Source organism: Nymphaea colorata, chromosome 11 (genome assembly GCF_008831285.2).
Source record: "Nymphaea colorata isolate Beijing-Zhang1983 chromosome 11, ASM883128v2, whole genome shotgun sequence".
NCBI classification, from domain to species: Eukaryota; Viridiplantae; Streptophyta; class Magnoliopsida; order Nymphaeales; family Nymphaeaceae; genus Nymphaea; species Nymphaea colorata.
The window spans coordinates 7,100,736-7,172,565 of NC_045148.1; the positions used below are offsets into that span (position 1 = coordinate 7,100,736).

Here is a 71,830-nt window from a genome sequence, read left to right on the forward strand (position 1 = left end):
TCCATATCAAAAGGATATGGAGATTTCACCCACTTGGCTTAAAGATGAAGTATAAGAGGATTTTGGAAACGTTATTAAGAATGGTGGGTGAAAGGTGAGGCGTTTAAGTGTCTGCACATGCATCTTGTTAGTCATTCTGAAAAGTGTAATTATTTTAGCAGTTGCAGTGCCTATTGTGCTTGCACTTTGCAAATGTTTTAACATGATGACTGACTTTTCAGTACAGAAGAGAACTGATTTGAACCCTCATTTGAGTGACTATTGAGGTAAGCGTCAATGAAGATAAGAGACAGTGGGATAAGTACTTTTGTCTTCCGTACTCATACAATCGGTCCTGGTTCTAGTGCACCCAAAAGTCAACCTTGGTATATTGGTTCAGTATATTGTTTTCCTATCCTCTGCTAAGCAGCATCAACTTTCTATCCTGGAAACTGTGAAGATGATGTCCAGCTTCAGGGGAATTCTTCGTAGGCAGTCCGAGCTCAGGCGTGTAAAGATCTCTTTAATGTCATTTGGCACCATGCTTCTTTTTTCAGCAGGACTTATGTCGGATGCTCTTATGTATGAGAAGGTGCATGTTTCAGAGGCCAGCATGAGAGGGTTTAACATAATTTATTTGTTGTGGCTCTTCTAAGGCCTTTGTTGTTTCTTCATAACTTGTTAATTATGCATTTAGAAAATTGCACATATCCCACCCCGACCTCATAATCAAATTATGTTCACTGTTTCATAGAGCCAACATTAGATTCATGACCATCATCAGGCATTATAAGGGATGAAGTTTATCTCTTACTACATTTGATAATGACTCATTGACCCAGTTCCTTGCATTGACCACCTTTCCATTCACGATCCTTATTCAATCTGTATTGGTATGTGGAATTTTCTATATCTGTACCTTCCACCTCGAAGTTGCATTTTGGCATTTCTGTGGTCAGGCTTTTTAAATATTTTCTGAAGACCACGAATTTTGATGCCAAGAGTTAAGCGTTTAACAATTGTAATGTCTAAAGATGCACATGGAGCATAGACATGCAAAGAGGAGTATATTTGATACAACACAAAGCAAAGGCATATTGAAGAAGGACAAGGTGCAGCTGTGCCTAATAGCGCATGATTCTCTTACACACGGTCGACGCACTCATACTCCCCTACACATTCCTTTTTCCTCTGGAAGTGACACATTCATCATGCCCTAAACTCTCACATGCTCGTATTCTCTCTTTCCAAAGTTGTCTAAAAGAAAGGTGAAACGTGCTGGTTTTGCAGCTAGTTGTACTCTGGATGCTTTCTTTGATTTGCATTAGGACCCACACAACATGGTTTTGTGGTTTCTCTTTTTATAGTCTGAGTTCTTACATGGTCAGTTTTATTTCATTTTCGCCGTCATTATGTTCCTCTATATCCTCTATTCAGTAAAGGAATTTAGTTTTAAGTTTAGGTAACCAATGTCATGCCAAACGGAAACACCTTGAAGAAGTAATGTCTGGACTACAAGGTCACTCCTCCTGAAGATTGGATGGGTAAAATCTTTTTGTAATTGATGGCAGCTTCAGTCTAGTTTGCAATGGTCAAGCACATGTTTGTGCAACGCTTGCAGAATCCTTCAAGCTGTATATTTGTCCTCTATATTTGCCCTATCATTGTTTATTGAACATGACAGATAACTGGATACATCATTGCATATTCTAGGCGACCAGATGGAAATGTAGAATATCGGATGACATCTTTGTGGACGTTAACACAAGAAGGTTGGTTTACTTCACTTTGTCTCAAAAGATCAAATAATTCACACATCAAACCATCATATACAGGTCAGCCTAGAGCTTTATTCAACAAATCACGCAAGCAGGACTTCCTTCATCCTTAGAGCGATAAAATTTAAATTTTCAAAAGCTCAAGGTGGTGCCATGCCCCTTGCCAGCCCCCCTTGGCTCCGCCCCTGGTTAGATAACTAGGGCTTCTGTGGTTCGAGCCTCACTTAGTATCAAGCAAGACACAGGGTACATTTTTGTCATTAATATTCATTAAAAATCTTAGAGATTATATTATCTGACTATCTTAGAACGTGATACCATGTCTTAAAATCTTAAATACATAACTGTTTCAAAGGGAAGCATATAGTCATCTGCACATGTGAGGTGTTATGAGTCGAGCTGACTATATGTTTTTGGGTAATGGGGAACATAGGGTGCGAGAACACTGAAACTGTCATGGATCTGAACATTTGGACGGCCATAAGTTCAGCACCAGTGGTCAAATTTCAGGTGAAACGTCAGGAGCAATCTTATACTTAAACCCTTGTCCTGACCTCAATGGCCAAGGAAATTATTGGTTGGGCTTCTGTGAGCAAAAGCCAACTGTCGCCTGGCAACTTGGAAGAACAGAAACCTCTCCTACACAGGTAACCTATACCTTTTGAAGTATATCATTTGCGACTGCAGAATTAACTTCTGGGCCTCAAGGAAGCCAACTTAGCTTTATTTTGAGTGTTAAAAGACTTATCACAGGTTTCATTATATTTCATAAGGGGAGTACCTTTAAAAGTATTCATTTCGTATTAGTAAACCCTATTATAAAATGAAAAAAAAAACATGCTCAAATTTTGCCATACTACTATTTTGCATTCCTGTTTTCCCTTTTATTTCTTTAAAAATTACTAAAATATGCACAAATTTTCTTAATTCAGAGGCTGCCATTTTCTCTTGATTTCAAATAAATATTCTTACACCAACGTCAAAAGTTTAGACATTATATATATATATATCCATCCTTACGGCACCGGAATGTCAATATTTCTTAATTTTGTTTTGCCTTGAATACCTGTAAGAAATTTGGACCTTGGATGTTCTTAAATTCCAACTCACATATTTGTATTCAAATTCAAATAACACATAATTTATGTGGAGAAAATTCAGCAGAGTCCCAATACCCTAAATAATTTTAAATAAAAACTTTGTTAGAGCTTCACTAACCAAATCCCAAAGACGAAATCAAAGTAGCTCAGAAAGTGAACTTAACCAAGCAACATAAAAATGCACTTGATCATTATTGATTAAAAAAATGCTTACAACATGGAAAGAGAACTCACCAACCAAGGAAAGCCCCAAATGCACGCATGCATCACTCCACACTCGAGACGCTCGCCTAAGACACGACGTCAGCTTTCGGCCAATGGTGGGACCCGCAACGAGCTCACCGACAACACACACGAGAACCACTGGTAAAGAGTCGGTAACGGAGCCAACGCACAGGCACTCTTACGCACACCGCCCGTTCAACTTACTTTGCCGCCCGCACCCGCACCACGAGTACCCTCACTCTTACCTGCACGACCACTGGTAGAGGGTGCCCGCACCGGTTCCCTTACCCGCACCACGCGTACCCCCACTTTTATCCGCACCACCACTGCTAGACGGTGCCACAGCCGTACCCTTACCCGGACCACCCACATGAGTCACATGACCCGCACTGCAACTCGAGTAAGTTGACTGCGGATGAGAAGGTTTCAGTTGTTTTACAACTCCCCGCGATGGCGTACCGGAACCTGACGGGTTCGAGAACCCGTGTAACTTGTTGCAGGACTGCTGGGTTGTGCTTGCTGTACACCTCCCTGCAATGGCTTACTGTAACTTGTTGCAGGACTTTTGGACTGTGCACCAGAAAGCCGCTGTTGTGGTACACCTCCCTGCAATGGCGAACTGCAGCCCAAGTAACTTGTTGCTCGACCGCTGGACTGTGCACTAGAACACCGCTGTTGTGATACACCTCCCTGCAATGGCGTACTGTAACCGCAGTAACTTGTTGCACGATTGCTGGACTGTGCACCAGAACGCCGTTGTTGTAATACACCTCCCTGCAATAATGGCGTATTGATTGTTGTACTGTGGACCAGGAGGCGGCGGTTGCGCTACACCTCCCTGCAATGGATAATATGAAATATTGAATTCCAATACTTTTGGAAGCAGAAGTGCAATTAAGAAAAACAAGCGTGTGAAGTTTTACACACATCACCCCCATGGAGTCGCATTCTTATCCTAATCTCACCTGCATTCCTTCTCGCTTCTCCCCTGTTCAAAAAAAGCATCAACCAAGTATTATTTCAAGTCAATAAGTTCCGAGGAAACATGTGAGCAATATGCTTAAGCCCATACAGTAATCCAACCGGCCTCTTGTGAAATACTCATGCTCAACGTGAATTGTTTGGTTTCTCATCAACCAAGCGAAGATCAAGCTAAATACAGAGGTGATTTTTCTCTCTCTGCAGTTGCCTACAAAATTTAATACAAATTGACGCTAACTTATTAAGCGTGGCTTGTTATCTCCTCGATTTTGATCTTCACACTAAGACCCTTGTGGCTATATATTGAGAAACCTACAATGATATATCTGTCATTCATCTTTGCAGTATAAGTGAAAAAATGGTCATGATATGTGCTTTGTTTAAAACCTCTGGCTTGTTTAATCCAGTGACATTCTTTGTTCATCTTCCCCTTCGCGAATAACCCTGTCCAGACGAAACCTACGTGAGGGAGGAAAAACATAAATTATTACAATTTGCAAAAGGAAGTGTTGAAGCAGGAGAGCTGGAGATGTGCATTGGAAGAATTCAGATCAATGATGAATTACGTTGCAACTGGAAGATGAAGGAACCGCGTCATTGTCATCCTTCTCCTGATAGAAACAGTGATTGATTCTGGAAACCCTTGAACAAGGAAACTCTTTGTAAAGCTTGGTCCATCAACTGCTGAATGCACAAGCTCGAGACCGTTAGGTACATCCATCAATTGGACATATATACACATATCTAATCAAACTCCATATGCAATAGCTAAATAGGGATTTTACCTGTTCGTTTTCAGCCTAAAAACTATGAGTCTATTTTCAAAACTTGGATTGGTTTTGCAATTTTTTAATTTTATTTCCTTTTCCTTTTTCTGCTGAACGACCTAAACTATAAACTTCTGCACTGATTGTAAAACATTCAACTTCCTATGTATGTTTTATTTGCAATTAATTTGATGGATGAGAAATGAAATGGCTCAGAATTTCACTCTCAAATCTAGACTTGGGTTTATAACTATCTAAGACACCCGAATCCAATTAATAACTGGATCTTATTATATATCTCTCACACACCAGTTTAAACTAAGTTCCAACCTCAGGCTTGACCCGCGATAGTGAGGGGCTGGTTACTGGTCTGGACTATGCGAGAAATCGGTCTTTGGGCATGGGTGCTGCCTAATCCATTTGCTTAATGGAGCTGGTCAGCGATGGCGCTGTCTGTGTTACGGACTCAAGATGGTAGACCATTTAACTATGAAAACTTATCATCCATAATTAGGGTAGAGTAATTAATGTTTCTAATCTTGTTTAATTATGTGATGAAATTCAAGGATTTTTCTTTTGGCACTCATAGAAATTGATTTGTACTTTAAAACTACCTTCTTAGAAAGTGTCTATGCCTTTTGGCACTCATGCCTTTTATAAACACTAATTTCATATGCATCATGCTTTAGTTCCAGTCTTTTTTTTTTTTTTTTTTTAAATTAATCTTTTCATTACCAAAATTTTGATGTTATATGAATCATTCATTTTTTTTATTATTAACAAAAAAACATTATTAAATCAAGAAAAAAAATAACTTAATATTTGTTGCTCACCAAATCATTCTTTAAAGCATACCTATAAGGTTAGATTGTAAAAGCGAATATTTTAATACTTAATTTTCATGGGTTTTTTTTTTGCTTCTTACCCAAGTGGTTTGGTGTGTGTGTGTCTATATATATATAAGGTCAATTTTCATGAAAACAATGCAAGTTATGTTCTTGAAACCCAAATAAAAGTGTGACTCACTAACCAAAAGGTGGTTACGTGCACAGTGCAGAGCCTTTAGGAAAAGGTCAAGCATTCCTTTACCCACTTGTACTGGAACCTGAGCCACATTTGGGGATACTTGACATGCACAGGAGCATGTGCACAATGCGTTCGTGCATATACCTGTGCCTATCCACATTCGCTCGCTTACCTACAGTAGTCCTGTTCTTCGTGGGGCACCTCTGCCAGGATAGTCAATAACTACAGAAGGATCTCGCCTGCAAATGTCATCGTTGGGATTGAGATTGACATCAACTGCAAAACAGGTCCAACCAAAAGTATTTGACACAACCACTAGCCAGAGATATTGAACAAGAAGAAGAAGAAGATGGAGGAGAAATTCACAAGCTGAAATCGTGATGGTAAAGGTGACAAAGATATAGTAGTAGCTAGCTAGAGGCCAGTAATATGGAATAGAGTGCGCACACAGATGATAATACCTGTTAACTCCACCCCCTGCGCTTGGTTGTTATGCATGGTTACGGTGAACAAGTAATGATCCCTGTTCAATATTTGCGAGGGTAAAATCCCTTCTAGCCAGCTGCTGTCTGTCCAACCACAGCGTTTGTGTTGTGTTTTGTGCATGTATATATATACTGTAAAGCTAACCGTAAACTGCTTTGCACGTTTAAGTCAAATACCACAAAAGCTGCTGCCACAAGAAAGAATTCAGGACTGCAAAGGTGATGAAGATGAAGACTGGTGATAATAGCAACTAGAGATATGAAACAGAGCGAGCAGACATGATAATACCTATTAACTCCACCCTCTTCCTTCCAATACCTTACCTTTAGACATGGTTGCCGTGAACATGTTATGACCAATACACAGCTACATAAGTTATGACCAATACACACCTACATACAGGCTGGTGTGGACACTTGCCCACACCAACAACAAATTTTTTTTTAGTTTTATATAGATGTCTTATAATTAATTATTTATAGATATGTTGTGTCCCATAAAAAATGAAAATTTTACGACAATGCCCCTTAATAAAAAAAAAATTGACTCCGCAATTAACTATGACCTTGTTCAAATGTTAAAGAAAAATCCTTCTACCCAGCCGCTGCCTCTCTAACCATCTCATCCCTCATCCTCTGCAGCAAGACGAGGAAATCCAAGGGATAAGGTTTTCTCCCAAACATTGTGCATTTATATAGACGTAGAGTTAAACCATGCACAGCTTTGCACATTTGGTGAATGAAGTCAAGTATACCAAATGTCATTGACGCTTACCTCCCTTCTTGAGGTCATGCTTGAAAATTTTTCCTTCAAGGATTAAGAAATAAAAAGGGAGAAATGTTGGGAAACATGACTTCAACAAAGTAAGAACTGGCTACAATAAAGAATACACTTAACTTGTTTTCTTATTGCGCGTAACAAGCAACAGAGTTGAAGCCCTGCATGCCTACGAGTATCGCTGATAGTCGATCCAAATCATATTACCTGAACATGGTCCGACCAAAATGAGAGGGCATCGATTATAAATTAGTTTCTTATTGATTGGATCTATCTAAACAACCAGACTACTAGAGTACTTTATTCGATCAACTAGATCAATACGTGAGCCGGATTTGGGTGATTATTTTTTGGATATGACCTATTGATCGAGGTTTTCTTATATACCAAATTAAATGTGAATCCTGTAAAGCTGTTAATTTTAATGAGATTAGTTGGTGGAGATTAAGTTGGAAAAAAAAAAAAGAAAAACTAAGTTGTAATTAAAAAGTCACAGATCTCGACTAACGAAGCTTATTTATTCCCTCTTATGAGTGGCATTTCAGCTGCTTGAAAGTACATTTAACTTGGTTTCTATTTTCTTAACATTCTTCTCAAACATCTGATCTTGTCAAAATCACTGACTCATATGTACAATTTTTATCCAAACTGTTATATAAGAGTCTAGTAGCTACCTATTTTCTTATATATATGTATAATAAGTGAATGATTACTTTGGTCATTTAAGCCATGTTTGATGCGCAAGAAAAATACTGTACAAAGTAGATTTTTTTTTCAAGTTTGTATGGTTTTACTCTACAACATCAAACAAAGGGAATTTTACCATGCATTTTTTAATGAATTCAGAAAAACTAGAGTCATAGATCTCGATTAACGAAGGTTATTTATTCTCTCCTATGAGCAGCATTTCGACCACTTGAAAGTAATCAATGACTCATATGTATAATTTTCATCCAAACTGGTATATGATAGTCTAGTTGCTGCCTATTTTCTTATATATACAATGAGTGAACAATGACTCTGGTCATTTAGGCCCCATTTGATGCACAAGAAAGATATTGTGCAAAGTGGATTTCTTTTAAAGTTTTTACGGTGTTCCCTTGTAGCATCAAACAAAGGGAATTTTATCATGTATTTTTCAATGAATTCAGAACAACCCCCCCCCCCCCCCCAAAAAAAAAAAAAAGTCGGACCTCTCTAGGTCCGATTTTTTTACACAAAAAAATCTTCCTTTCATACATTGAAAAAAAATTCCTTTTTGTGCATCAAATGAGACCTTAAAGTCACTCAACCATCTAACCAAGGTCATCCATTTAAAGCATATGGATGGTTGAGAGAAAAATAAAGAAAAAAATGTGTAAAGTAATATTAGATAACAAAAATACCAATTTTATTTTTCTCATTATTTTTTTCTTAGTCGTCCATAATGTTGGATTGGACGGTATGGAAAATAAATGGTTAGGTGACTCTAAAAAAGTAGAGTCACTATTTCTTTAATATATATATAAGAAAATTGATTGAACCAACTTACTTATGAGAGTCATCCAACCCGTTGTCATACACAATTGAGAGGAAAATAATAAGAAATAATAGATCTTTCATCATCTAGTATTAATTGACACAACGGCTATTACAAAATTAACGATCGAATTCAACTTGCTAAGAATTGTATAATTTAGTTGTTTGATAATACCACAGCAGAATATTAATTTGTCAAACTCAAGCATCGCTTGGGTTTTTTATTGAAAAAGAAAATGATTTATGATGATGCAGGTCGACTCTTATATTATGCTTGGAAACATAAAAAGGCTATCGTGACCCTAAATTTATTATTTTATGAACATTATCTCATACTTATGTTTAGTATTATCTCATACATTCATCTGTTATCTTATTATCTTATCTTATAAATTTGTTTGTTACCTTATTATCTCATAAATTATGTTATTTCATAAAAATTATCTCATACTTATGTTTAATGTTATCTCATACATCTTTTCCTGATACTTATTTGTTATCTCGCACACATGCATATGTAATGTTTGGACATAAAAGTAAATATGTATATTGTAGTAGAGTCTACATCCGTTGTATGCTTGTTGCATACACGGGAATAGCGTACAGAAGTTGCTCTCGAAAAAGACCCCTTTCAAAATATATTTTTGTGATATCAAGTGGACTTGTCAATGTGCAAACTCCTAAAAAAATATATAGAAATCTTGCTGCTGGTACGAATGATTACATGGTTCATGTAGGCATTTTCATTATATGGCATGGTTTGCTAGTTTTTTAACTTATTTTTTAAATTTTTTATCACGTCCACCAAACCATCACATCAGAATATTCCAGCTCCTTATTTCACTCCAAGTGGAGTTCGGGTGACGTAACGTTTTAATATTGTAACATGTTTAGGGGACCATATATATATTCCCAATGGACTTGTGCATGTGCTGATGATGGTTATATTAATCTCTATATTGGCAGTGTTTTAGAAAGAATCCAGAGACTTTGAAATCAGTCAGAGAGCTAATCCTTTGACTGAGTATACTAATATAGATGAAGCTAACTAATATTTTGATGCGGTAACCAGAATCAGCGCCTGCAAAACTGAAGGTTTTTGAAAAAAATCAATAACCACAAGCATGTCCAATAAGGTTGAAAACGTGCTGGGTTGTGAGTGGTCTATCACAGACTTTTCTTCTACCTCTGCCTTTTTCAAGGTTTCACATGCATGTTTTTAATCCACATCAAGACTTTATTTCCTCAATGGTCTAAGCCCCAACAACTATGTTCTAATGCTTAGTTTTTAGGTCCTCTTCTGCATGATGATTTTCAATTTCTTAAGGTGGCGCTTGAATTCCCCAGGATGATTAATGTTCTAGGATTTTAATTTCAGAATAATAATTCTAGAGTCAGTGGAAGAGAAATATTATTTCCTATTCGGCAGTCAAGTAGTGTTTGATGGAAGAAGACTTTAATACGTAGAATATTTGTACTTCGTTTGTTAGGCACAAGGAAAAAAATTTGCAACAGTTGAAATATTTTAATAACCATTTGGGAAATTTTTAAAAAACCATGGAGCATTAACCTTGAAATTTTTTATAAAGGAGTATGTTTATTTCCGAATTTCTGGAATCTCCAAAGCGCTGATATGAAAATTTTTATGATTATTTCTGGTCATTTTGAAAATCTTTGAAAAGTTCAGGTGCCGACTTAAAATCGTCGGTCTCATTTTTTCATCCCACACAGTAATCCAACCAGCCTCTTGTGAAATACTCATGCTCAACCTGAATTGTTTGGTCCCTCATCAACCAAGCGAAGATCAATCGTCTTCGGATCAGTGATGGCTTGGGAGCAAGAATGGATGCCTCTGAGAAGGCAATCCAAGACTTGGCGGACTAATTCCGTTGGGCAGCGGCACGAAGAGCACCCATTGAGGAAGGCCCAGATCAAAAAGATTGTGGCTGAGTAAACTGTCCTAAAGAGGTGAGCTTGTTTGTATTCGCTTTGAAAGTATTCATTTCGTATTAATAAACCATATTATAAAATGGAAAATAACAAGCTCAAACTTTGCCATACTTTGCATTCCTGTTTTTCATTTTATTTCATTAGAATTACAAAAATATTCACAAATTTTCTCAACTTCAGAGGCTAATATTTTCTCTTGATTTCAAATAAATAATTTTCTCACACCACCGTCAAATGTTTAGACATTATATATATACACACACATCCTTGGTGAGGTCCATAATTTGTAATTTTGTCTTGTCCCGAATACATGCCGCCACACACTGTAGGAAATTTGGAACTTGCATAACATACGTGGAGAAAATTCAGCAGAGTCCCACTATCCCAAATAATTTTAAATAACAAATTTGATAGAGTTTCACTAACCAAATCTCAACGATAAAATCAAAATAGTTCAGAAACTGAACTTAACCAAGTAACATAAAACTGCACCGGAGTGATTGATCAACCACTTTTGATTAAAGAAATGCTTACAACATGTCAACAACAAACGAACTACTTAAAAAAAAGAAAAAAAAAGAAGAACAGTCATTAAAGAAGGTCACCCGAATGAGCTTTTCATAAAAATGCCCCAGCACAAGCATGCACCACTCCACACTTGCTCACCAAAGATACACGACAATTGGGGTCGCCCGGTCGAAGCGCTTATTTATATAGGCACGGATGACTTTGCCTTTGTGGTGGGGACTTTCCACCATATTTTATTACTTTTCTATTATTGTTATTTTTGGTAACGACAGCACAAAAGACAACTGCAGCGTATCATACCCGCACTCGCATGCGTCCAACTTATCGCACGACTGCTAGTTGGTGCCGAACTCCCACCCTCACCTGCACTGTAACGCATCCAACTTGTTGCATGACTGCTAGACGGTGCCGCAGTCCCACCCGTACCCATACTATCCACACTGTAACCTGCCCAACTTATTGCACGACTGCTAGACGGTGCCGCGCTTCTACCTGTACCTGCACTATCGGCACTGTATGGCATCGACGGTACCACACTTCCACCCGTACCCACACTATCCGCACTGTAACGTGTCCAACTTGTTGAACGACTGCTAGACGGTGCCACACGTACCCGCACCCTGCAATGGATAATAGGCAATATGGAATTCCAATACTTTTGGAAGCAGCACAAGTGCAATTAAGTAAAACAAGCACCAAGATTTACACACATCACCCCCAGGACGTCGCATTCTTATCCTAACGTCACCTACATCCGCTGCATGCTTTTCTGCTCCTCCCCTGTTCATCAAAAAGCACTAACCAAGTATTATCTCATGTCAATAAGTTGTGAGGAAACATGTGAGCAATATACAGAAAATCTCGTGGGTAGTGATTTTTTTAGCCCCATATAGTAATCCAAGCGGCCTCTTGTGAAATACTCATGTTCAACCTGTTTTTCATCAACCAAGCGAAGATCAAGCTAAATATAGTTATTTGAGGTGATTTTTTCTATGCAGTTGCCTACAATTGCTTGAGTCCAGCCTAATTGGGTCCGAATTGGTTGCACGTTGGAGTTGATTTGCAGTACTTGGAGCTCGATGAGCACAAACTTGGGGGTTCAAGTAACTTCAAATCCTACATTTACTGTAAAATGGCACTCTCAAATCTAGACTTAGCTTCATAACTATCTAAGACACCTGAATCTAGTTAATAATTGGATCTTATTATCTCTCGCACCAGTTTAAACTAAGTTCAAACCTCAGGCTTGACCCGCAATAGTGAGGGGTTTCGCTGGGCACTAGTCTGGCCTATGTCGAGAAATCGATCTTTGGGCCCAAAAAACCTGAGTGTTGCCCAATCCATTTACTTAATGAAGCTGGTCAGCGAGGGCGGGTAAGCCTGGGCATCGGGCCGGCCTGACCCTACTCGGCCTGTTAACGAGTTGGGTCCACGCTGGCCTGACATCCAAAAACCGGGCCCAAGATCAGCCTGACTCGAAAAACCCAGACCCGAGCCCGTAAAAATATATTTTTTAATATAAAATAAAATATAATTATAATTAATATATATATGCATTATTTAAAATTTTTAAAATTAAATTATCGGACCAAAAACGGGCTTAATGGGCCCACCTGGGCCGGCCCGATAATGAGTCGGGCGGGTCCCTTTTTTCCGGACCGGGTCCCAAGTCAGGCCGGGTAGCGGCTACCCGACGGCGACCCGGCCCGGTGCCCAGCCTTAAGGGCAGGGAAAGTGTTACCGACTCAAGATGGTTGACTATTTAACTATGAAAAGTTGTCATTCATAATTGGGGTAGATTAATTACTCCTTCTAATATTGTTTAATTATGTGCTGAAATTCAAGGATTTTTGTTTTGGCATTCATAGACATTGATTTGTACTTTAAAAGTACCTTCTATGAAGGCGTCTATGCCACTACAAGGGGTGGATCGTTGTGATATATATATAGAGAGAGAGATATATATATACTAGATCATTTGGTTAAGACAAGAAAAACCTAGTGCCTCTTAAATTCATGTTAAAAAGTATTTTAAACTAAGTATAAACCTTCTAGTGTGTATTTATAAACACTAATTTAATATACACCATGCTTTAGTTCCAGCAAATTTTTTCTTAATTTTCAAATAATCTTTCCATCACCAAAATTTGGATGCTATAAGAGTCCTTCAATTCTTTTATTATTAAGAAAACATTATTTAAGCAAGAAAACCCACAACTTAATACATGTTTTTCACCAAATCCTTCTTAAGATCATATCTATAAGGTTAAATTGTAAAAGAAAATATTTTAATAATTAATTTTAATGGGTCTAGTTTTTCCTTTTACCCAAGTGATTTGGTTTCTGCCAACTTTTCACACACACACACATATATATATATATATATATATATATATATATATATATATATATTGGAAAAAATGGACATTTTCATGGAAAGAGTGCAGATTCGTTTTTGAAACCCAAATAAAAGTGTGAGTCGCTTAACTACACAAGTGTTGGTGCTGCGTGGGGTCCTGCATCGAGTCCAACCAAAAGTACTTGGACCCACCTCTAGCCAGAGATAGGAGAATTCACCAGACGAAATTGTGACGGAACAGAGTGCTCTTCAATTTCGTTATGCATGGTTGGAGTGAACCCGTTCAAATATTGACGGGCATAAAATCCCGACCTTCTAGCCAGCTGCTGTCTATCTAACCATTGGTTGTTCTGAGTTTTGTGTATATATATATATATATATATATATATATATATATATATATATATATATATATAGTTAGAATTATTTTTTTTTGGCGGGGGGCAAACGGTCCAACAAACTATAATATTATATATATATATATATATATATATATATATATATATATATATATATATATATATATATATATATATATATATATATATATACACTCACATACTTATAGTATTTGCAAACCACAGTATAGTAAAAATGAACATATGTCGTATACAATTGCCCACGTCATCAATATCAACGTGAAGTGCAACCTATCTTACGGCACATTTTAATAATTGCTTGTATCATTAGCACAAAAAGAGATCTGTCCTAAATAAATAAAATATTTTATTTTTATTACAGTAACGTAGGTGTGAGCATAAGGTGGACATACAAATATCACAACCCAAAATATAGTAAACAAATGCATCTATGAACTCCAAAACCAAAAAAAAAAATTGTTATTTACCTAAAACGAGCAGCTTGGTTTTCTCCCATTTGGTTTTTCTCCCTCTTGATCAATAACTTGTTTTTTCTTAAATAATCTTGATTCTTCTAAATAAGATAACACGAAAATTCTGAAATTTAAATTAGACAATAAAATTTAAACATATCGAAGTAATCAAACTCAAACCATTTTAGCCGGTTATAATTCGAGCATAGCAGTCAAAAAAGAAAAAAACAAAAACTATGGAACAAAGACCATTATTCTGCAAAATTGTTGGAATGCGGCAATAAGCAATGCCAAAAGAGAATTCAATAGTTAACATGGCAATATTGTATTCTATCAAATTGGCCAAAAACTAAAGGGACATAGTCACATAGATGATAGATACAAAACTTAATTTTTAGTCTAAAAGGTCATAAAGCTTGAATATGGATCACAGTTGCATAGATATGATCTCAATCCTTTGAGTTTGAGGATCGGTTGGCTCGTGTCTACATTTGGATGTAATTCAGTTCATATATGTAATGGTTGGAGATTATTCCAGCTATTAAATCTACAAATCAGTTCATATATGTAATGGATAGCCATTTAAAATCTGAACGAAACAAGGCCAGATTCAAACACACATTAGTAAGGTCAACCTTATAGTATAAGGGATCAGCGAAAGAAGTTCCTCCACAACCTTTAAGGAAGCAATTATTGGAAATAAAACAAAACAAGTTTAAAATTTTAAATTTAACATGTAAGTTTGTCAAACATAGTTGTGCAATCTATATATGTGATCCATCATCACTATGAGTATGAATTAACAAGAAGATGCAAGAAGAAAGATACTAAAATTTTAACTTATGAAAAACAGAAATTTAGAACCAACCACCTTGTAAACAGCAGCAGATAAAGAAGACAACAGGGAAAAGTTGTTTTCTCCCCTCCCTCGTGAATGATTGTAAACAGCAGCACATAAAGAAGACAACAGGGAAAAGTTGTTTTCTCCTCTCCCTTGTGAATGATGTTGCCTTGCCTTTCCAATCACCACCAGTGGATAAGTCCTGCAAATATGGGGTTCAGAGTCACCACCTACACAAAAAAATAGGCTGAAGGAGAAATACTGAATAATTTAGACTGCTGCTACAGCTGCTCACCTAACAGCAAAAAGTATGGTTGCTAAATCTAGCTTAGGATGCACTACCCAACACGCCGAACAAGGTATTCGTTTCCCAGCTCCTAAATTCAGAAAGGATTAATCTTAGAATTGGTCAAAATGCCAGAAACATCAACTTAACAGTTAACTTGAGCAGGTAAAATCTTAGAACTGTCACTTGTACATTCCAAACGCCAGTAGAGTTGAATAGAACTGAAAAATATTAAAACTAAAGACCTAAAGGCTGTGCACAGGCTTCGAAAAGACTGTCAAGGTAGTACAAACTTTAAACAGTGACACCAAAAGACACAAGGAGGGCAACCTATGGTGGTTCGGATGCATAACTAAAAACATTTATGCATAATTAGAAGAAAGCCGCGGAAGACAATCCAGTTTTCTTCTTTTTTGCCAAAGACCGCCAGAATCAATCTGATTCAAATGAACTTCACTGAGGTGGCAGTAAAGAGACTGGTCCAAAATTACACCTCAAATCCATACCGACGCATCACAATTTTTCTGATTCATATAAGGGCAGTCTGAAATTTTGAAGACAATCTAGAAAACTTCCTTTGGCTCTCGACCACGACACGCCCTCTTTTGATAAGAAAACTTCCTGTTCGAGTTGGACCAACCTATCAAAAACTATGTACAACCATAACACAGAAAGAAATGAAATACGCCCTATAAAACAACTAGGCCTAAAAAAAACATATCATAAATCCGAAATATTCTGCAAAACTGACGGTGGAAAATCAAATAAAACAGTAGACATAAACATCACCAGCCAAAGGAAACAACAAACAAGAAACGAAAAAGGCTAAACAGACGGTGAAGTAGATTGAAGAAAAAACCACAGCGAAACCTGTAACCACAGCATCATGCGCACAATTCATTAGAAGAGAAAAAATACAGAGGTGAAAGAACAGGGAAAGGAAAAAGTTCTGAATAAAAGTTACCCCCTCTTCCTCTCCTTGCTTTACTTGTGCTGCTGTGCAGATGCGTTGAAAGAAGCTCGTAAGGAACGGAAGACGACTCAGCGGCCGGCCGGCTGCGGGCTGGGTTTTTGGCGTTTTTCCCCTTCAATTTTGGAGGCGGAGGCGAAAGGGGTGGGTTTTGTGCGTTGAATCTGGGTTTAGACTAAATCGAATTCAAATACTATATAGACCCAACTGAAAAATTTTTAATTTTTTTATTTTTTCAATTTGTTGGGGGTGGGTTCACGGCCAAGGCCTCCCTTGACTGACTCCATCCTTTTATATATAATTAACCCTAAATTGCTTTGCAGGTTTAATGCATCAAGTCAATACCACAAAAACTGCGGGCACTTGCCATTGCCTCTGACAACATTGTGAACGAGGCCACCCTATCAACGGCAGGGGAAATAAGCAACATAGAACATTAATAGTTGAACTCGTTTTCTTAAAAGGGACGAGCTCGAGCTCTCCTTTTCATTTTTACATTTCTATCGTGTTTTCTCTCTCCTCACTCTCTTCATCTCCATCCGACCACAAGGGTTTGGTGATTCTTCAGGCAACACTGCCGCCGCTGTATCGACGACCAGCGATCAACCCATGGCTGCAGCTTAGGCTTTTTTTCTTTTTCTCCCTCTCTTAATCTCTCTCAAACTGTGCTTAATATCACAAGTACTAGAAACGAAACTATCGTTTGTATCTCCAGCTAAGGTTTCTGCATCTGAGCGTCGAGGTGCAGGAAATTAAGGAAGCATCGAGGAAGTTGAACCTGTCACTAGTCAAATACCTTCAAGAGGAAGGAGAAGAAGAAGATGGAGGAGAACAAGAAAGAAATCACGTTTGCAAAGGTGATGAACAGATGAAGATAACGACTGGTGATAAGAGCAGCGAGAGATATGAAACGCAGCGAGCAGACAGATGATAATACCTGTTAACTCCGTCCTCTGCTTTCTAGTACCCTTACGCATGGTTGCCGTGAACAAGTTATGAATTATGGCCCTTGTTCGAATGCTTAACTAAAACCCTTCTAGCCTGCCGCTGCCTATCTAACCACAACCGTTGTGATGATAAATGAAGGCAAGCATACCACAAAAACTGCGGGCCTTTGCCTGGAAGTTTGACATTGCAAGGGAGGCGACGCAGCGGCAGCAGGAGACGTAAGCATGGCCCGCCTTCACTCCTTGAGGTCATGCATGAATATTTTTCTCCGTTACTTGAGGATTAAGAAATAAAAAGGGAGAAATTTTTATAAATATGGCTTCAACAAAGTAAGAATTGGCTACAATAATGGGTACACTTGACTTGTTTTCTTATTGCGCCTAACAACACTCCTAAGTTTTCTAATAGAAAAATAAACGCCTTTTACTTAGATGGTATGAAGCCAATCAGTACTTAGAAGCATGTGATTTTTGAATTTTCTACCAACAGAGTTGAAGCTCTGCATGCCGACGAGTATCGCTGACAGTGGATCAAAATCGTATTACCTCCGAGCAAAATAAGACGGCATCGATTATAAACTAGTTTCTTATTCATTGGATCTATCTAAACATCGATCAAGTAGATCAATAGGTAGGCTGGATTTGGGTGATTATTTTGGGATATGATCAGTTGAGGTTCTCTCATATATATATATATATATATATATATATATATATATATATATATATATATATATATATATATATATATATATATATATATATGTATACCCAATTAAATGGGAATCCTGTAAGCTGTTAATTTTAAGGAGAGATGGTGGAGATCAAGTTGAAAACAAAAAAAAAATGAAAACTAAGTTGTATTTTCAAAAATAGGAATACCCTTTAAAAAAAAGGCAATAGATCTCAATTAACAAGACTTATTTGTCCCCTCTTATGAGCGGTATTTCGGCAGCTTCAAAGTACAACCTGGTTTTTTTTTATCTGATATATAAAGGCCTACTAGCTACTTGTTTTCTTTTTGTCATGTCCAGTGGACTAGTCAATGTAGTAAATGATCTTTAAAAAATGTATATAAATCTGGCTACTGCATTGGAACGGTGCATGGTTTCGTGTAGCTAGGCATTTTCATTGAATGACTATGACATGGTTTATAGTTTTTTAATTTAAGTTTTCTTTTTTTATCACATGTCAACCAATGCATCACATCAAAATATTCTAGTTACAGGCATTATCTCTTTATTTCACCACAAGTGGAATTCAGGGAACCATATATATATATATGCTCAGTAAACTTGTTTGGTTAATCTGTCTTGGCAGTGTTGTATAAAGAATCCAGAGACTACTTAATCATACAGAGAGTTAATCCTTTGTCTGAGAATATCAGTATATATCAAGCTAAGTATTATTTTGCAGCGGTACTCATAATCAGCAAATTCCTGCATAACTAAAGGCTTTCTAAAAAATTCCATAACTACAAGCATGTCCAGATATGGTTGAAAGCCTGTTGGGTTGTATTGCATCAACATTTTTAATTCTTTAAAGAATAAACGAATAATTTTCCAAAAGTCAAAAAACATACATTAATTAAAAAAGGGAAATAGTAAGGTCAAGCCAACGACAAGTTTTTTTTTAAGTTGGTACCGTCTTTGTGGGGGCATGAGTGGAAAAGAATTTCCATTGTTGTTTGAGTGGAAATGACTAGTCAAACGCCAATTAGGCTGATCATGGGCTACCAATGTGCGTGGTCGACCACTCACTTTTCTTCCACCTTTTCCTTTCTCAAGGTTTCTGCATGCATGTTTTTTCCTTCTCAATGTTTCTGCAATTCATAGCTGCATCGCAATTTTTGTTTGTCAAATCTATATATTTGGCTGGACATGGAATTTGAATTTGATCCATCCACATCCCTAAATTAAATGCATTTCTACTTTTACAAGGCACACAAAGAAATGTGTGGTTGGAGTGGTGTTTGCATCCGGAACAAAGGATACATCATCGCATGGCATATAAAAAAGGAAGGAGCAATCATGTAACCTTATCTGTCAAATCACATCCTTAGGGAGATCTAAGGTCTCCACCATCCATTTCGGTGATGGATGGCATACGCTATCAGCATTAATGGTGTACAACTATACATTAAATGACAATGAGAATGTAAAATTCATTTCAAATGAAAATTAGCTACCTACCAGCCCCTGTCCCATTTTTCATTTTTGTGTCAACCTTTTTAGGATAACTAAACAACTTAAATGTGTATCCATTTTTGGGAAAATGAATCTTAGATAATAATGGATGGATTTATATAATTGTGGTACAATATAGATTAAACTGCCCAAAGGCAGATGGCCTGTGGTCAACTTATTGGGAAAATCAAACTCGAGATTTATGAAGCTGAGCCCCAAGTTGGAATATGTTCAGGAAAGAAGCACAGTCATAAAGTTGAGACGCAATATAATCTGAAATTAAGAACAATGGGTGTCAGCAAACAGTGATTTCGCATTGACTCTACTACAGTACGTAAAGAATGCACTTATTTCTGTCACACCAGGGATGAAGCTAGAAATTTTTCATGACGAGGGCTGAATTAAAGTTTTTAAATTTTGACAGGGTCCGAAATATCATTTTTCAAAATTTTTACATATGATAAGTGAAATTTTTTAAAATTTAAATGTAAATTTAAAAAAAAAATGAGGAGGGGCAGACCCCCTTGGCTCTGCCCTTGTGTCACTCTATTGCTGATGTGATTACTGACACAAGCTAATGTTGTTTTGGCTGACAAAATTTGCAAAGAAGAGGATAAGAATCATGGTGATTTTTGTGGTTTCAAGATCATACTATCGCTCCTGTCATCTTAAATTCGATAACTAAAATAAGGATCTTAATTAGTCATGAAACTCAGGTCTAACCTAAGCTTTTTAGTTTGATGAATTATGCTTTTAACACATCAACAAAAGCATGCTAAAGAATATCTGTATTTCATGGATTTTAAATCCGAGCCTATCAAACACCCTCCTAATATAGTAATTAAGATATTATAGTTAATAAAAACTAAGTGGTTGTTTAGTAATAATAACATTATGTTCCTTTTTCACGTATTTGAACCAAAAGTGTGGCAGATTCATTTTGAAGATCTTTTAAAAAGTTCAGGGGCCAACTTAATATGTTTCATGCATAGTTGACAGACCTTGTGATCCGATCCACTTGGGAATCATTCAGATACTCGGACATGGGTTAGGACCCAAGCGATACACCCCAAGACAATAGGCCGAGAATGGGCTGACTCGGTGGTTCGTTGACTTAGTCACTCAAGTTCAGCATGACAGGAGTCTCGGTGATACGAAATGAAATAATTACTGAATAAAACCGATTGTTACCTGTTTTTTTTGTTCTCATAAAACCGGTATGAAAAAACTAGAAAGAAAAAAGAAAAAAAGAAAGCTTGGCATTTTGCTGCTTTGGATGTCAATATATCCTATTTGAACTGGATATCCAATCGATCTGATCCGAACAAATGGAATATAGAAAAAAATTTAATATTCAATTAAGAAATTGGATCAGATTTGGTTTAATAAATGGCATCTGATTGGATTCGGACTCAGATTCAGATATACATAAATATTAGATCGGATACGGATTTAGATCCAATTCATTTTTAGACAAATATCATGTATCTAATGCTATTAAATTTTGAAAATTAACAAAAATCTGGTTCAAAATTCAGATTCGGATTGGATTCAGATATGACTTTTCTTTATTCGAATTCGAATCTGAATATGTGAATAACCGAAAAGCAGATATAATTAAGGATATATTTGATCCGAATCTGATCCGTTGACATCCCTAACTGTAATATAAGTGCACCATGTAAGACACTAATGCAGAGAATCTCAAACATGCTGGTCCGCATATAGTTGTACAAACGGATGCTATTCTTTAATTAGCATAAGAACCCAAAGGACATGTTTTTAGTGACGGTTTCCCTTTTTTATAGCGTGTGCTAGCTCTTGCCTGTTGATCAATTTTATTTTACTTAATTAATTTGTCGATTAACCCCCGTTTCGTGATCAAATAGAAATCTTGTAAAATTTAATCTTCCGACCATGAGGTCAATATTTCCAAACAATGGATGATCAAATGGGGTATCTAGAGAATGAAAGCCGCACAAGCGGATACCCTCGAATCCATTTACCTTTTATTTTTAAATAGTTCTATTTATAATATAAATTGCATATATACAAAAACTAATAGTTTAATGAAGAATCTTTTTGTAAGAGATGGTAGACTCAATTAAGCTTATAATGATTCATGACATGTTTCTGCAGCGCTGGTAAGTAATCTTTCAGGCTACATATTTATCCTTTATACTACTTTCTCCTATTCTTGTCTAGTGGGCTTAAAACTAGATATGTCATTTCATATTCTAGGCTACTTGATAAAAAAAGGTAGAAAATTCAACATCTATAAGCATGTTAAACCACGATAAACTTTGGAATGTTCACATAGTTACAATGAAGTTTGAGCAACAATTGTTTACGCGTCATACCTTCTAAATTTACACCGCAACACCCAGAGCTTTGTTTAAAAAGTCATTCTAAACACTTCTTTCCTTCATAGCAATTGAACTCAATGATGCTCTTTGTACAAGCAACGGTGTGAAAATAGGCTTGCCATCTCAAACGATTCTTGAACTAACATCAAACCAAATGCTCCTTAGTATGGAGGATACGAATAACCTATGTAACAAAATGGAAAAAATGTCAGTCTTGTGCATATGTTCCTCAATGTGTTGGACAGTTTTGTTAGCAATTGAAGCCGTTGCTTTGTTTAAACCTTCTTGTGCTGCAATGTTTAACATGAAAAAACCAATTGCAGCTGGTAAAAAGAATAAACGCATATATATGTAGGATAGTTTTGGAAATATATATATATTAGTGATTGTTAGGTACTGACCACTACGGTAACGGATAAAAGCTAAACCTTTTAAATTTATGTTAAAAAGTGCTTTAAACAAAATATGAACCTTTTAATGTGTTTATAAACAATAATTTAATATAAAAAATGTTTTATTTGAAGTCATCTTTGTAAAAAAAATTGATCTTCATACTATCAAAATTTCAATGTTATAAGAACAGTTCATTTTTTTACTATTAAAAAGACATTATTAAAGTAAGAAAACAACTCACTTAATATGTGTTTCTCATCAAATCGCTTTAAGATCACATCTACGATTTCAAAAAAATTATTTTAATAATTAATTTCAATGGATCTAGTTTTTGTCTTTTACCAAGTGGTTTGGTTTCTACCAACTTTTATATATATATATATTATAGTTATAAATAATGTCTCGAAGTTTTAAACAATAAGGTTTTGTCAGGTATAATACAACAAGCTTGAAAAAAAATAGAAAAAATACAGTAAATTTTTAAAAATTTTAAAAAATTAAAAATGAGAAAAAAATAAAATAAATGAAAAACTAATAACACAAACATCAAAAATGAGTAAATTTGCAACAAATAAAAAAAACTGTTTGACATTAAAAAACTAAAAAAAACTGAAAAAACTAAAAAACACAAAAAAAGGCATTTTTTGTTTTTAATGTTTTTTTTCAAAAAAACATGTTTTTCGGGATTTTTGGAAAAAATGCGTTTTTATGACTAATATATATATATATATATATATATATATATATATATATATATATATATATATATATATATATATATAAAGAGAGAGAGAGAGAGAGAGAGAGAGAGAGAGAGAGATTCAAAATGCTTACCAGGATACGATGAGGATGGCCGGTAGGCTGCGGGATTGTTATATGGTGAAGGTGGAGGATGATATACTGGGGGTGGATATGGAGCAGGATGAGGGGGAGGTGGATATGAAGCAGGATGAGGGGGAGGTGGGTATTCATCACGAGGTCGAAAATTAGGTGCACAATCAGGAGAAGGCAAACAAGAAGCTGATCTTCTTAGATACCCCACCTGCGCGCGATGGACGACACTAAATTTGAGTATTGCTGGAAGCTGGAGACTAATTAACAAGATGATGCATGAATTTGTACTTACATTAGGTCCATGGTATCTCATTGTTAGCCTGATTTCTCCTGCATGTCTTACTTCTCCTCCCCTGCTGAAGAAAACAATAGCCTGTTAATGTTTTGAGTCAATAAAAACTGGTGAAACAGGTCACCTGTAAGAAGAAAATCACGTGGGTAGTCATGCTTTTTGCATTCGAGGGCATGTGATCTGATCACTTGCTTAAATTTGAAAAAGTTTGAACAGTTGTGAAAGTGGATCACATGGTCAGCACTCTCATTTGGCAAATTTTTCTTGTTTGAAAGTTCGGCTTCCATTTTGTGGAAATTAGCCTACCTCAAAATGTGAGGCCTTTTGAATTTTTGACTTGTCACTTACTTGATCTATGAAGGACATGCATGATTTGGCAAACCAAGTTATGTCATTAGTTAAAAAGTTTATTTGCAGAAACATGCCGTTGAGATATCAGAGATTGATTCATTTTTTGAACTTTAGAAAAATCCAAGCCTCCTGCCAAATACTTATCCTCAGCGTGAATCTTTTGGTTTCTTAAATGAACCAAGGTCAATGTTAAAAAAACTTTGTTATTTAAATAGCACATTTAAATAGCCAGGTCTCTTTTTAATGAAAAAAAAAAAAAAACTTTTTAAAAATGGTTCAGCTAAGCTAGAGCCGACCTCGACTCGGCTAAGCTCCAGCCGACTCTTGATTCGAGGAGCTCGTGCAGACTTGAGCTCTGGGTTTTTGTTTCAAATCGAGGCCTTTTAAATCCTTCCCAGAGGTCAAGATTTAACTTGGTAGGTCCTAATTGAAGTGATTTTTCCCTGCTACAGGTTCCCAGAAAATTGAATATAAGGAATGTCAATTGATAATTACTGGATACTTCTCCTTTTGTCTGTTGATGCTAAGAAATTATCATCTATTCAGCAAATATACCGTGAAATCTATATTTCTGCTATTTATCTTTGCAGCAGACCTATCGTGGTGATATATATATATATGCTCATATGGGCTTTGTTTGAAACCTCTGGCTTTTGTATTGCAGTGGCCATGCGGTATCATCATGTCCATTGAGAAGAGCATTGTCAAGCGGAATCCTGGATCATGCAGGATAAACAGAAGTTACAATTTGCAAGATGAAGTATTGAAGCAGGGACAGCAATATTGGGAGATTACTTTAGAATGGTACTTACTTGCCAGTACCAATAAGATAGTTTGGCATCAACACATTCTTGTTCCAGACTGAAACACTCAGTTTTTGATACCCTTCAACGAGGGTAATGTTGAATGTCTCTCCAAACGTTGGGTTTCTGTTTCCATCTGATGAATCCGCAAGCTCAGAACACTTGGCAACATTCAACAAACATTCTACTTTCTTATAATTGTGCTTTATTTGTACCAACACTTATGATTTATTATCTTCCGAAGTTGGCACTGCATGTTATGGGAACCAATGCATATAATTTTTTCTTGAAAGAGCGAGTAGCTTACCTACACAAGTCCTGGTGCTGTACGTGGCATTAGCATATTTAATGCATACATAAGGATCTTGCCTGGAGATCCATTCTGTATCTCTTAGATTGTAGCAAGCAACAACTGCAAAACGAGTTCAACCAGAAAAAGACAGTACGCTTAACGTATCATTATTCAGATATCTTGAAGAAGAAGATGATGAAATCGCAATGGTAAAGGTGATGAATGGTAGTAAAGAGATGGAACAAAGTGAGCAGGCAGAAGATGGCACCTGTTAACTCCAGCGTCAGACCACCGATCTTGTACATGGTTGCGGCCGTGAACAAGCAGCTATGGTCCTCCTTCAAAGAATCAAAAACATACATAAAATTCCTTTCACTGCTGTCTATCTATCCAACCACAGCCATTGCCCAGGTGAGCGCACGAAAAAAAAAATTATATTAAAAAAATCAATTTTTTTTAGTTTGGCCTGGCCCGTCGCTCCTCTTGGCACTCATCGCTCCTCTTGGCCCGACCCGCGGATTGTTTAGCCTACCCTTAAAAAAAATCATGACTTTGCAGCCTGTACTGCGTTCAATTTGGTGCATTTATATATACATGAGGAGATCCATAAACAGCTCTGCACATTTAGATGTGCCTGAAGTCAATACAACAAAAACTACAAGCACATGTCATGGGGCCTTTGCCTGAAAGATTGACGTCGTCAAGGGGGCGACCTAGGTATGGCAGAAGAAATAAGCTTGGTCGCGGTTCGCACGTTGAAATGGCAATAATAAAAATAAACTTGGCTTGAAAACACGCCTAAGTACTTCCTTGTACAAGATTACTGTTAACTTAGCTCGGTGTGCATGAAAAAGTTGTGCATAGAAGTGTGTAATCCTAAATATTCTTATTAAAATAAAAAAAATTACACAATTGATAAAAGGGTATTGCGAAAATTAAAAAAAGTCTAAAATGTCTATTACTTTATAAAAAAAATCAAAAATACGTGCAACCCTTCATTGCTGCATACTTGTTGTGCACGCAACTCAATCTCCTTTAGTTATCATTTTCTTGACCCAACGAACTCAGGGCTGACAACGGGCTACTAGGGGCGAAGCAAGGTACCTATTTTTCAAAAGTTTTGTGGGAGTCAAACTTGCATTTTTTAAGAGTTTCATGCGTAAATTTTAATTTTTGAAAATGTGAAGGGAGGGGTCCCACATCTGATCTGTTGACAACCCTAAGTTCATTGGGCGATTACGACCCTGGTGTCATGTTGGGAGCTTAGCTATGACCTTCCTACATGTAACCGAGCGTGTCAAAGAGTCCTTCATGGTCACCAACTAGCATACTTGGGAACATAACCTAAAACTTCTGCCATTAAAACCATAAACATAAGGTGTAGATTTGTCCTATTCACCTTTATATTGATTGGCAGTTTGCATATATATATATATATATATATATATATATATATATATATATATATATATATAACATAACCTAAAACTTCTGCCATTAAAACCATAAACATAAGGTGTAGATTTGTCCTATTCACCTTTATATTGATTGGCAGTTTGCATATATATATATATATATATATTGTGTGGGAAAATCTTCCAAAATGATTGTCACCATGGCCTTCTTTAGAAAAATATATTGGCCCTTTTGAAAGCCCAAGATAGTTAGATGCATCCTTCGGTGCATTTGTGCAAAAACCAGAATACCTCTTGGCCATACCAAAAAAAAAAAAAGGTAGTGAACAAGTTCAAAGTCTAAAAAAAACAGTTTTTTGTTCAAAAATTCCAAAAAAATATCGACTTCCACCTCCTTTTTTAGGGTGTTTATATTATGTTGCGTGCAGCCAACTCAATCTTTCTGAAAGATGGTTCGTCGACAGCTTGAAGAAATGTTTTTTTAGCTCCACCCCTGTTTTGGATGAACATTCTCTAAGAAGATAATATTCCAAAAGTCGAAGAAAAACTTTGATTATTGAAAACGATAAAGTAGTATAATCGTGTCCCAGTGAGAAGTTCAAGTGGGCACCATCTCCGTCTGAGATTGAGTTGAATCAAAATTTTCGTTCTCGTTTATGATGAACGGACTAGTTCAAACGTCGAATATTAGTGGCATGCATGGCGGCCAACCATTAACGATAGCGGTAGCTCACAGGCTCTGATTTTTCTTCTAACCCCTTCGGCCTGTCTCATATTTTTCTTAATCTTCCTGCGGTTCTTGGCTTACTGGGCATGAATTTCTTTGTTCTGCAGATTTAAACTGTTGCGATTTGAGGGACAATTTTTTTTCATTCTGGATGGCTCTCTATGTTTAGTTAGGTGCTACATGCTAATCAATTATGCATAGATAATAAATATCAAATCTAACTGGAACCAGGTATTGCTTAATTAATCTGGGTTTGACTTTGAATGGAAATAAACGAATAACAAATTCAAGTCGAACTATTTGTTTTGATCCACTTCGTATACATTGGTACAATTGGTTAGTCCATGAGACGAAGATTTAATGATCGATCCACGATACCTGATTATTATCTTATCAATGAAATCCCAAAACTCTGCATCATCTTCCAACAGATCCAGATGGAAAATATCAACAAAAAAGTTGTAAGTAACAAAGCGTCGTTTCCGCAGCTCCTTCTCTTTGACGTGCTATTTGAAGAGGAGCAATATGAACAACGTGGTGTCGCGGATTGTGGTTGTGGATTTTTCTTGCCACCGTTCCGTTGAATTTTTCCTTGCGAAGTCCTTGCAGGACGGCAATATGGCGCACACGGACATGAAGATTCTGGCCTTGTCTTGCTCATTTTCCGTCGAACTTCCACAATTTTTACGGCGTGGGCGCTCCTCCGGCGTAGAGAGAATTCAGTTATTCTAGGCTTCTCTACTTCCGGTTGTTTTGGATTCGGATCTAAATTTTCCACCTTGCTCACTTGAACAAATCTATCTTCTGAAAAAAAATACAATACATGGGAAGGGAGTGAGTGAATGACGACTCTCGGCAATCTAGGCGAGTCATCTATTTTTGTCCATCTTAAGCAAGTCAGTTTTTTCCTTGTTTTGATTTTAACTGTCGATTACGATGGATCGAACAGTTCTGATTGATGAGATGGATGGGTGTTTTATTAAAAGGAAACCATATATATATATATATATATATATATATATATATATATATATATATGAAACTAAAAGGTCACGACATGGTATTTGATCCATTATAGAAGTAGAACTGGGAGTCAAAAGTTCAAGAAATTTATACGGCAAAACAAACATGAAACTTTAATTCTATGTGTTTTTGCTCTGTCCTTGTATTTTGTTTCAACATTAAAGTTCCACTTACTTAAACAGTTGGAATAAATGTTTCAAATTATCAACAAGATATGGTAGGTGAAACCCGAAACTTTTTATCCATTGGCGACTGCTCGATACTGAATGCTAGGTATTTTAGTGGTGGATATTTTAATACCACGTATTCAAACGTGACCTAAGGAATAAATAAAGAGTTGGAGAAAAGAAAATAAAGGGAGAGGACCATGAACCTTCAGAAGTCTGCTTCCCTCCTTTCATCACCTCGAGGTTGGTTTGGGGACGGGCGGGGGCGGAGGGAGGGAAGGGCCCGGCTAGGTCATGGCCCGACCCCAGTCAATTGAAAAAAAAAATTACATTGAAAAATTTGAAAATTTTTAATTGTGTCATCTATTGTTTGGATTCGGGTTCAATTTAGCTCTACCCAGATCTAAAGGTCGGACTATTGGCCCGCCCCTAAAAGAAATCATGGCTCCGCCACTGGGGACAGGTCCAAATTCTTTACCGCCTTTCTTTCAAAAACTCGATCTTCTTAAAAGGGTGGGAAAGAAATAACCAGCAAGTTGAGAGATATTAACGAGTTAAAGTAATAAGGAAGAAATATGAACCTTTAAGAAGCTCCACTTTCCTCTTCTCCTCCATTGGTTGGCTTCGAGAGGGACTCGCGTTATCCATCTTTTTTTCAACTGTAGCTTTTGAAATGGAGAAAAGACAACAGATTTAATCTGAGTTAGGACTGCAAGGTTCTTATTTAAAGGATGAATGAGAAATGTATAAAAGCCTCTGAGCTTCTGTCTTCAAAAATGGAAAAAAAATGACAATATAAGCAAGTAATTTTCTTTTTTGACATAATAGTTAACAGTGTGTCGACAATTCGATACCCATGGATGCTACTCTTGTTTATTTTTACTTTAAACGGTGGTGTTACAACTACTTAAGCGGTTTCTCATGTATCACCAGTCCATAATAGACTCTGGTTCTTTATGTAGAGAGCAGTGGCAGAGTTCTTTATTTTTAAATAGGTATCTTTAAATATTTATCCTAATATATATATATATATATATATATATATGTCCCACCAGACATGAGTATTTTAAACGAGCACTCCTCCAACCAATTTTTCTAGCTTTGCCACTAGTAGCGGAGTACTTTTTCTTAAAAAAAAGAAAACTACTAATTATGTATTTGAGTAAAACTATTAGACATACCGGTGAGTTTTATAAGCTAAAAGAATTTTGGGTGATTACCAAACTAAAAACTTAATTATTTTAAAAGTATCATTTCTACGTATATAGATTTGTAATTTTTTGAATATGGAGATCACATCCATACAATTGCTTCTACAAGAAAATGAATTAATTCTGTCAAACTAGTTTTGACTAGCCGCTCTAATAAAAACAGCAACTATTTCTACTCGTCCCCCTTTATTCTAATATGCTAGGGTAGCCATGCTAATAAGAGAAAAGTGATGTAGTTTATTGTGATTTGTTTATATGTTTGAGAAATTAAAATAATGGTTTAATTTAGCATAGTACTGTATAGTGGGAAAATAAACCCTTGTATTAAAAAGAGTCCCTATTCCAGCTAATAAGACTGCACAATGAGTCCAGCCAGCTAGTCGCTCATCCAAACTGGTTTCTAGCTTGATTTATTTATAAATTCATAAATGAGTCAAGTTTGAATTCATATGTATGCTTGAAATGTTAAATGAGTTGAGTTTGAGTTGTAAGAACTTATAACAAGAAGATAGTTAAACGAAAAGCAAGTAAACGAGTTAAACAAGTTAATAATAATTAAAAGAAACAAAACAAGCTTAATAGAAACAGGTTAAACAAGTTAAGTAAGTCGGCCTCGAGCTCGACGTTGTGTATTTTATGGAACTCAACTCACGTTCGAGTCGAATTTCAACCAAGTTTTCTGGGTCGAGTCGAGAACCGACCACCCTCTACCAGCCATCACGCGCGCAGAAGAAATCCGGCCTTTGAAGGGCCAAGTGCGGATTTTTTTGTTTTTCCCTGGGCCAACTTTTTTTTCTCCAGATTTGTTTTTTTCCTGTTATGGGCATCATCATCTGCGTCTCTCCCTTTCGCCGCAGCTCTCTCTCTCTCTCTCTCTCTCGCAGCAGTCTCCCTTCAGTCTGCTCCGGTGTCAACATTCCTTGTAGCTAAGTCGATGCGACGATGACGTTCTGCCGGCGGAGGCGACAGCCGACGCCCGGTGACGACCGCTGGTACGTGGCATATTTTTGAGCTTTCTTTTTCTAGGATTTGTCGATTAGAGTTTTACTAAGCAAAGCAGGTCTTTACCCAAATTTCTCCCAATTCATTATGCAAAAACCCAATATTTAAAAGGAATAATAGCCGATTTATGTTTCTGTGTCAGGAGGGTTTTGTGTTGATTTATCGGTTTCGGTTTCATTTTTCTTTTCTTTTCTCTTTCTTTGTTTCTTCTGTTGAAGCAACATGATCAATTGGTACTATTTCCATTGCTGTTGATTTCTATTTCTTTTTCACTTTTGTTTCGATTAGCAGACACAGAAAACAACAGCGTGTGCCTCTTCTCTCTTACTTTCTTCATTCTGCAGTTTATGTTGTTATTAGGACTTCTACATCTTTCTGATTGTGTTGGTTTTCCTCAGATAGAACTTCTGGCCATAATGGTATTCAAGCTTCAATGGAACAAAAGCATTGGTTTTCCTCACATATAACTTCTGCCGATAATTGTGTTCAAGCTTCATCTACAAAAGCATTTTAATTTCTTGATGTACATATGAAGTTTAAAAAAAAAAACATAATGTGTTAGTTTTCTTTTTCTTCTTCCTCTCTCTTACCAAGTTTACATCCAAGTGCCGATATGATTCATGTAGATAGGAACTGGTTCTGTTTTCTGTTAAGCTTATTAGAAATGGCTGAATCTGAGGTAAAAGCTCTTGGTTTTGTGTTGTCACGTTGTATCTTGACTCATGAAATGCGGGTCAAAACCATGAAAGCTCTAATTCTGTTGTGTGGAATCATAATTTTTTTTGTTGGGATGGAGTTACTAATTGCTACTACACAGTTCATGTGCCAAACAAATCTAAGCAACTAAAAGACAAAGTATTTGAACGTGCTTTAAACTTAATATAAACATTATTGCCTGTGTTGGTTTGAATAAATTTTATGATAAACCTTGACTATGAATTTCTTTTTGGCATTGTATGAATGACTATTTGCATTCTTTAAAAAGTAGTCAAATGGGTATCAAAATAAATAAGTTTTCCTGCCAGCTTAAGTGCTGAACTTTAAATACATAATGACAGGATCCAGCTTAAGTGTTCAATCTTCGTATCATTTTTAATATGACCCAAATTTATTTAAGTTAGCCTATAACATGAGGAGACCAAATATCTTCCAAAACAATGAGAACCACATGAGGGTTCAAAGAGACCATAACAAGGTGGTGTTAGTCTTCATCTCCCATCAGCATGATCAGCTAAATCAAATTAGGAGAGCAACTCAATGGGATCATAGACAAAAGGGAGATTGAAATTAGTAATAAGAAGATGTTGAGGAAAATAGAAGGTGATGGGCATGGAAGAGAAAGGAGGGTTGGCCCATGAAAGGCTTCCGAGAGGACATCAAAGAGAGACAATAGAGGATGTGATAGTGGAAAGAAGTTGAAAGGGGTAGTGCTCTAAAGTGGTGGCAAGAGAAAAATAAAGTAGAGGATGGAGATAAGGTTTATTGAGAAAGATGAGCAAGGTCGAGAGTTTTTCCTAAGTACTACATATCAGGCTCAATTAGAGCTATTGCATTAGATGGTTCTAAATAGATCCATAACAAAGACAGAAATAAGAGAATGAAGTATCACTATGTTTCAGGAGGTTGTGGGCACCAATGTTATCCGTATCGTACGATACATATCAAAGAAACCTATACGATACGTGTTCGATATGCGTGAGTATCGTACGCGTATCACCCGTATCGTGCGATACGGGGGCCGTATCGCACGATACGGACGATACACCCTCGTATCATACGATACGGGAGAAAATTAAAAAGGGGCCCGACGGCCCCTTTTTTGCGTGTTCTTTTAAAAGTTACGCACTTCTCTCTCTCTTTTCTTGTTTCTAAACACTGCAAGAGACATGGGAGGGAGAGATTTTCTCCATTTGCATCAAGCTTTGCCAGTGAAGAAGCATTCTTTCTCGTTGTGGGGACGATTGACGAGGATTATTGTTGAATCATGAAAGACGATAACTATATGTTTTGACTTTTGAACTTATGAATTGTGATGTAATCGAATTCTCTTCGACCGCTTATTATGTTATTTTGAATGTCTCATTTCTTATTTTGGAATGTGTTGTTCATACTTCATATACATGAATGTTCCTTTAAATACATTTTTCTTGATCTTTTCTGATTTTTGCTTGTTTTTTCGGATTTTTTTGGATTTTTTATGATTTTTTTATATTTTTTATGATTTTTAATATTTTTTAAAAATTAAAAAATTAATTTTACGATACGTTTACGATACGTTACGATACGCCGTATAGGTCGGCCCGACCGATACGCGATACGTTACGCCTTTGATAACATTGGTGGGCACTATTGAGCTCACTGAATTATATCAAATTTTCAGCTTTTAGCAAAGGGTTATGCTTGATTTTGTGCTGAAGAGAAGAACATTTTTGTTTGATATCTTAACACAATAGATGACAAGTGAATGCATGCAAGAGTCCTATTTACAGAAGTTGATGGCTAATAATGGACACCAAGTTAGACGAGTTACAAACCAGTTTAAATGACCTGATCTAATGATAGACCTATGGGCAGAAATGTATGTTGCAAAGATTGTTGAAATTGATAATCTGGTGGTGGAAGGCAGATGGATGGCACATTTACATTTAAGGTGATCATTTTGAGCTTTAAGGAGAAGGAGAAACTACTTTAATAGTTTCTAGAACAAGGAGCGAAAGAATAATAGTGCAGGCCATTTAATATGAGACCATGGTATTGATTTTGTAATTTATATGAATCATTTTTCATTTTAATGAGGTTTGCTGGATGTGCATGATTGAGAAAGAAAATTAAGAAAGGCCAAACAAGAAGAGAAATGGTAAAACACTAAGTAGTCAACCAAAGGGTGACAAAGTCCAACAAGATGCTATAGCTTTTATCAAGCTAACCAATTTTAGGTGTTGGAGGAAGACGAAGATAGAAAGGGCACGCAGAATGTCAGAGTAGGTGAATGCTAGCTAGAAAGGGACAGAAGAAACATCCTTTATGATTAATAAAGGTAAGGGGGAAATTCATGGTGTTAAGAAAGAGAAGTCCAAATCGATTTGGGAATCAAAGGGCAAGAGGGAGGAGGATCAAAATGGAAAGAGGGTAAATGAAAGGCCAGTAACGTAGAGTAAGGAAGTGGTTATTGAATCTTTGAGTGGTAATGTGGGACATTCTACAGACCTAGGTTATACAAGGAAATAATCGAAGCTTCAAAAGGGAGAACGTTTTCTAACTCTTATTTATAGTTTAACACTAGCAACCATGGTGAAAATGATGAATTATAACTTTATAAGTCATGGAAGTTGAAGAAGAAGGGGAAAGTGAAGGGTCTTTCCTCTTGGTTTTATAGTAGGAACTAAATTTAAGATGAGCTGGGACAGTGACTACTAAGAGTAATAAAAAGAAACCATAATAAGACAAGAAATGCAATGGTTGATAAGTAATAGATTGGAGAAGGATGGAAAATTATCTCAATTTTTTTCTAAAAAAGGATTTGGCTCAGAAGTAAAATAAGTAAATGGCCAGCAAACGGAGTATTACCGGGCCCTTAACTGGCTGAATCTGGGATTATTTTGGCGTCGTGGTAGTCACACCTGGGAAAGCAAGGTCAACTTAAAGCTCTGAGTTTATCTTGGAGCTTATGATGATTGAAACATAAAGGATATATTTGAGTCTGTTGGGAAAGTCTTTGTGGTAGTGTAAATGATTCTATAAGTTCTCAAGAAGACTCAGGTTATGCAGATAATTTCTCTCCAACTTTTGTGGTTTACAGAATATTTATGTAATACACAATCGTTTGTACTTTGTTTGCTTTTTTTGGCAGACAGGGAGTCAGATGGAATTTGGTTGCCAACGAATTGGAAGGATGTTGGCTCAAGAAAGGTTGAAGGAAGTATTCTGGAATGCACCTGAGTGTTCACAAATGATTGAAGGGCACATATTTCTTATCAGTGTTTCTTTTCTGTATTTAGACAATGTTAGCTGTAGTCTTAAACCTCATATTAATAAAACCAGATACAGAAATTTCAAGCTGAATGCAGTTGTTCCTTTTCCAGGCATACCGTTTACTGTTTCCTGGTTTAGTAAAAAAAACTTAAATGTCCTTGCTCTTGGCATACTGTTTCCTGGTTTAACAGAAAAAAAACTGCCTGGAATAAAAGTTCCAGGCCATCAAACAGCAGAAAAAACTGTCTGGAACTTTTATTCCACGCCATCAAACACATGGCCAAAATGGAACGTAGAATTAAATTCTATTCCACATTGCCTTGGTATGATATACCTGGCACGATCTTAGTACCAGGTTTTCAAACGCTACTAAAGAATACGTCTTCATAGAATAAACCCAAAAGATGGTTAATGGATCAGAAACCAGTTGAGAGGGAGTGTTATGGTGGTGTTTAGGCCACTTTGATTCATCTGTACTGTACTTTTGACTTCATTGATCTGTCAAATGCAATTTTTGTGGTCTCATGATGTGTGGTGGCATTTCTCAGTTCAAGTATCCTATTGTAGGTGATTGTTTTGTGAAACCATTGTCACATGAAGTATGCAGATGAAATTCAGTTCATTCTTTTAGACGAAAAGAAATAAAATTGCAGCACTTGAGAATCATTTTAGAGGAGAAACATTACCAGAGGCCATTCCTGATTCAGAGGTTGAAGGTAAATTATCCGAATCACAATTATAAGCTGCAAAATTGCCATGAAAATGGAGAGGATATGAAAATGTGTTAGAGAAAGATGATATGCACTCTGTTATGGATAGGGAAGGTTGTGTGAACTTTGTTAAAGTATATAGAAGACAATGTCATGATGGAATTTTAGACCACGACGGTATGCACATTGTAGTATATGTTACCTTCTTCCTGTGAATAGAAACTAATGGTAAAGACCTTACAATGTTTGTCAACTTTTTTTTGTGATGAGTTCATCTGGTTTTCAACGAAAAAATTGATCTACCCTCGTATTGTCGAGCGAAGATTCAATTTTTTACTTGCAGCTATTAGCTGGATTTACATTAGCCATTTTTAAAGGCTTTGTTCAATTGTTGTTTTTTATTTTATTTAGCTTATTGATTTTTGACCTTTGAAAATGTCCTTTAGGTTTTTTTCTTTAAATTTCCTTTAGATTATTTTTAAAAAATTAAATAAATCTGCCTGATTCTTTAATTTTGAAAAAATGTTTTTTGGTAATCTTATATCACTCTGAACTTTCATGAATTTATTTTAAAAAATAGTAAATTTTAAAATCATGAAATAAGAACACATCATTGAATCATAGTTATTATTAATAAAATTTGAAGCATCTAGATGGAAGTATAATGTTACTGCCACTTTGATTCGGTTATACCATACTTCAAGACATGTGAATGCAAAGTTTGAGGTCAGACAATGCATGGTGGTGTCTACTGATTTCAAGTGCCGTATTGAAGATGACACCAATGTTTTGTGAAAAACATTTTCATATCTCGTCCCATACAATAACTCAATCTAATCAATCTTTTAGAGAAGAGAAAAAACAAAAAACAAAAAAGAGTCATGGGTTGAAGAATCATTTGGAGGAGAAACATTACCAGTGGTCAGTCCTGATGCAGAAGACATTGAAGCTAAATTATCTACATCACGAGAAGCTGCAAAGTTGCCATGATAATGGAAAGGGTATGAAAATGTGCATGAAAGGTAATATGAAATTAACGTCCATGGAAGATGCTGCCAACTTTGTTAAAAATGTAAGGATGATGATAATGTCATGATGGCATAAGCTATGATGGTATATACGTGTTTGTGAACTTTTCTTTTTTCATCTTAACTTGGAGACATTGCATCCAGTTGAGAGATCTTGTCAGTCGTTCAGCGATTGATAATTTTAAGTTGTTACTTATCATCGAAAACTGAAACCTACGTTATTTTGTTGCACCTAGACATTTAACTCCGTTATTATTGAATAAATCTTCAATTTGATGTGTATTTGCTACTAACTGTACTAACATATTACCGTTTTTCGGAATTTTTCAGAAGTTTTATTGGTCGATTTGCTAATTTTTTTATTTTATACATTTAGCTGGTTTTGGCGACTTTTATGTTTTATTTAGGTTAGTTTTAGACAAGTAGATTAGATAACTCCGCCTGCTTTTTATTTCTTACAAGCTATTTTGGTAATCGATTTTTTTTTTGCATGAAAATAAAATTTTAAAACCAAGAAATATTAAAAAATTATTCTAATCACAATTACTGTGGGCTGATGCATTTCGGCGAATTTGGGCATAGGCCGATACGGGATGGTAACGGTTTCTCTGTGACAGGATAAGAAAATACCCTTACAAAAATACTCCTCAACAACAGAAAAAAAAAAAAAAACGTCCTATTAAAAATTAACGCAAGGGCCTTATAATATCGATGGGTACTAAAAAAATTGGACCGTGTGGACCAATGCAAGCCACATCGCTGGATGCGTCCTTGGGGGTTAAAAAATACGTCCTGGATGTCATGCATATCCATATGTATTTATTATTACTTATGACTAAAAAATATATTCTTTATATAATGAAATTACTTCCACAAGTAACCTCACTTTTTAATTTATATGATCTAGCTTGTTTGGATTACAATATATTAATCAGCAAAGTCTTTGATGAGGTTCGAGACAATAATGTAATGCAAAAATGGGAGAGCAAATTAACGCTTGCATTGGCGCAGGAATTGGAGGAAGATAAATTATGGGGAGGCGAACAGTAAAAAAAAAAAAGTTATTTTTGCCATTAGTTGCCTGGATTTAATGGGTATTTTTTAAAAAGGCAGAAGCATCTCTTTCTTTCTGTCTTCACCAACTAGAGTGTTTGCATCCACTGTTTTATTAGACTTTCACTGACATCTAAGTTCAACAACTACGCAATACCTTTCTAGACAATGACCGGATTTAAGGAAATGATGACCACTAAACTAAATAAGAAGGGGAACGAGTATCCAGATGAACCAGTGAATTAATGAATTTGTCTTGGTAATTGAAGAAGAAGATTACTTTCGAAAGCATTGAGATATATTCATGATATGTATACCTTGATATTTTGGGGCAGCGCAAGATGGTGAATTGCAAAAGGATGATGGACAAAGCAGATGGGCTGGCAATGGCGGACCATATGATTTAGGCTCATCTGGTGCCACAGGCACTAAAGTTGGGCTGCGTGAGAAAATTCGAACAGGATCAGAGGGAGGTGTTAATGGAGTAGCATACGTGAAAGGTCCAACAGTGGGTGCTGCAGGACTGAACACAGCAAACTGTGGAGGGGGGGCTGAAGGGTGGGCAGGGGTGCTTGGAGCAGATGCCATAAGGAAATGATCAGGTTGAGAACAAGTAGCTAAATTGACAGCTCTGAGTGTCATCGTGTAGTCAAGTATATCCTGAAAGTACCACCATTTTAATCATCAAAGCTTGTTTATTCAGATGCAAGATCATTACCAGCAGAGGGATTTAATATGACTTGTATAAGACTTACCTGAGCTCTTAAACAATTCATTACCAGTCTTATATTTCCTGCAAATCTGCTTGGAGAATGTGTGAAATAAGGATCAAATAAGAGGATTCACCACAATGTGAAATCTTGGAGTTCCATGTATATGCATGGGTTATATCAGAATTATATATGTACTTTGTTACTCAAAGACAACACTTGTATGTGTGTCATGTGTATGTTCATGAAAAAAATATAACTGAACATAAATTAATGTCATTAGATTACCGTTGAACATGCTAATTAATAGGAACAAATCAACATGAAATTTGCTCAAATAACTGATATTTTAGTTATTTTAAATCCTCAAAATTAGAAATAAGAAGCATATGTTTAACTCATGAAAAAGATGTCCTCAGACAACTTTTTTACAATTTTACAGTACATTCTAGTTCTCAACAAGAAGTCGAGTTCAGGACGCATACCTGCCCGCGAATTGGAGGGCCCATAAGTTATCATCTGAGCCACAAAGAAGGACCGTTTCTAGTGGAACCCTGCAATGTGGACGATAGGACTCGAACTAAGAAACAATTGTGGACACCATGATCAACTGGGACAAGAAAACTCAGTAGCTGCTCTGCTTAAGAAGTTCACCTTGCGGTGCCAATGAGGTAGTCCTCTACCACGGTGTTCTTGTTCCAAACGAGCACCCCTATCTCTTGGTGTCCATCTACAAGGGTGAGCACGAATTTCTGCTTGAAGATGGGATCCCTGCCTTTGCCTTGTGCAAAAGAACCAGTTCAGTTGAAGTTGACACTCAGATCATCATGTTTTCTCTTTCAATACTATATACATCTTTCATATATGTGTTTATATTCTTCATCTTTACTAATCCTTCGTTCTTCTTAATTATTAGACAACTAATGAACCACGCATGAGCAAGAACTGAGTCAGAAAGGAAATTAAGATTTGGTTACCTCTGCACACTTGCGTCCTGACTGTTGTAGTAGCATATTCAAGTGTGACATATGGGTCTTGGTCATGCAGCAACGTTGATGTATCTCTCAAGCCATAACAGCATTCAACTAGAAGATCGCATATCCATGGAAGAGAGCAGAACATATAAGAACACAAGTGAAACAGTGCATGCACATGTGATCGATGATGATTATCAGATGAGGAGAAGCCTCGATCGGTGCTGCCCTTCATGATGATGCTATGGTGGTTACATTGTTGGTGATAAGGAGGATCATACCTGTGATTTGAAGTTGATGGCCTTGTATTCCACTCGTCGACATCGACATGAAATGAGGAGGAGAAGACAGAAGAGGAAGCCTAAAATCTGTAATCAAAACTCATAAAAAGGTGCTATATGTACCTCTTAAGGAATTTTCTAAGTCAAAACTCTTTGAAAATAAAAGAAGAAGGGGAAGACTTGAAGCCAACTTTCTTCAAGTTAGATTCAGTGCAGCACGGATTGAACTTAATAAGAAGGGGAAAATGAATATATTATATATATATATATATATATATATATATATATATATATAAAATCCATCTTTCGCTAAATTTGTGTGGAAATGGGTCCTGAGCTTATATCTACATCTCCGGAAACAAATTTTTCATTCTCATTTGGAAAGTTTGAGGGAAGTTTCCGGTGGGGTGCCCACGTTGACGTTCTTTTTAATCTTTTAATACAAATCTCATTTTTTATGGAAACTCTCAAATGAGACCACATTAGCTTTGGCTACGACAGGAAAAACGAAATGTATTCTATTACATTCGGAATGATAAAAAAATTTGTCATGATCTTAGTGACTCAGCCCCACTGTGTTGTTCTTATCTGCGAAGCATTCCTGTGGATTAAAGGGATGTGTAGTGACTAAAATGCTTTCATTAAAAAGTAAAAAAAAAAAAAAAAAAGACTTTCAAAAGAAATTTAAAAAATTATAAAAAGATTAAAAAGTACACAATTTTATAAAAAATTCTAAAATACCCTATGCCCCTTTCTTCTTTTCATAATATAATCTAATCTAAAATATTTTTAATTAATTTTAAAAATAAAAATGAGATAACGACTTACTGGCGGCCATCCACCGAGCCGATACAATGTTCCAGGCCGATCGATATTGGTAACACTGGTTTCGTCCTGATTTTGACGAACCGTTTTTTCTATTTACATTTCTGGTAAAGTCAAATGTATTATGCCGCCATCAGGATTTAACAAAGGCTTGGGTTTTTTATATAAAAAGGAAAAGAGGTGGTCAATCTAAATATATCGTACACATAATTAAGCCTGGGGTACGGTCGGTACCCGTCCCGATAATATATTGCGTCCGCCCAGGTCGGTTTGATAAGGCTCAATTCGGTTTGATTATTTTTTTAATTTTTTAATTTTTTATTTAATATAAAAATAACTTATATTGAAAAAAAATAAATAGTAACTCCAGCTACTTAGAGTAACTTGTCTTACTCATGAGGGCCACATGACAGGGTTGAAAAAAACAATGAGCTGGAATTTTTATAATATAATATTAATATATATATATAACCACATCCATCATCTTACCAAGATTTTACAAATAAGAAATGGTACTTTCAAAGCATAGTATTGTACTCCCTCAAGTTCCTTATTACAAAATACAATCACTTAGCCATGAAATGTCTTTGGGAGAGCCACCCGTTTTCTTTTGTGTTGGAGGTCTAAAGCTGGTTCATTACTTGGGTGAATCCCGTGGTATACTCTTCACCTAAAATGTTATACGGTCACCTAAAATGTTATACGGTCACTGTTTGCAAATACAAAAGAATAGCACTTATGAAAATCGGATTGATGATTGGGCTTGCACTGGTCCACCAGCCCCACCAACTATGCTACACCCAAGTAGGGGCGGGGGGCCACCCAACCATTGCCTCTATGTATTTTTTGAATGTGAGTTCAGTTTGACCATACCCAAATCCAACCCACAAAACCGAGCTTCTATTTGGCCCATCCCTGAAAAAAATCCTGTTTCACACCTGCACCCATAAAAAATGACTTCAATGCCCATTAAAATTTAAAATCATGTTAAGATGTTCATAATAGTAAGTAGCCGGACACTGTATCATGTCGTTCAAGCAGCCATGAATGGTTTTGCTCCTCTTGGTTTCATTTTCATCTATTGTGAACAATGCTTACGAGGAAAGAAATAATTTTCTTGGGGTTTCGTATCTCATCTTGGGATAAGACTAAGAGCGTATGAAACATGAGATTTGATTTGGTTGTTCAAAGATGTGCATGCAAGCAAACACATATGCGAGTCTCCATTGGAAATTGCTTAATGTATTCGATACTCATCAACCAAAGACCTGCGAATCTGAATGGTCATTTTTCTTCTTAAGTTTAAGAAACATTGCCCTTACGTTTCAATTAACTAATTAATTCAATTACAAACCTTAGCACCAATACACATCCGTTGACTTGTACATATTTTTGTTATAATAATTCCATATCACGATTACGTTAAAGATTCTTAATCCTCATCCAATTATAATGCATATATAGCACGCCGTCATTTTCATCAATGTTTGACATTCGGGATATGCACATAATAGTAGTTTAATCTCATATATATAGATAAGATGCTTCTAACCCTTTGCCGGTTGGAGTGCTGCCTGGTCAATGGGGCTTGCGCTTGGTGAGGCACTTTACCCACAATATCCGTCAAAACAACAAGCTGCTAGCTGCACCAATTCAGATATCCGATCTGAATTCTTTAGGGTTCGTTTGATTGTCGGATGAAATTTAATGTGGTAAATTTACCATAATAAATTTTTCTAAAAAAATTTATAGGATGAAATTTCTCTCTCTTCCAATCTGTAGGTAGAGTTAGGGATGTTAATACATCGAATTCAAATCAGACATGTTCTTAACCATCTCTATTTTCAGATATTCATACAATCAGAGTCAAGTGCAGATTCAAATGAAGAAAAGTCATATTTGAATCCAAAAACAAAACCTGATTTATGATCTGAATCCTATCTGAATCTATTTTTTATATTCATATTTGAACTTAAATCCAAAAGAATTTTGTACTATTAAAATGTAAGGGTTTTGGATTTAAGATATTTATTTAAGATGAAACATGACCCAAATTCAATCGGGATATTTATGTATATCCGAACCCGATCAGATGTCATTTCTTAAATTTGAATCCGATCCAATTTATTAATGAGATATTAAATTTTTTTCCACATCTGATTCAAATCAAATATATTGACATCTCTAGATAAAGACATCGATCACAAGTCTAAAATACTCAATATGAGTACATGCATGGAGCACGTTAAACATATAGGAATACACATAAAAACATAGTTAATTACCATCAAATCCGGCCCCACTTGACCGGCATGCTTGCTTCTAATGTGAAGGCCCAAGCCCCGGAAATTTTAGAATATGGCACATGAACTTGTTCTATGAAAGGCCATACCTATAAGAATGCCAATACACTCGATTCGGATATCTACTGAACCGTTATGAAAAAATCAGATATGAAAAAAACTGATCATCTGCTTAAGAAATCAAATCATTTTCATATTTAAGAAATGACATAGGAATATATTCAGATTCGGATATGCATAAATATCCGATGGATTTGGAAGAATATCCTTTCTCCAATGCTCTTATATTTTGAAAACGAGTTAGATTCAATTCAAAATTTAGATTTGGATTCAGACGTTTTTTATTGTTCATATTCAAATCTGAATTCAAATCCAAATATGTGAATGTCAGAAAAAGCCTATACAGTTAAGGGTATTGGTGACTCAAATTCAATCCATTGACATCCCAATTTGTTGTTGGGTCCAATAAGCCCGATTGGCAGTAGCAGAGCTACGACGACTGGTGTGATTGGCAGTAGCCCTACCACATGTAACGCCCATACCAGGCTCAGGTTAATGCCCTACAGGTGTCCATCCCGCTAAGCGAGAGGCCCGTCAGTACTGGTCAACCAAAATTTTCTGGCTTTGCCGCTGCCGGTTGGGCAAGTCCATGATCTAGACCTTACCATTGGCCGCTTGTGGCCACTACAAGAATAGTAATATGGTGCGTGTATTTTTTTTTCTTTTTGGAAGTAACCTCTCACTCTGGTGGTGGGATTTTCCTCAATCTCTGTATGTGTCCGACATTATTCGTCGTAGGCCACTCTTTTCAGCTCCTAATTATTGAAGACCCATACATTTTGTGGGGTGGTCTCAGGCAAGTTTTCCATTATCATGTGGTGCAGGTCCAGATCCAGCATGTCGAATCCAAAGAGAGAGCCTGATGACAGGATGGAGTCTCATCCTCCCATGCTTTTGTGGGCCTGCCCACACATGGCCCCCCCATGAAGTAGATGGTTCCTTCGATAATTCATTTTCTGCAAATTCATTGCACCTAATCTAACTTCAAATGATATGTAGGACTCATTCCATGCACATTGTTCTATATTTGAATACCGAAAAAAAAAAAGCCAAAACCCCATAAAATTCAGCCCTATAGAGCAGGGGAGGAGCCAAGGGGAGGCCCGGCCGCATGGGCCTTGGCCTCACCTAAAAAAAAATTAAAAAAATAATGTAAATCTTAGAAAATTTCACTTGTTCTATATAAAAATTCTGAAAAATGATATTTCAGTCTCAAGTCAAAAATTTAAAAACTTTAATTCGGCTCTTCTAATAAAAAATTTCTGGCTTCGCCCCTTCTATGAAAAGCCTTAAGAGTTAAGATATAGTTCATGCAAAGTAGATCCACCTATATTATAACCAGCAGCCATTAATTGGCTAGATTAATGTTTCCTATTACCAAAAAGTTGTAAGTGAAATACTGGAAACTGTATATGTACAAAAAAAATCATGAACTTCTGATGTAAAACGGACTTGATGATTTTAACAATTTTAGCTATTTTCTCTCAAGTGACAAAATCAGATTAGACAATCAGATATTTAATTTGCTTGATCTTGCATTTCTCGAACATTCATATCTAGATCAGAAGTTGAATTTCTTAATCAGGAGGAAAAAAGTAAGGGATCAGTGGCGGAGGCACGTGTGGGCTAACTAGGCGACAATTGTCACACCAGTACACATATTGCCTTATTTACATATTGATGTTTCATTACTTTTTACTAGTTTATGTAAGTGTGCTTGTTAAAGTTTAAAACGTAAAATGACCTGCTGGTTGGACTTCAGATTTATTAATATGATTTTATGCCATCCTCTAACATGATTAGAGAAATAAAATGCAATTAAGCCTCTTTCACTCCCCCTCCTCGAGAGTTTTCAAAAGTTTTGATTTGGGTCCTTTGAACATTTTGAAAATTATATAACGGTTCCCTAAAAAAATTTCTAGCTCCACTCCTGATCGCCTCCCTAATGGATAAGGCACGGCGGAATCCGACAGAAGGTCGCCCGCGGTGACGGAGGGAACTTCCTCTTTTCGTCTGAGCCACTCGTTTGCCAAAAAGCAAATACCAATTGCTTCCACTGTATAGTAACAGGCATGTGCGGCTGTCTGAGAGATTTGAATGCTAAGAGAAGACGCGCTTCTCCTTTTTGGATTTTCTTGTGCCTTTGTTCGGCAGAGAACAGGGTAGCCCACCTTTGTCAAAAGGCCCAAAAGATGATTTCTAATAATGTTGCACGTAAAGCCCTTATCGGTGGGATTTGAAAGGTTGATGTGACATGCCGGCCTGCTGGTTAATTAAGCCGGTAATCTGAGTTTCAGGTGTTCAAACTTACCCATGTTTTGTTACAAGCGCTTGAGGCTCGTGTTCATGACTAAACTTAGCTAAGGCAATCTAAGCGAAGCTGATTATATGTACATGCCTGCGGACCTATGTACCATGCACAGGAAATCAGGGAATGCATGTCATATATCGGACCCGTGCATGCAGGGGTGGAGGGAGGGGGGGGGCACCTAGGTCATGACCCCACTCCAACCAAATGAAAAAATATGTATATAGTGTAAAAATTGAATTTTTTTTTTGTTTCCATGTATTTTTTTAGTGTGAGTTAAGTTTCGCCTTACCTAAATCCAACCCACAAAACCCAGGCCCCATTTGGCCCACCCTTGAAGAAAATCTTGGTTCCGCCCCTGCATGCATGGTGCATCCTGGTGGTACATGTAGCTCTTGCCACATAAAACGTGTATTATTCGAAAAAACGCATATAATACCCTAGAAATAAGTCAGTCATAAAAACTAGTAATTAGATGCATCTTTTTAAAAAAAATGCTAGAAAATAAAAAGACACAAAAAAAAATGTGTCTTATGTGTGTTTTTTCACGTTTTTTTGCATTTTTTAATATTTTTTATTTTTTTATAATTTTCAGGATTTATTAAATGTTTTAAACTTTTTTAAAAATTATCGAGAATTTCTCGAGATATACAACTTTACGGTATTAAACCTAAAAAATTCCTCACCGTATAATATCCGTATACGATATATGTGACAATGCATATAACTAACTACCTCTCCAATCTAAGTCCCCTGTGTTCATGCCATAAGGGAGCAACAAACTAATCAGCAACAGTATTTGAGCCCGAGAGATAACTGGTATATGGAAATAAAGGCCAAGGCCTAAATTAAAATGACTAAATCAAGTCAGATGTAACCTCAAATATTTGTTCTGACCACACTTTCCATTGTGAAGATACATCTAATTAAGTCATACCAGTTAACTCTTTCAAGCTCAAATCTAGCTACCATTCTGCTTTTAATTCATAATCTTCTTCCAGCAAACCCGTTCACAAGTTCCAATGGACCTTCTTTGTGGCTACTGATCGTTTTAAATTAAAAGCCTAATGGTGATTAACCAGTCTTAAGCAGCAGCAGCACCACCCATTTTGGTGCCAGAGTCTTCCATTATCACCAACCTGTAGAGGCTTTTTGCGAATAGTAACATTACGTTACTGTCTGCATTTAACCTAAAAACCGGTTAGATTCAGTGGACACTTTAAAAAGTGTTCCACGAAAAGATGGGGAAAGGAGACGTGCAAATGCATAAAACAGTAGCAATGCTAGTTGTCTCCATTATCTTAACGGATTTGATTAACAGCTGATGAAGCATCTCCATTAAAGCAAACCCAGGAGTGGAATTCTTTTTTTTTTCTTTTTTTTAAATGCTCTGAAGAATTCCTTCTTTTGACTGAGTTGAAACAATTTCACGTTAGAAGCCTCTTGTGAAATGCTAGATTCTGTCGCTCTGGTTAACATACCTGTGGTCCTTCCATTTAGAGGCAATGGATTTAAGCATAAGAAATATGCTGCATTTGATCCTCATTCTTTTGGCTTTTAACAATTATCAGTTGTCCATTTCTTTTCCTCGATCCCACTAGATAATATTGATTTCCAATTGATATGTATCATCTTGAAGTCTAGTGGAAAGGATTAAATATGATGCTGAATTGTACATATATTCGTGTATATTGGCTTTGTATGGATATGGACTGTCACATATGGATAATCCATTGGATCGTTTCACCGGATTCCAGCTCTGGATAGTTTGGTTGGCTACAAACAACCGAATTGGATCCTTGGCAGGACTAGGATAACATAGAAATAACCTAAATGATTTAATTTTTCATAAGTGTGACGATGATCTTAGATTTCAATATATTTGATAAAGTGAATCTTGTGATTCTTGTAGTATATATAGATTTATATCCAGATCCAAAATCTGACAAAAAAAATTAATATTACATCCTCCAAATACCATTTTCATTAAGTATTGAGAAATTATAGATAAACCCCTTTGTAAGCCTCGGCACCGGGTCTGGCCGCCATCAAGTACCCAGCACCTGGCTAGGCACAGGTTCGACCCAGGTATTGTAGCAGACCCAACGGGCTTTCTTATGTGGACCTTGACACAGCCCAACAAAATAATGGGCCTGACTTGGGTAGTCAAAATGGTTTGTCACCGTTGTCGGGGCTTCAAGGGGCATAGCGAAGCTGGTCAAGATAGGGTTTGTATAAAGACAAATCACTAGTTCGATTCTGGTGGGCGTTATGTTCATGTATCTTAAGATGGTAGTGTGCAACATTCAAGTTGAATGGTGCACCATTGTTATCGCTGATACCGATGCAGCTCAAAAACCCGAAGGTGGAAATGGGGGGCTTCGGGCCTCGTTTTGGGCGGTGGGATGATACTCAAATCTGGTGGGACACTTATATATATATATATATATATATATATATATATATATATATATATATATATATATAGATAAATATTTAAGGTTCATATATAAAAATAAAGAACTTTCAAGAGATTGGCATTGGCAACTACTCACACCAGTTAGCTACACCTCTACGTCAGACTGTCGCTCCTTGCGTCTAGCAATCATGTTTAGGCTGGGCCAGCCAAATGCCCAGGCCTACTTAAGAGTCGTCAACAAAAAGTCTTACTCTATCATTTTCCTCACTCCTATTGCCTTTAGGAGAACAAAATAAGGGGAATTTTATTTTTTTTAGTTTCAGGATGGGCAAATAGATGAAATTTCAGCCGTTACAGTCTAAAACATTTTTAATGGTTATGGAATGCTCCTGGAGGTCCAATATGAACAATTAGCTAGTACTTAATTTTCACTGCTATTGTTATGCTTCAAATTGACTCAATACAAGAGGTCATTAGACAGTGAAACACTAACACAGTGGCCAATTAATTTGTCTCAAATTCATAAAACATTGTTGTAGCATTTCATGAGTCTGCCTCAATTGTATTAATGTTCATATCGTCAAACACCAATAGGTGGGATATTTTTCAACAAAAAAGAAGAAGTAATTTTTGTCTCTTGCTATGCCTGAAATCTTTATCTCACTCTCTTTCTGCTAAAGGTTTAATGTGTCCCCAAAATCTAGAAATCCCTCAACTTGATGAACATTAGTAGGTTGTAAATAAACTTTAAATGCCTTATTATCAGGTTCATAGACAGGTGGGGTTTCCATTGGGTGCATTCTCTAATAGTTTAATTCAGTGTTGAAACTTAGGTGAATTTGGGTCCAATTACATGGGGTAACCTTACTAGATCTGGATCACTTTCTCATGGTCAATTAAAAATTTGTTAACCATATATTTATAAGTGCCCCATGAAAAAAAAAAAATTATTGCTCCATGATTGCTTGTTATGGAGATATTATTGGATAACAAAGAATGATACAGAGTCTAATGGAAGGAAGAAAGCATCTGTGGCATCACGACTAGATGTTTAAATTATTGATAAGAACATTTCTGGTGCCATGCATTGGCATTCTCAAAGAATACGATCAAGGTCTCTATCCATGCCTTTATTCTCGTTGTAGCCTCAAATCGCATCTTAGCATAACTTGACATTCTAAAAGCAAAATGAAGGAACAAGGAAATCAAATCAAATTATATATTTTAACTTGTATGTGGAACTCTGCCAACGACCCTTGCATATATGTGGTTCTTAGGAGAACTGTGAGATATCAATACTCTTGATAACCACCACTAAGGGTGTGCAACAAGCCGGGTACCAGATGGGTAGTTAGGTACTGACCGGTGATCTACCGGGCTTGGCCTGGTCATTTGACACCTAGGCTGGCTGGAATTAGGTACTGGGGGCTCGACTCGACCCGATTATATATATATTTCTTGGCATGTGACACTAGCAATAGGCTCGCTTAAAAACTCCTCATGTATTGCGATGACTTCCTTAGAAACCCTTCATGCCTTGTCGATGGCACCCCTAGAAACACTTAGCACATTGTTAAAGGTTTTGAGATTAAAATATGAAATATTAAGGGTTTCAAATATGAGAGGACATCGAGCCAAGTACCCGATAGGCATAAAGTTGGTGGTCGGGCTTCATCATGTGGTATAAATTAGAAATCAAGGGTCACTTTGAATGGGTGCGAAGACGAAGAGATGCATGTTGACAAGGTGCCGAGACAAAGGGACACAACTGTTGGACTCTTTAATGCATGTTCTCCAACATGCACCAGAACAAACCCCTGCATGGGAAGGAATGAAGCAACATTTGAGGGTTGAAGCAGGCAATATTACAAAATGATGTAAAGCATGTGGTGGTAAATGTTTATTGAAGAGTAGAGAGGAAGAAGAAAATTGGGTTGTGGGTGGATACTGAAATCAAGCCTGATCCTTGACCATCCTTGACTGACATGGATTTGGCCATACAATTTATCAGCCAAGATAACCAGAAGTTTGCTTGTATTGTAAGCATTTAAGATGAGGTATGGGGATATGTTGGAAGTAATGGTGTCACCAGTGGCAAAGATTAGAGACATCAATATATCTTATTTTAATCAGAAATCCGACCCAACCAATCTGAAAAAATCAGTTATGGAAAAAAAAATTAATATCCGATTAGGAAATCAGATCAGATTGGATTAGGATTTAAAAAATGACATTTGTTCGGATTTGGATATGGATTTAGATCATATTTATTTTTAAACAAATATCTTACATCTAATGCTCGTATATTTTGAAAATTGGCAAATTCTGTTCAAAATTCAGATTCAGATTTGAAAATAAATATAAAAATCGGATTCCAATTGTAAATTGGATTTCAGATTCAGATTTGAATATAGCTTTTCTTTATTGATATTCGAGTTGAAATTCGAATCTAACATGTGCTATATCATTGGGAAATGCACTACCTTTGCGTGCGGTTTGAACTATTGATTTACGTAATTAAAAGTAACCAATTAAGTTTACGACAAAACCTAAAAGTCGATCATTGAGCCAATTTGAGTACCTTTACGGGATAGACCTCAACAGAAAACTGAAGATTAAGGGTATATCCCATTTGAATCCGACCTGTTGACATCCCTAGTAGAGACACATGGGGCCTACTGTGCATGAGCACATGAAAATATTCATTAAAACGCTCGCAATCACACTGTAAAATGACTCAAAATTTACATAGAGTACCCACATCAGATGCAAGCCTATGACTCAAGTGTCCTCCAGCCGAAAAATCCTGGCTCGATTATGGAATGATCGACCATGATCGACCTCATAGGATAGGAGAAGTTGAGATTGTCTTCTAGGTTTTGCATTTTCATTTTGTTGTTTTCCTTTGTTGCTTTCTTTTTCCGTTCTTCCGATTATATTCACTCTCTGGAATAGTGGTAGCAAAATCTTTCTCCTGGTAGTTTTGCAATAGAAGTTCTTCAACAAACATATCTTTTTATTAAATAAACTATGCAGATCAAATTCATAATTCCAAAGGCACAATTATATATCTTTATCCACCACGGCAATAACTTAAACTTTGACCTTATATTGGTGAGGGAAACTGGAGGATTAAAGAAAAAAGAGGTTCGAAGAAGGCTTATCTTCGTAACACGAAAATACAAAGGAATCCAAATTTTGAGAGAAAATCTAAAAGAGCCTACTGGGTAAAAAAAAAAATTAATTTTTGATATAAAATGAGTAAATTCATTTCAAGGGGACAGATTGAACTCAATACAATTAGTAACAAACATGCATCCAATTTTTTAAGAAACATTAACATCCGCTCTGACTGTAGTAAGCCAATTAATAGAACCAGCATAAATTTTAAAATTCTATAAGGCTGTGTTTGTTTCGCCTTAGATCCATGGTGATCTGAGATCTCTAGGATTTTAAATTCATGGATTTAAGTTCAGACCTCTCCCCATCGAACCTAAAAGCTAAAAAATCATGGTTTTATGGATTTCAAATCCAAAACAAACTGAGAATCTCTCAAAATTTACCTTTTTATGCAGTTTCGGATTTAAGATCAGAGGCTATCAAACGCAACCTAAGTTCAGGGACGCCTGTGCCATTCCTAAACGAACACAACTCCAGAGAACACTAGTAATCCTTGTTTTGAACAGAGAAGGACCTCCTAATTAAGGACAAATAAAAAATGTAAAAATATAGTTTCTAAAATACCAAACCACCCCTTATATTGCCTCGGATGCGACGTCAATTTAAAAGACCAAAACACCCCTCATGCAGTCTCCTGTATGGGGTTAATAAGGTGTTTGGCGCACTCTCAAGTGGTAAAGGGGAACCTATCATGTCATTCGAACTCTCAATCCTCCATCAACTTTTGTAGTTTTTGCCTGTAAAATCAGATTAAAGAGAACTCGGTGGCGCTCACAATCACAAACAAATGGGGTTTTGTCGAGCGCCGCGGCTTTTCTAGATCAATCATTCATAAAATTGTAAGAATCTCATGATTGAAACCAACAAAAGTTGTTCATTCTAATGTGTCCATGGGTCCTCCAATAATTTGCCTCAGCTAACAACAAGCTCGAAAGCGCGTGCGGTGGGGCTTAGAAAATTAATTCTTGGTCTGATAATCGAGACAAGTTATCTCACCGATTAGTCTTCAGAGTACCTCACACGTAACTGATGTAGAAGAGTAACCAATAAGCCAGCCGCATACAATGGCGTCCACGGTTCATAATGAGGCACGTACTTAATAACTTCTTTATCCAAATACACTTGAATCAAAGTTGATGGAGAACGATTGATGCTTTTGGATTTGTGATATCTGAAGTTGATGACAAGAGAACTAGGGATAACCTCTTCTCTTTTCCTTCTCTACAGAGGGGAATATGATAAGACTTTGATAATTAATAAAACCCTTGAAGTTCTTTGGGCTGCAGAGAGTGATGTAACTTGACAGAGATGGATGTGACAGGACTCTAGCTTTCTAAGTTGGGTTGTCACCTCAATCTTGGTCACATTCACAAGTTGCCCTACCAATATAAAGGAAAAAACACTGCAGTGGGGGGCCTACACGCACCCCTTGAATGTTTCTTTATTTTTTCATATTAATATGAGTGATTTTTTCATATAAAAAAATCCATAAATGAGCACTGCTAAAAAAGAAAAAATCCTCGCTCTGCCATCCTTGTTCAAAACATAGCCCTCATACAATTACTATTAAAAACTCAATGGAACCAAACGGCTTAGACAGTGGCAAAGCTACACAATATGTTTGGAAGGAGCACTCATTCACATATTACTATATTCAAAGGGCCATTACGTATATAAAAAAACAAATAATTGAAAATATCAATGTAAAAGCAAGGAAACATTGAAGGGCCTGGTGTAGGCACTTTCCCACACCAGCCCGTGTGTGGCTCTGCCTCGCTTATAAACATACAAGCTGAGAAAATGCACCCAAAATTGTGATTCTTAGATTTATCTTTCTTTTTTTGAGAGATTTTTCGCCATATGTGTGGGCGTGTGGATGTTTGCATCTCTATGCCTGTGTGTCTTTGTGCTGACGTGCATGCAACTAGCGGTTGGGCTTTTATATATATATATATATATATATATATATATGATTCAAAAAATGTCCAAAAAAACTCAAAAAAGGTGCATGTCTCAAATAGGGTCATTTTGTAACATTCAAAAATGTCCAAAAAAACTCAAAAAAGGTGCATGTCTCAAATAGGGTCATTTTGTAACATTCACTTTTTTTATTTTTTTCAAGTTGAAACAAACACCACACATTATGTGCATCACCCAACCCCAACATCTAAATCCACATGCATGTGCATGCGTCCATGTCATGGGGCTCAGGTGTTCATATGGCTACATTCATGCATGTAAACAAAATGCCTAAAGTAAAATCATCTGAGTTCAATATTTTTGGTTCAGATCTGCAAATAGGGCTCGGGTCATTTTGGGAGTATCCCAAGAATCAGTTTCAAAGATTGGGTTGGATTCATGAAACACTATTCATAAACCTAACTCGATCTTTGGAATTTACTCGTATAGTGTCCATGCTACCAAGGGTACGTTTGGCAAATGAAACAATATGTAACCGCTCCATGAATATGACCCAAAGTTGGGGCAATTTCATGAAACACCTTGAAAAAGTATTGTACAAATCTGCCTCAACTTTTGGGTCCTTAGGGCCCATTTGGTAAATGGAACAACATGTAACAGTTTCATTAATCTGTCCCAAAAGTTGAGACAGATTTATAAAATATTTTTTAAGGTGCATCATGAATATGTCTCAATCTTTAAGCCATATTCACATAACAGTTACATACTATTTTATTTGTCAAACGGACCCTTAATGTCATCAAGGTAACCTAATTATTTATTTTAGTTAACATAAATGTACACATTTAAATTGTAACAAGGAGCATGCTATCCAGAATTTTCACTGGGGCCAAGTGAAAATTTTGTCAAATTTTCTATGGTAATTTTTTTTTTCCAAAACTCATGGCCCCTATAGAACCCTCTGGCTCTGCCCCAATTATAATGGTCCTTTATGAGATTGTCCTGATGAAAATAATGAAGGGCTACTAATACAAAGTGAGATGGTTCTGCTGGTGGCAGAGCCAAAAATTTCAGGGGGAGGGGCATACAACAAGCAAACTTGAGTCTTGGGAGCAACTCCTATGGCTGGACCCAAGTCCACTCCTCATTGAAATTAAACCTACAGGCCAATGTGGGCGACAGCCCACATGGTCTATATCTCGCTTTGCCGGGCATTTCGCCCCTTAGTAGCTGTATGATGTGATCTCTAGTTTAGAGGAGAGGGGGAAGGTAGTTTTGTCTTGTGATTGCATGATTATAGCGATTCACATGGCAATATCATCAAATGATACAAACTTCAGGGACTAGATCAAGTGATGTGCTAAATCGCTGTCTCCAACTGATCAAGAGGCACTTAATGAAGCATCATATATGTGGTAGGTGCCCATGCTTAAATTGAACATTGGTGTGAAGAAAACAATGAAAGGAAGAGGACTTATGTTGTACAAAACCGTATCAGTTTTCGACTTTGGTCCAGAGGCCGAGCCACATATTGGTTGGTGTGCATAGCTGGTCGAACCGTTGACCCGTAGAAGGTCAGTCATTGGTTAGATTCTCATGAGCATCAACTCTCTCTGCAAGCCAATCTTGCTGCAGACCTGACGACAAGGGGAAAAAAAGAGTAGCCTTGACTTCTCTTTCCTCACCAAATCCTTACATATTTTTATCGGATCCGATAGGAAGCAATGGCTTTAAAGATTATTGGCCAACGGCACGTTGGGATCGAACTTTATATGAGGTATCAATTAATTATTTAATTCTGCTGCAAATTAGACAGGTGTCAGCATCTGATTGGTCACAATAATTTATCCCATACTTAATTTGCAAAAAAAAAGTTGATTGAACTGATGCAACTTAGGTGTAGCAGGTGAGAGACTCACAAGGAATCAAATGTTGGCACACTTCTACACACTCTCTCTTACTTATTTTTCAGTATTTCACTTGCAGGATTGTAGATTTCTTTCTTTAAGGGAATTCCCCTAGGGCTAGGGGAGGTAGGTGGTTGGTTGGAAGGTACACCTCAAGCTCACCATGATTGGCCCTCATAATGTTGGTTTCATGGTGTGTGATATACATTATTTTATATATATATATATATATATGTATATATATATATATATATTGCAACAGAGAGTACATTATTTTATTGGATGATAATTGACCTAAAGAAACAAGAGCATAGGTAGCATCAGCCACAATACCAACGCCTACAATAATGTCATAGTTGCATGTATTACAATATTATTTTAGTAGTCTGGTTCGGTTGCATTTTTAATTTGGCTGCCAACCAAGCTCTTGATTTATAAATTTTCCAATATATAGTTTGGGAATCTAAAAAATCTAAGGAAAGATGTATCATAAAACATGTAATCCATAAGTAAAAAATCAAGAATTTCATAGATTGGGGTTTGATAACTGGGAAGTTGGTCAAGCATGTATAAGCTGGTTGCGTTTTAGCTTGGTCGTATAGATCATATGGCAGATTTTTTCTCAATTTTTTTCATAGATGACATGTCCTTTATATTAAGTCACATTGGCATGGGTTTGTTTGGAAGATGGATATAATAATACCGGTAAGGACACACCAACTTTAGAAAAAATAAGTATGGGATTAAGAGTAAGTAAGAGGATCATCTCTATCAAGGGCCGACTTTTTCAAGCCTTATCCGGCCCGCGCGGCGCCGAAAGTTTCCCCAAAGCCTTCGGCCAGTCCGACTCTCTCACTAGTTAGTGGAAGCGTTCATCGATCTTTTAAGGACTGTAGACTAGACGAGAAGTGCAAAGCACTCGGCACACTATCACCCAGGTTTATTCCATTGTAAACCATCGGCAAACCGTGGTCATGAGGCCCTGTCAGAATTTCGGCATTCCTCCATGTGTATATCTACTTTCATATGAAATCTGGGGGGGTAGACTTTCCTGGGGAGGAAGTCCTCAGTCAAAGCTAGTTGACGACTAAATGTCATTAAGTAAGGCGGCCGACCATCACCCTACTCGACAATGAGCATTCACTTGCTCACCCCCATGTGACTCTAGGTGGTTGTGAAACGCAACATATGCATTCACTGGGAAAATTGCCTCTAACCCACGTGCACCCATTGTGCCACTAAACACTACCAGAAACTCATTTGATTCCTCAACGACAGACTTGCAATTTCAAAAGGACTGATGACCATGATAGATTGAATCTCATATACTTTCCAAGCTATGCCTAAGCTGGGCATATCTTCTACTTGGCCAATACTTTCCAAGCTTCAGATTGAATCTCTGCATATCTTCTACGGGCTTGGCCCAAGCTATGCCTCCACAATAGGCCGGCAACAATGTCATTCCATCGTTTTTAAGACGACCTCCTCCTTCCCTTCCCTTCCCTAATTTGGGGTTGAAAGTTGTATTCGTGTTTGAGTTGGTGTTTGGCGCTGATGCATCATTTCCATTTCCTCTTCATTGACACAAGAGACCGCTCATCCCACCCGAACCAGGGACCAACCGCCTACTAGCCGGTGAGTTGAACCCGCGCAACAAAGAATGCAAGTATGTCATTATATGTAAGCTTTCATGACATTATATTTAAAAATTACATGTGCCCACATCAGATCTGGGCTGGTGACTCGAGCACCTCTCAATCCAAAAGTCCTTGACTCTCCTACTTGTCAACTTTCTCATTTAAATAATTCGATGAAGCCATCTAATCAATCAGCCTCGTAAACGGACCTCAATTTTTGTTAATTACATATGCATACCCACTTTCATTGTTCCCAAAAGATGACACTTTTGTGCAAAATGAAAGAAAGATTAAATTGCCCTTATTGATTTTAATTTTTGTCCAAAAATAGGTAAGAAAATTAAGTTTGACAGAAAGCAAGATAAGCAGGCAGTCTACTGTAGGAAAAGAAACCTTTGACATTTTCATATTTATTTAATACAATAACATGGCTACATATGTAGCTACAAATTCTTATAGAAATTGTAAAATCAATGCATTCATAAATCATTGCTCCAAAATTAATGCACTCCTACACCTTTAGACATGCTCGAACATTGACCAAGTTTGTTTCAGAAAATTATTCTGCGCAAAATATTTACTGCAGGTGAAGTCATCTTTCTAGGAAGAAAACGCAAAGAAAAGGGTAGTTGATGTGGGAAAAAAAAATTAGTAATCTTCTTATCGAGTGTTTGTACGTGGTTTGATTTAATTAGCATTAAAATTATGTCACATCGATCCTTGCATGTGGGTCTCATGGAGACCCAAGGACACTTTCATCAATGCAGGCTATCCTATCTACTTTTTTCTTCTTCATCAACTGTCGTAGATATTGTTGACATATATATATATATATATATATATATATATATATATATATATATTTAACCCTTTATACGAAAATGGCCAAGTAGAAAGTATGTTCAATGAGTTTAAACTATTAGGTTTGTATGGATAGGCGATCATTTCAAGTTTTATAGGTGTCAATACGTTTGCTTTTTTACCTGTGCATGTCATAAATTTTTAGATTTTAATGTTTTAACAAACAGGGCAAAACCATAAATTTTTCGAATTAAAGTTTTACATTTTGACTAAAGCCGAAATATCATTTTCTAAAAATTTTATATAAAACAAGTAAATTTTTTAAAAAAAAAAAAACTTGAGATAGGTTGACAATCCAAGCAAACCCTACCTTGGCTTCGCCCCTTCCTACAAGTGACTAAGTCTCTTAACTTTAAAAAAATAGTTTTCTCAAATAAAATGAAAACTATATATATATTTGTAAACATGTATCTTTTGTGCCTCAAGTGTACCTCAAGTGTAGTAAGATCGCTCTTGTTTGCAAAAAAATTGTTTAATATTAAATATTGTTGGATAACTAAAAATTAAATTCTATTTAGTATGCAGTGTTTGATTTGATGTTAATAACAATTTATAATGTTTTCAATAAAAAAAAATATTCATCTGACAACTTCGAATGTGTGCATGTGCAATTGGCTCTTAATTAATTAAATGCCTTAATGATGATGCTCCCTCTTTGTCTTCCAACCATTTCTTAATTGCAATTGGCTTAATCATAATCCCAAGCAAACCAAGGAGGGAGTTTTATTCCATGCAATGATTGGAAATGACAGAACTGCCCCACCCTCAAACCCTGGCCCACCACCCTCCTCTTTGTGGTGGGACCCGGCGTCAACGAATGGCCGCGTGACGCGTGTTGAGCACACGTGAAGTGGGGCCCAATTTGGTGGATGAACAGAGAGGGGTGGGCCCTGCAGTGGCAATGGACTTGCCTTTGATTGAAATGAGGAGAAATGCGTCGGAAATGAAATGAGATGAAGCCGGCACTGCTGTATAAAGAAGGGGTCGGAGGCGACGGAGACGAGCCAGCGGTGGGAATGAAGGCCGGGATCCGGCGAAGCTAGTCGCGGCAGTTAGATGCTTTGGTGATCGGAAACTATGCTCAGAGCTTCTGGAATGAGCCTTGGGATGGGTCGGAAATTCGGTTCTGCTCGGAGGGACAGGCTGATCGGAAACTTCGGTTGCCCAGCAGCTACGCTGCCGGCGGGTAGCGGCAATAGCGGAGACCTTTTTGAGCTTGCAGAGGACGACGTTTGGTCGTCGATTATTGACGCGGCGGCAGCCAAAGAGGAGGTCAAACGACAGCCAGCGGCTGCTGCCGCCGCTAGCACCGGGAACCGGAGGTGGCCTTCCTCGTCCGAAGGTAGTCGCCGTGTCGGCGGGCTGTCATTGGTGTTCGAAGAACCAGCCGGAGGCGGAAAACCTGCAGCCGCCGCAAGGATCATACATCTCCGGCCGCCGGAGGATCCTCCAACCACCATGGTGCGTCACTCAGCGCCAGTAAACGTGCCGGATTGGTCCAAGATCCTCCAGGGCACCTCCACGGACTCGTCGCCGGAATACGACGTAGGGTTCTCGCCGTCCGACAATGAAGGGGAATGGGTCCCGCCCCACGAGTACCTGGCACGCCACAGCACGACGAGCCGGAGCACGGCGACCTCCGTCTTCGAAGGAGTCGGGCGCACCCTCAAGGGACGGGACATGAGCCGCGTCCGGAATGCGGTCTGGCGCCAAACGGGGTTCTTCGGTTGAGTGCACACGCCTGCCAAAGCAGGGTACCTTTCCGGCGGAATTTTGGGGATATTCTTTAGGATTTGCTATGATTTGGCGTCCATAATTCGCCATTGAGCCGTAGTGCTAGTCATTGCTATTTGGTGGGAACTCAGATTCCGGCCACCTGGCGTTAAATTCCGGCCGCCACCGAACGGTGGAGCGCCACCAGGAAGGAGCAATTTCGTCTCTGGTGTGCCAACACCATGGCAGAACACTGTATATTTTTGTCCATTTCAACACCCTTGCGTAATCGTGATGTAATCTACCATTTTGCTCAATAGTAGATGGCCTAATGTTTCTAAAAGTTTGTGCCCAATTCTGAATTCTAGAAAGATCGGTTCTCTTTATCAAGTAAATATTGAAGGGGACCAGTTAATTTCTAACCTGAAACAATTTCGATCGTCTACAAGCATGTTTTGTAAGCAAGATTGGAGAACAGAGAAAGAGAATATGATTCCAGTTACCGCAACTGAAAAAATGCCCTCTGTTAACTTCTACTGTTCATCAAGAGGAGTATCTGTCTTACGAAAAGGCCTTTTTTTCTGGCAGTTGCTTGGTCTTTTATCTCCTGAATTTGACATTTTTAAGCCTACCCATCTAGCCAGTTAAGGGTAGTCTTGTGGATTGGGAGATGAAGTTAAATAGCTTCTGTTTAAAGTAATTTGTGAGAATTGCAGCTTATTTGCAGTTGAGGCGCTGATCAGATGGTTTGTATCCTAGTGGGGATTGATTGCAAGTGGATGAAAAACCACAATACGCAACAGTTTTTAGTGAGAAGGTGCCAATTAATATAAAGTACCTCAGCGCTACAGGTATCTTAGGTCCATTGGGCACAAGGAAGGCTAAGTTTTTGTCTCTCAAGAATTCATTGGTCTATTGTCTGAAAAGAAAGGAAGGGGACACCCCCCACCCCCACCAAGTGGCACTTCTTGTTGCCATTTAAAATGTCAAATACCCAATAGTTCAGTGTATGTGATCAATAATTCAGGCCCTTTTTTGGAAGACTGGCAGAGAGGAGGTGAATGGTTCTGGAGGCATACCATAAGGACAATCTATAGAGAGAGAGAGAGAGAGAGAGAGAGAGTCACCAATTGGCTTTGGGGAAGGTTCATCTACCGTCACCATCCTTATATTTTATGGAAAAGAATTTCGCCCTCTGTCTCTCTCTCTCTCTCTCTCTCTTTCTCTTTCCTGTACTTTTGATATTTTTCATGGTTTGATGGCCACACTTTCACCTAAAATGGGGATTGGGCAAATACAAAAATAAGAGATTCAATTCTGTGTGCAGCCAAAACCATGAAACTCTGCTGACTGAAAATTGCTGGTAACAGTAACACTGAAAAAGGGGTCTATCTTTTAAGAAAAATCGAATATATATATATATATATAAAAGTTGATTGGTAACACTAAAATTATTGGATGCCAGGAGACATCAAACCTAAACCTTCTGATCTACATCGGACGGCTCGAATCTCTCCCCCTCCGCCCTTCTTTCTCTCTCTTAACCATTCGCCGGCAAGCCCGTCAGGTGATGTCAGCCCAACTGGTCCACCAGCAATGCCAAGGGTAGCCACTGGGGATCCCCTGCCCTTTATATATATATATATATATATATATATTCAGCATAAGGAAAAGACAAATCTGGATGTGGGTGTGTAGCTTAGGAGCCCCTTAAAACAACACTTATATATATTCATGTACGTACGTGAAATCGATTTTATTATACTTGGTCACATATCATATTTTGTTCTTATGGATGCGTGGTCAGATTATGCCACGTACTGTATAATAAAATCCTAATTAAACTACCAAATTTTTTTCCCAGCTTTTACGCCAAACGTTTCTCCCAAAGCCTCTTTGGGCTCAAATTTGGCTCAGTAGAACTCGCCAACACATAGTCAATTGCCTCGTGCATTGTTTGGCTCGTTTATCAGCTGGAAGAGCACCCCCATTCGTATGCTTACTCAAGTTATATATCCTGTGTTTATATACGCTCGTAAATATCAAAAATCATTGGAGCAACAACTTTTTCTTGCTTCGAGTTGGCTGGAATGATGTTTTTTGTAATATATATACATATATGGTCAACTGGATTATGTATAATTGTGAAAACATTGTATTTTTCATAGGGTTGCCGCAATTGACAGGGTAGGGGTTGATAGGTGGCTAATTTTTATTTTGAATTTTTAACCCATAAACTCCATGTGGTGTAAAAAAGAAGCACCGATATACAAGTTGAAGCGTCATCTTGAGATACTCAAAGTAGGCATGGTACCTTGAGGATCAGATGATGGGAAGGATGGGGTTTTGGCCCTTTTGTTGGGTGGTAGAATGAAATATTTCTCCTCCTCACATAACAATTATGAAAAGTATTGAATAGCTTGATCTTTAAAAGTTAGAAGCCATTGATGAAAGGAAAAGACGGTGTGAGATTTAGAGGAACTTGTCGCTGACAGTGTGAAAGTCACGCTACTTCTTCCAGCATTTTTTTCTCTTTAGAAATTATTTTTTTTGGAGGGAAGTGGGGAAGGGAAGTTGGAGTTGGATTCTTCTTTGTTTTCTTATGTTGCGAATGGAGCCAATAATTGAGAAGAATGCGTTTCAGGCGATTCATTTTTATCGCTGGAAGAGTTCCAAGAGGTTGAGCATGGGCGCGTGATGTTGAGCGTACGAGCATATAGTGGCATATTCAGTTGGCTATGTGAATTCCCCGTTCTTTTTTGTCTTACATCTAATAATCAACATCTAATAAGTTATATTCCTTTATGCCAACAAGCTGTCGGCTTCGGTGTAAGAGTGTGTGTGTGTGTCTGCATGCATGCATGTGATATAAGACCTCACATGTAAGGATAGAAAGCCATCATTCGTTGATCTCCTATAGGCAAATCTACATTTGCATGGATCTATGATGAACAAGGGCCGAACTATGTGAAAGCCACTCCAACATATCTGATTTTTGCCCTTTACTGCATGTACCCACCATGGCAAAAAAAAAAAGTTATGAAGATCACTATCATGACTGTACAGATAACCTTCAGAGTCAGGAATAAGACGCACAACGCTAGCTCTTTGGCCTTCACTCTTACATATTCCATCGATCTGCAAAGGCGGAAAAAACAAGAAGGTCGAAATCTAACAACTTACATCGTCATTGATGTCGCCATAACAAAACTAGAAATTTCTACCTGCCTTCAAACTTCTTCATTTGGTTCTTTTAAAGCAATTGGCTTTTTCCTTAGCTCATCAACAGGTGCAAAGCCAATCAGTAATTCAAAAATTAGAAATATTCTATTTTGTTCTTATGTAACCGCAGAATCCTGTGCTGAGAAAATCAGTTCGCCACTAGAATAAGCTAGCATGCCATCTTGATGAATCAGTTGTGAAGTTCATGTTGAAGTTGTTTTCAAATGTGCAAATGAAGTTCTTCTTCAAGTTGTTTCCTAACAAGCTGATGAAGAATGATTTTCTTGTCTTGCAATAAGTTCTGTTTCTAACTCAAGGAAATTGCACCTACCAAACAAGAAGTCAAGCAACACGAAGGATGAAATTAAAGAAAAGTAGTTTACAAAGGAAGGTTCATCGTTCATTTGTTCTCTTTCAATAAGGTTTGTTTCTAAAACATTATATTTGTTTACAAGTTGGTTGCCCTTTAAAATTTGAATTTGAAGTGTTAGCACCCCTCAGTCAGAAATTTGTGTTACCGCTGCCGAAATGGATGTTCACGATTTGGTTTAATTTTGATTATTTTATGCATGGCCTGCTGAGATTGGCTGATATGAAAACTATGGTTTGGCTGTGCACATACTGGGAACAGGACAAGACAAGGGATGATAATGATACGACGGCCTGGTCTCTGTAATTGCCGTGCTCCGGCCGCTTGAGTCATCGTCGTGAGACTGAAGATTGCTGCCTAGCGCCAGCCCTCACGGCTCCTTGCACCTGGGTTACGTGAGCGAGCCTGAAACCTTGAGATAAACGTGGAGGTGAAGAAGAAAACAATGGCTGGTCCTGATGGTTGCTGCTTCAACGGCCCAAATTGATGGGAGACTCTTTCTGATTGACAAGGAGGTTTTTACTCGTTTCACATGTGTTGGGTTGGTGAAGAGTTTGTAAAGCAGCTGGCTAGACAATAATGCTTTCCAAAACAAGTGGTACTTAGCGGAAAAAGAAGGATCATTCAAGAGTGGCATGTATCACTTTCACCTAACTTTTTACCTTTAATTGATTCTTGTGTGTGTGTGTGTGTGTGTGTGTGCTTTGCTTCATTCCAATTTTGATAACATTAATTCAATTGGCTATGTGAATTCCCTGCTCTTTTTTGTACTGCTTTCAGTTTTAACTAAGCAGATAAGCGTGAAAGATTTTTGGTAGGTTTTTATTATCAAATCTGGTGAATTTCTGAATCTGAGACGTATCGACATCTAATTACATGTAAAAGGTCCAACCTTATATATGATTCATGTTCAATATGTAAACAAGAGAAATTACCCTATGGTGTCAATATGAAAATAAGCATTTTTTGTTGGCCAGTGTGGGCAATTGCCCACACCTGCATCCAACCCCGGTATATATGTATTGGTTCACATTTGATTTGGGTGCCTGTGTGAACCCTGCCAGATATCTGTATTTCTGCTGTTGCTTTCATCCCGTCTACAAAAACCCAATTTTTTGTCATAAAAGATTGGGAGTCTATTGTCCCAGCAAATTTCCAATTGGAAGTTGGATGTCAGATCTAAGGGAATGTCTCTCCTTACCGAATACAGATTAGATCTCAAAGGTCGCATGTCTTTCTAATAACCATATAACTTCAAAAATGGTCTTTCATTCCGACGCATGTATTGTTCAAGGGAAAGCAGTATCTTAGTTGGGTCCCAGGCAGCAGTAGCAGCCAGAGCCTCTTGTCTAAGCCCTTCTACCCTACCCACCTTCCCCTCGCCATTATGGTTCAAGACTGCATTCGGGGCCTGGTGTAGAGATAGTAGTGTAAATTACTAAATAGATACATGAAAAAGATTTCATGTTGGACCAAGATTGAACACCCAAGATACAAGTCAAAACCCGAATGAAATTGTGACCCCACCCTAATTTTGATACTTTACCTAGGCATTATCTCTTTTAACGGACACATTATGAACCCATGACTTGTCTAATGAGCCTATGATAAATAATGATATGTTTTGAAACTAAAATGAAGTACACAAAGGTGATATTGATTTTTCTTTTCCAGGAGAACAACAGGCGAACCCACCGTGCTGCTGAAGGCCGAAGCTCTTACCCAACACCTCATCCCCCTACATTATAGGGTTTGATTTTAGTGTCTCGGGGTGCTGCTACGAATGCGCTTCAACTTACACGTCTGTGCCCCTTCCCCCTCAGCAACGTAGAAAGTTGACGTATCCAGAATTCAAAATGGAGACTGGCCAGCTACCATCCCTGCCCTCGGGAACGCCAGATTGATCTTTCTTGTTAACATGCTTATTCACAATGCTTATTCACAATAAGTTGGGACAAACGACATCATGATTAGATCGCCTTGGAACTTTTTGCCTTGAAGTAATTCATACCTGGATCTGTGTGCTTCCTAAGCAAGGTAACCCAAGAAGAAACCAATACTAAGTCTTTCAATATTGAAGGCGGAATTGAGTCCAATCCATGCATAAATTCGCCTCACGGAAGCAAAACGTGGGCTTTATACCTTCCAGCAACATAGAAAGTATCTTCGGGGGCATGGGAACATTGAAGATCAATAGAAATTCAAGGGCAACCAAAGTTATAGTCACTTTGAGATCTACCAGGTCAATCATCAAGCGTACTTTCCATTTTACAGTTTTTGCTATTACGTTCTCAAAAAGGTTGGGAACATGGGAGCTGCAGCAGCTGGAAGCTGTATTGATGCATTTGTATATGGTTTCTTGAATTTCTAGGTTTGCGACGACCAGTTTTCCTGTTTTTTTCCAGACGCAAACCTGGTCAGTTGCCCTCTCACACACACACACATATATATATATATATATATTTATTTATTTATATATATATATATATATATATATGTGTGTGTGTGTGTGTGTGTGTGTGTGTGTGTGCGCGCGCGCACGCTTGTAGACATTTGTATGAGAATGAACCATTCATTAATCCTGAGCATAATGTTACTAATTTGCCTGGATTTATTCAAAGCATGAGCACATTCCAGCATTTAACATGATAAGATGGAAGGATAACAATAATGGTATTAAGAGTTGCCAAAAGTTAAGCAATTGGATCAATGTGGCCAAGAAAGCTAGTAGGAGCAAAAGCGTGCAAGGAATTCCTGGCTTGTTAACAAGCGGAAGAGGAGAAACTGAAAGATGTCAAAGCTCTCAAATGTCAGTAAGGAGCACATGCATGCGGATCAGATCCATTTAGTCGGATATGGTAAGCAAACTGAATTTGAACTCTAGTCAAATTTGCGCTTTGTATATGATTTAGATATCAGAATTCAGGTCCAAGATCCAAGAAGGTCAACTTGATTATACATCAAGATCAGATTTTGCCCTTGTTCGATTTGGATTCAGCTCCAATATTATTATCTTTTTTTTCTGTTGCCGTTGTTGGTTCCAATCAGATGTTACCCTCGTCTACAGTTAGACCTGGATAGAGAGAGACAGATGTGCTTACTAATAGAAGAAAATAAAGTTTCAATATTTATCTTTTTATGTTGTCATCATTGGTTTAGGCAGATTTTACGCTTGTATAAGGCGCTTCTACTGCCACTTATGGCTACTGGTATGTAAGTTCAATATGAACCACTCGCAAACTAATTGTTTTGAGTTTTTTTATCTTGGACAGAATGAGTGAGAGCCAAGTACTTGGGTGAAATGACGTGGAAAAGACTATCGTCTCCCAAACTTTATTTTCCAAGATCGTGTCAGCGGGAGAGAGACAGACAGACAAACAAACAGAGAGATGGGGTTTGCAGGAAGCTTGGGAAGAACTCATAGTTATGGCTTGATAGTTAAGTTTTGTACACAGTTTAATCAGTAATTTTATATATGTTATATTAACATAAATGAGAATGTGAACGAGGAACATATTCCTCGTAGCAATTTACTTCAGTTTAAATTGTATATGATCAACCAACGTTGATATTTTTGTTGATACCATTGACGTGGCAATCAACTTATGTTCAATATTATAAGATAATGTATTAATTGTAAATAAACAAAAGATAATGTACTAACTGTAAATAAACATGGTCATCGACTTAGGTTCAAGATTATAAGATAAGCTGACATGGGCATCAAGTTATATATGTTCAAGGTTATAAGATATTGTGCTAGTTGTAAATAAACAAAAGAATATCAACAACACCAATGCACTATATTTTATATTGGTCAAAAAATGTGCACATATATATCCACTTTCAAGTGCTCTCTCAAGATATTTTAGTTCACTTACTCTATTTTCTTACTATTCCCTTTTACCTAATAGGTTTGCAAATGGTTCACCTTTTACCTTGATTTTCTTCGGTCATAACTTTGAAGAAAATGTTTAGTAAGAGCTGGGTTTCACATGACTGGTGTCTGATTCACGTCGAATTTGATTGAAACTTAAAGATGCAATGGCATGGGTCTTCAACTTTGCTCATGTATAGAGTCGTCATGACTTTGTTGGAAGCATCGAGAAGACTTGAGAGGCTTTGTGCTTCCTTCTATATGTTTGTGCTAAAAAAATTAATGATTAAAGCTAACATAAGAAATGTGTAGAATGTGATGGAAGGCTTCAGCATTGGCATTCCCATTGCCATAAATAGGGGTGCTCACCCATTTGCTAATGTATCGACTAAGAGTTGATTCTTAAGTAAGTCCGTGAGCAGTTTTGTCTTGAGTAGCTCATTTGGTGAGTTTGGGGACAACTTGTGAGTTCAAGTTTGTGCTCAAGTGCAAGGGCACTAGGTGCTTGGTTGTTAGCTCACTACGTGATCTTGTTGAGGTGAGTTCTTGTACCTCATTTTGTAAGTTTTATTTTGACAAAATAATGCAAGTACGTTATTTAAGTGTATTTGGTGCATTTATGTCATTGTTTGGTTAAGTTCATTTTGTGAATTTGGTTAGTTTGGTGATTGATTTTTCATTAAGTAAGCTTTGTCAAATTTATTATTTAAAATATTTTGGAAGTCGAAACTCTGCAAAATTTTCTCTGTGTAAATTATTTGGGCTTCAGCTTTAGTTATACATGGGGCCCACATCTTTTCTACAATTGATATCAAAGTGGATCTAATCTAAGGGCTGATTTAGTTGTGAGATTATTGGGACTAATATATATTGTGATTATATTCTGAGATTATGATGGCAATAGTGTTTGAATTAAATAATATTGAAAAGCTTAACAATAGCAATTTTTGGTATTGAAAATCTTTGTATGGAGTCGTACTCTTTAGGACAGGAATTATGAAATATAGGATTGGTATCAAACACGAATATTCCTATCGACAAGAATGCCAAAAAAAAAGGATGATCTAAAGCAGGAAAAACTTTATTTGCAATTAAGGTATCAATTGTAAATTATTTATTAGAGCATATACGTGATACTAAGACTCCTAAAGAAACATAGGAAGGTTTTGCAACATTATTTTTTCGAACTAATGATGTCTGCCTACAACTGTTATAAAAAGAATTAGCTACATCAACTCAAGGAAACATGTTGATAGTTGAGTATTTTATGAATGTTAAGAATATCTATAATGAGATTTCCTAAATTGACCATGAGTTTAAGAATAGTGCGGTCTGTATGCATAAAATCTTTATTTGTGGACTTCCTCCAAAATTTAGCAGTTTTATAATTGTTGTTCAAGGTTGGCCAGTTCAACCAACTATGTTGGAGTTAGAGAATCTATAGATTAATCAATAAATATTGGCAAAACAAATGGTTGGGTTTTCACTCAAAGTAAATAATGATGAAGCACCATTTAGTAAGGGTCAGAGATCACGTTGGCCAGCTAAGCCAGTCATTAAACCATAAACATTGACTAAAAAAAGAAAAATATAGAAATAAAACAGAAAAACCACACAGCAGTAAGAACCAAATAAGAAGTGTTTTAGGTATGGCAAATTGAGACATTTTGCTCATAACTATAAAGTAAAAAGAGACGAAGGAAATTAGTGACAATAAGTAAGCAGCATGAGGGAGTTGATGAGACTATACAAAAAAGTTTGTTTACAAATTCAATAGATGTTAAAGAGGAGACTAAACAAGAAGGATGTAATTCCGCTCATATAAAACTAGTAAAGGAGGAAGAAGAAAAGATTAATTATTAAAATGATTAGATAATTGATTCATATGATTGGTGGTGAGAGCAAAGTTCGTAAGTATAAAAGAATATGAAGGAAATAGTGTTAGTGCACTTATTAAAGAGGCAGAAATTATAGCCAACTTTGGTAAAAGACTAAATTTTACAGAATATTTATCATATTACAAGAATGACTAAGAACTTATTGTTTGCACCATAAATTATAGCTTTTGGTCACTATGTGTTGTTTGGCCTAAAAGGTGTGAAGGTTTATCGAGATATAGATATTCAAGGCACTTGCGTAGTTGAAGGAAGAAAGGTTCATCCAGTATATGCCTTCTCAGCATAAATAGCATATATTAATAAAGCAAAGAAGCATGACACTTTAGATATTTAGCATAGGTGACTCGCTGATGTTGGATACGACAAACTTTTTGAGATGTCTAATAAATATCAGTTGATTGGTCTACCGAAACTCAAGATGCAAACAGATAAAATACGTCCAAGATGTCAATATGAAAGTCGCACAGGAGGTCATTCACAAGATTGAAGTATAGAGCAAAAACACCATTTGTGCTTACATTCAAATGTATCCAGAAAAGTGCGACTCATCAGTTAGAAGCAAGTGGTATTTTATCACATTTATTGACGATTTTGCAAGATATACATGGGTTCATTTATGAAAGAAAAGTTAGATGCACTTGAAATTTTCAAAGAGTTTTACTAGATGGTAAGAAAAGAACTTAATATAAGATTTAGTGTCTATGAACTGATATAGTGGTAAATATACATCTGAGATGTTTATGGCATACATGTGCATATACACTTCAGCAAAACAATCAAGGAAAGAATCATCACATAGCAGAAGCATGCCGAAGCATGATGCATGCAAAATAACTCACTAACGGCTTCTTTTTATGCAGCATTTCATATGAATCCATCTGTGAGTTATTTTAGAATATTTGGTTGTGTATGCTTTGTATTTTTTTATGAACAGCATAGAACTAAGTTTGGGAAGAAGGGACAAAGGTGTGTCTTTGTTAGTTATGATCCTTATCAAAAGGGATAAATTCTAGCACAGGAAAAGTTCATGTTTCTTGCGATGTCTTTTCCAACGAAGCATCATTCTGGTAGATAGAAGAAAAGAAGATGCTTCAGAACTCTTCAGTCCTTGAGAAAGATGTTCAAGATAAAATACAGTTTGAGGTAGTGAGACGCAGAGAACCTGAATCCCCACATGTAGAACCAATTGAACCAGAAAACAAGTTCAAAATGCCAGAGCACAATGCAAGGCAAGGAGAACGAGCTGATCCATGGAGGACATGTATTAATCCTAGTCGACAACAAAGTATGGAAGATGAAGACCACAATAATTTGAAGAGCCAAGAGAATGACCAGTAACACTAAGAAGATGTAAAAGAGTTCGAAAACTAAATCCAAAGTATGTTGATGTTGACTGCACCTCTATGGAGAAGGCTAAGCCTACTAAAGAAGAACAAGTTGATGCACATTATACTAGAAGTTCACATCATCAAAAAATTCGTAAAATATTTGTTGGTGTAGATACTTCTCAAGTTCGAAAAACTGCAAAGTGTTGCATGTTGAAAGTCGGTAATGAGAGGGAGATTGTAAGTGTCATCACTTACTCCCTTGGAAGAGATGAGAAAACTCAAGAGGCTTAGAGTCTCCTTCTATATGTCAATGCTTAAAAAAGTAGTGATATCTTCCTTTCGTTTTTCTTTAGTAGTCTTATTCCATTTTGAGGTTAAAACTAAAATAAGAAACTTTGTAGAATGTGGTGAAAGGCTCCTCCAGTGACATTCTCACTTCTACATGTAGGGGTTTCACCCTTTTGCTAATGTATTGAGTAAGAGTTCAGTCTTAAATAAGTCCTTAAGCAGTTGTGTATTGAGTAGCTCACTTGGTGAGTTTAGCAGCAATGTGTGACTTCAAGTGCATGCTCAAGTGCAAGGGCGTTGGTGCTTTGTTGTTAACTCATTATGTGAGCTTGTTGAGGTGAGTTCTTATAGCTCAATTCTGTAATTGAGGTTGTGAAGGTGAGTTCTTATACCTCAATTTTGCAAGTTTCATTTTGACAAATACTGCAAGTATATTATTTAAGTGTAGTTGGTGCATTTATGTCTTTGCTTGGTTAGGTTTATTTTGTGAACTTGGTTGGTTTGATGATTGAGATTTCATTAAGTAATTTTCAAATTTATTATTTAAAACATTTTGGGCGTCAAGGCTCTGTCAGATTTTCTCCGCATGAATTATTCAGGTTTAAGGTTTAGTTATATTTTGGGCTCACATTTTCCCTATAGCTCATGCATCATTAGAAGTTGACCAGCTTAAAAGCCTGATCAAAGAACATGCAGTTATCTAGACTTTCTATGTTGGTTTACCACAATGGTGCCTTACTTCTTCCTTGTTCCTGGTTTTTTTTTTTAAGAGGGACCACTAAAGTAAGGTGTAACACTGTCAATGCATTCAATTTTAAATGATGCCATGTTCCACTACTTAAGTGTTCCTTCTTGTGTGAGAATAAAATTTGTTTAGTAGGTGTAGATATATATCAAATAGGTTCACAACCAAGTTTTTTCTCATGGGTCTGGACATAACTCTCATCATTTAACCTCATTAAACAATAAATCAGCTGGTCTTGTTGTTGTCATTCATAACTTTTACAAGATATAATTTGATTAACTTTTGATGCATAGTTGGCTTAGTAAAGCTTAACTCGGCCATATATAAGATGTTTAATTTATGTTTGGCATTTAATATCCATGATTGAACTAAATTGTTGCAGTAGCAAGTGATGGAGGTGAATCTGGTTTTAGAATGGAGCCATCAACACATTCTAAGTTATTTTTGTTGTTCAATGTTGTGATCATGGTGATTCTCCATATCTTCCATTAAACATTAAGGGCTCATGGGTGTTTTCCTTGGGCTATCTGAATTATGTACATAGCAAAGTCATTCCTATGTTACCTCATTAACTGGATACCTAAAAGGTTGTTAATTTAAGTTTTCAACAGTATTGTGTGGCATTCTTCTTGATCACCGAAAAAAAAAACAAAATGGTGGAAGCACAAGCAAATGAATTGATAAGGGATCACCTTTTGTACACCTAAGGCAGACGACACAGGTACATTTCAAAAATGGTTCCTTTTCTTCACAAGTTATTATTTAGATGCACGGATTAATTATAAGAGGGTAAGGTTGGTTCCATACAAATCGCAATATCTAAGTTGAGTGATTAGCCAAGTGTGAGATTTCATAGTTTGTTCTCAGATCATGTTTCTTATGTGCTCATGCTCATTATAAAAGCTCAAAATATATATTGTTGTAACGTTAGAAGCAATACAAATTTGAAATGTAAACCTATTTATGCAAACCACCATACAACATGTGAATGGAGCACTTATTTAATGTGTCTATAAAAGACAAGATAGTAGCATGAAACAAAGAAAATATGCAAAATTAAAGGCTAACTATTTTAAATAAAACCATTTTATAAAAGGTCCCTAACTTATAACCTGGGACATCTTTCCAAATGGTCACTTCCTAATGCCTTTTTCTCCCTAAATAGTCCTTGTCTTATTAGGAACAATGCTTGGTTAGGCAATCATCTAGTTGTTTTATTCAAATCTCTTATTTGTGGAGAGAAAATGATTTACATCAACTTAGATTGTCAATAAAGTAGGATTCAATGCCCTTCCAAAGTCTTCTCTCTTGCACACCAGATAATATTAGGAGAGTATTAGCAACTTTGAGATCTCATTTTTTCATCAATTTGCATGTCCACTTTGAATTCTTTTAGAGTGGAATGTTTTCCATTCATGACTAGGTAAAATGCTGGCCCACAAGGGCCCTATTTAGGGCTGTTATAGAGAATTGTCCACCCTTAATAATCAACTTTCCAATAGTCTTTTGGAGCTCTTTTGAAAATACCATTATATAAGTTCATTTTCTTTCTACAACTTGAATTCTTTCACCAATTCTACAATGAAGTTTTCTGTCTTACATCTAATTATAAGACTCGAATAATCAATTTGATGAGGCTTACAATTACTGATAAGAATATGTCTATCATGTGGAGGACCCTACTTCAAATCCTACCATTCTCTACCAATAACACCATCCAATTTTCGAAGGCAAGAATGTTTCTCACCTCTATAACGAAGAGACTAGGAGGTTGCTTCATTTCTCATGCCTTTTTTCCATGTCTAACTTTGCAGTAATAGCTTGCTAGG

General features: G+C 36.9%; 6 protein-coding genes and 1 long non-coding RNA gene across 10 annotated transcripts in view; 3 read left to right on the forward strand and 4 right to left on the reverse strand.

The window, feature by feature from the left end:
- LOC116263766 (pentatricopeptide repeat-containing protein At1g11290, chloroplastic-like) overlaps positions 1–756 on the forward strand; it is a 3,181-nt gene extending 2,425 nt beyond the window's left edge. The window contains exon 2 of the mRNA XM_031643546.2: positions 1–756. This exon is cut by the window's left edge and continues 797 nt beyond it. The gene's annotated coding sequence lies outside the window, so the exon portion shown is untranslated.
- A 10,331-nt stretch (positions 757–11,087) lies between these two features.
- On the reverse strand, positions 11,088–17,448 carry LOC116264694 (uncharacterized). 3 transcript variants are annotated; one of them, XR_004174916.2, is made up of 6 exons: positions 16,398–16,578; positions 15,443–15,524; positions 15,178–15,349; positions 14,322–14,430; positions 11,826–11,895; positions 11,088–11,735 (listed from the first exon to the last, which is right to left on the reverse strand). XR_004174916.2 is itself a non-coding variant. In XM_031645041.1 (6 exons), exons 1-6 carry the CDS (start codon positions 17,378–17,380, stop codon positions 11,709–11,711), a joined length of 477 nt encoding a protein of 158 aa, XP_031500901.1. In that variant the 5' UTR covers positions 17,381–17,448; the 3' UTR covers positions 11,088–11,708. The 3 variants fall into 3 exon arrangements, 2 of the variants coding, with proteins under 2 accessions (XP_031500901.1, XP_049936582.1); XM_031645041.1 differs by lacking the exon at positions 16,398–16,578 and adding an exon at positions 17,341–17,448 and having other exon boundaries at positions 14,322–14,407; XM_050080625.1 differs by lacking the exons at positions 14,322–14,430; positions 16,398–16,578 and adding an exon at positions 17,341–17,448 and having other exon boundaries at positions 11,826–11,912.
- Positions 17,449–19,723: 2,275 nt separating this feature from the next.
- LOC116264337 (uncharacterized) lies at positions 19,724–39,355 on the reverse strand. The gene is made up of 6 exons (XM_031644484.1): positions 39,141–39,355; positions 24,883–24,987; positions 24,585–24,711; positions 24,417–24,488; positions 23,130–23,467; positions 19,724–19,809 (listed from the first exon to the last, which is right to left on the reverse strand). The coding sequence occupies exons 1-6, from the start codon at positions 39,187–39,189 to the stop codon at positions 19,724–19,726; spliced, it is 777 nt and encodes a 258-aa protein (XP_031500344.1). The 5' UTR covers positions 39,190–39,355.
- Positions 27,503–39,147, reverse strand: LOC116264977 (elicitor-responsive protein 3-like). 2 transcript variants are annotated; one of them, XM_031645465.1, is made up of 5 exons: positions 38,863–39,147; positions 38,540–38,666; positions 38,371–38,439; positions 28,781–28,864; positions 27,503–27,813 (listed from the first exon to the last, which is right to left on the reverse strand). In XM_031645465.1, exons 1-4 carry the CDS (start codon positions 39,092–39,094, stop codon positions 28,855–28,857), a joined length of 438 nt encoding a protein of 145 aa, XP_031501325.1. In that variant the 5' UTR covers positions 39,095–39,147; the 3' UTR covers positions 27,503–27,813; positions 28,781–28,854. The 2 variants fall into 2 exon arrangements, with proteins under 2 accessions (XP_031501325.1, XP_031501323.1); XM_031645463.2 differs by lacking the exons at positions 27,503–27,813; positions 28,781–28,864 and having other exon boundaries at positions 38,337–38,439.
- On the forward strand, positions 30,107–38,933 carry LOC126410581 (uncharacterized). The gene is made up of 3 exons (XR_007574822.1): positions 30,107–30,402; positions 38,328–38,683; positions 38,802–38,933. It is a non-coding gene; the product is annotated as an uncharacterized LOC126410581 (long non-coding RNA).
- On the reverse strand, positions 34,954–38,199 carry LOC116264976 (leucine-rich repeat extensin-like protein 5). The gene is made up of 3 exons (XM_031645462.2): positions 37,493–38,199; positions 36,011–36,067; positions 34,954–35,127 (listed from the first exon to the last, which is right to left on the reverse strand). Exons 1-3 carry the CDS (start codon positions 37,815–37,817, stop codon positions 35,048–35,050), a joined length of 462 nt encoding a protein of 153 aa, XP_031501322.1. The 5' UTR covers positions 37,818–38,199; the 3' UTR covers positions 34,954–35,047.
- Positions 39,356–57,524: 18,169 nt separating the features above from the next.
- Positions 57,525–58,616, forward strand: LOC116263795 (uncharacterized). The gene has a single exon (XM_031643574.2). It carries the CDS (start codon positions 57,638–57,640, stop codon positions 58,289–58,291), a length of 654 nt encoding a protein of 217 aa, XP_031499434.1. The 5' UTR covers positions 57,525–57,637; the 3' UTR covers positions 58,292–58,616.
- Positions 58,617–71,830: the final 13,214 nt, after the last annotated feature.

Bases quoted from the DNA above. Each gene is read 5' to 3' on its own strand.
- LOC116264694 (XM_031645041.1), bottom strand. From the start codon at position 17,380: ATGCGTAAGGGTACTAGAAAGCAGAGGACGGAGTTAACAG. The intron at 14,408-15,177 runs GTGGTTGGTTCT...TATCTTATTTAG, and splicing joins TATCTGCTGCTGTTTACAAG to AAGAATCAAGATTATTTAAG. The intron at 11,896-14,321 runs GTAAATAACAAT...TTTGATGAACAG, and splicing joins AACCAAGCTGCTCGTTTTAG to GGGAGGAGCAGAAAAGCATG.
- LOC116264976 (XM_031645462.2), bottom strand. From the start codon at position 37,817: ATGACACTCAGAGCTGTCAATTTAGCTACTTGTTCTCAACCTGATCAT. The intron at 36,068-37,492 runs GTATACATATCA...GCAACTTTGCAG, and splicing joins CGCTGCCCCAAAATATCAAG to CTTCTCGTGATGTAGATAAT. The intron at 35,128-36,010 runs GTAATGTTTCTC...GCAATTTTGCAG, and splicing joins TGCATCAGGACTGACCACTG to CTTATAATTGTGATTCGGAT.
- LOC116264977 (XM_031645463.2), bottom strand. From the start codon at position 39,094: ATGAAGGGCAGCACCGATCGAGGCTTCTCCTCATCTGATAATCATCAT. The intron at 38,667-38,862 runs GTAACCAAATCT...CTTTTGCACAAG, and splicing joins CAGGACGCAAGTGTGCAGAG to GCAAAGGCAGGGATCCCATC. The intron at 38,440-38,539 runs GTGAACTTCTTA...TCCACATTGCAG, and splicing joins TACCTCATTGGCACCGCAAG to GGTTCCACTAGAAACGGTCC.
- LOC116264337 (XM_031644484.1), bottom strand. From the start codon at position 39,189: ATGTCGATGTCGACGAGTGGAATACAAGGCCATCAACTTCAAATCACA. The intron at 24,988-39,140 runs GTATGATCCTCC...CTCGTTTTGCAG, and splicing joins CCATCAACTTCAAATCACAG to TTGTTGCTTGCTACAATCTA. The intron at 19,810-23,129 runs GTAAGCATTTTG...TCTTAATTTCAG, and splicing joins GCCATCCTCATCGTATCCTG to ATTATATTGCGTCTCAACTT.
- LOC116263795 (XM_031643574.2), top strand. From the start codon at position 57,638: ATGCTCAGAGCTTCTGGAATGAGCCTTGGGATGGGTCGGAAATTCGGT.